General features: G+C 37.5%; 5 protein-coding genes across 5 annotated transcripts; 2 read left to right on the plus strand and 3 right to left on the minus strand.

The window, feature by feature from the left end:
- The first annotated feature begins 12,319 nt into the window (after positions 1–12,319).
- LOC107788247 (large ribosomal subunit protein uL3) lies at positions 12,320–16,053 on the plus strand. Its single transcript, XM_016609919.2, has 6 exons — positions 12,320–12,415; positions 12,855–12,951; positions 13,735–13,845; positions 14,029–14,333; positions 14,949–15,358; positions 15,625–16,053. The coding sequence occupies exons 2-6, from the start codon at positions 12,867–12,869 to the stop codon at positions 15,881–15,883; spliced, it is 1,170 nt and encodes a 389-aa protein (XP_016465405.1). The 5' UTR covers positions 12,320–12,415; positions 12,855–12,866; the 3' UTR covers positions 15,884–16,053.
- A 1,228-nt stretch (positions 16,054–17,281) lies between these two features.
- Positions 17,282–21,932, minus strand: LOC107788246 (uncharacterized). The gene is made up of 2 exons (XM_016609918.2): positions 21,082–21,932; positions 17,282–17,687 (listed from the first exon to the last, which is right to left on the minus strand). Exons 1-2 carry the CDS (start codon positions 21,673–21,675, stop codon positions 17,601–17,603), a joined length of 681 nt encoding a protein of 226 aa, XP_016465404.1. The 5' UTR covers positions 21,676–21,932; the 3' UTR covers positions 17,282–17,600.
- Positions 21,933–24,653: 2,721 nt separating this feature from the next.
- On the minus strand, positions 24,654–25,545 carry LOC142162225 (uncharacterized). Its single transcript, XM_075218550.1, has 2 exons — positions 25,303–25,545; positions 24,654–24,953 (listed from the first exon to the last, which is right to left on the minus strand). The coding sequence occupies exons 1-2, from the start codon at positions 25,543–25,545 to the stop codon at positions 24,654–24,656; spliced, it is 543 nt and encodes a 180-aa protein (XP_075074651.1).
- A 4,921-nt stretch (positions 25,546–30,466) lies between these two features.
- On the plus strand, positions 30,467–36,603 carry LOC107764058 (kinetochore protein NDC80 homolog). The gene is made up of 4 exons (XM_075217487.1): positions 30,467–31,779; positions 33,285–33,531; positions 35,809–35,955; positions 36,096–36,603. Exons 1-4 carry the CDS (start codon positions 30,641–30,643, stop codon positions 36,309–36,311), a joined length of 1,749 nt encoding a protein of 582 aa, XP_075073588.1. The 5' UTR covers positions 30,467–30,640; the 3' UTR covers positions 36,312–36,603.
- Positions 36,604–37,758: 1,155 nt separating this feature from the next.
- On the minus strand, positions 37,759–43,904 carry LOC107803145 (uncharacterized). Its single transcript, XM_075217488.1, has 10 exons — positions 43,745–43,904; positions 43,526–43,639; positions 43,363–43,428; positions 42,978–43,145; positions 42,730–42,843; positions 41,501–41,572; positions 39,478–39,561; positions 39,268–39,368; positions 38,716–38,800; positions 37,759–38,183 (listed from the first exon to the last, which is right to left on the minus strand). The coding sequence occupies exons 1-10, from the start codon at positions 43,820–43,822 to the stop codon at positions 37,800–37,802; spliced, it is 1,266 nt and encodes a 421-aa protein (XP_075073589.1). The 5' UTR covers positions 43,823–43,904; the 3' UTR covers positions 37,759–37,799.
- Positions 43,905–72,089: the final 28,185 nt, after the last annotated feature.

Raw genomic sequence — 72,089 nt, forward strand, 5'->3', positions numbered from 1 at the left:
CAACATAATAAGTGCATAGTCTTCGGTAATAGAAATGACAAGTATAGGAGTACATAGGTACTACAAATCCCAAAAATCCGGTGTCACAATTACATGAGCAATCTAGAGAATATACAAAACTACTAAAACTACTGTCCAAAAGTAATAGACAAGAATAGTAAATATGGTGGAAGGAGACTCCGGTGCTGCGGATCATAGCAAGGCAAGCAACTCACTACTAAGTCTCCGTAGATGATCGGCTATGTGCTCGCGTGACCACTGGTGAAAACTGTCTCAGTGCCTGCATATCAGTGTAGAAGTGTAGTGTGAGTACGGAGAACAATGTGTACCCAGTAAGTGTCTAGTCTAACCTCAAAGAAGTAGTGACGAGGGGTCGACTTGATACTTACTAGAGGTCAATAATAATAATAAAAGTGCATAAAGTAGACATGGTAAGCATACAACAGGTATCAATGAGACAAATAAAAGCAACTACAATAAATATATCAGGAGTTTGTAACACATCACCAACATCTCATAACTGGCCATGAAGGCACTAACTCAATTATCCAAACTACAATCTATTTCGATTATTAAGCACGAAGTTGCCTAGGCGAACGGCCCGATCTCATAAGAATAACAGTACTCAGTACTACCGAGGCGAAGGGCTCGATCATATAAGAATAGTGTTACCATCATACTGTCGAGGCGAACGGCCCAATCCCATAAAAGTGGTGTTACCATCCTACCGAGGTGAAGGACACAATCCCATAAGAGTGGTGTTACCATACTGCTGAGGCGAACGACCCGGTCCCATTAAAGTAGAGAAGTTTACCTCGCTCACGGAAGTACTTGCGAAGCAAGAAGACTTAGATTTTTTACGGTTATTAAGTATTCCTCAATTTCCCAAAATAAGAAGGCTAAGTCAATAATTGCAACTTTAAATCTCTAGTCTCGCCTCTTTCAAGACAGTCAATACGCAAGATAAACACAACAATCCAATTAAAAGCATGGTGTGGATCTAAGTCTACCAGGACATATCATGGAATATAGCTACGCACGGACTCTCGTCACCTCGTACGTACGTAGCTCCCCACATAAGTAATACACAACAAAATACACCCAAGGGGATGAGTTTCCTCTTATAAGGTTAGGCAAGAGACTTACCTCGTTCCCAAGCTCACTTTCGGTCCAATATTTCGCTTTAAAAGCCCTAAGTCGATACTGAAAAATCTGAAACTAGTCAAATATTATATAATTTAATAAATATATACTCAAAAGATCATATATTATCTATTAGAGTAATTACTCACCCCAAATTGGAAGATTCTTAAAATTTGCCCCCGGGCCCATGTGTCCGAATTCTGAAAATTTTTTAAGATAAAATATCACTCATAGCCTCGCAAACTCAAATATATAATTTTTAATTAATTCCATAATCAGTTTCATGGTCAAATATCATTTTTACCAAAACCCTATGTTCTTACAAATCCCACAAGTTTTCACAAGTTTTTCATGTTTAATATACCTAAAATCCTCATAATTAACTTGAAAATGGGTAGGAGTTACTTACATTAGGATATTGATGAGAACCCCCCCCCTCAAATGTGCTCTCAAAATTGCCCAAGAACAAATGAAATATGAGGAAAAAATGACCTAAGTCTCGGATTAAAAACCCTCACTGCCCAGCGACTTTCGCACCTGCGGCCACTTGAACTCATCTGTGGAACCGCAAATGCAGTCAAAAGGTCGCACCTGTGATCCCCCACTGCCTCCAGCTTCCTCGCTTCTATGGATAGGGAGCCGCTTCTACGGACTTCTTCCGCTTTTACGGATCTACTTATGCGGATTCCTTTCGCTTCTGCGACCCACAGTCGACTAGCCCAATTCCGCATCTACAGAGCCTCGATCGCTTCTGTGGGCACGCAGATGCGGAAAACTCCTCACACCTGCAACCACCCAGCTCCTACCACAAATCTGCTTTTGCGACCACAAGGCTGATTCTGCAAGTTCACACCTGCGACCCTTTCCACGCAGGTGCGATTGCACCAGATCTGAAGCACCAGCAGTTCCCCATGCTAATTTTGAGTCCAATTTCAATCTGTTTTCCATACGGCCCCCCCCCCCGGGACCCATCCAATTACACTCACACATCCAACAACATAATATGGACCTTCTCGCACAATTGAAACATCACAATAACATTTAAAATTACAAATCAGACGCCAAAACGCATGAATTCGATATGAAACTCAAAAACTTCTAAAAACACTTTCGTGCGTTTGATTCCTATCAAATCAACTCGGAATGACGCCAAATTTTGCGTGCAAGTCAAAAATCACATACGGAACTATTCCTAGACTCGGAATCCCAAATAGACCTTGATAACACCAAAGTCTACTCCAAATCAAACTTAAAGAACTTGGAAAACCTTCAATGCGCCAACTTTCAATATCAAGCGCCGAAATGCTTCTGGGTCATCCAAAACCCAATCCGAACACACGCTCAAGTCCAAAATCATCATATAAACCTATTGGGACTGTCAAATCCTGGTTCTGAGGTCATTTACTCAAAACATTGACTCAAGTCAAACTTAACCATTATAGGTTATTATTAAGGAATAAAGTATTCCAATTTCAACCCGAACCCTTCCATACCTAAAACAACCATCCCCACAGGTCATAATATAGTAAAAGCACATACATAGGGTTTTAATTAGGGAAATGATGATCTAGAAAGTAAAACGACTGGTCGGGCTGTTACAATTAGTTTATGTTTTAATGTGAATTTTTGGATGTTCAAATGCTAGGAGGTGTTGTGTAACCATGAACCTTATTTGTGTATTGAAGTTTTGTTATTTTGTTTGTTGTATCTAGAATGAGAGGTTTTAATGTGTGGTATTAACTCTTCCCCTTTTGTCAATTATGCACTCCATGTATTGTGTGTGTGTTGCTGAAGTTTGAGATTGAGCTGTAGCGAACTTTGTGTGATCAACTATGCTGACCTTATTGCCACTGTCCAATGATATTGCCACTGTCCAGTGAGATTATAAACAAGACATGCATTGAAAGCTAGAAATAACACATGAAAGTCTTTAGTAGATAGTGTATTTTCTGTTGCACAACCACAATGAAAGACTAGGAATGTTGTATTAAAGCTCAAAAGGCCTAGACTCCATCAGTTTTATATTACAACTTGTATCCCAAAAGCATAGAAGTAAAACAACTTTAATAGTTAACATCATAACTTGCATTGTAAAAACATTATCCAAGCTACAATCAAAGTACCATTTAACATCAGCTCTTAACCATAATAGAGTAGTGCCGAAGCTCAAACATCTCTAGGTTTTTCACTAGCTTTTGGTGATTTTGACCTTAAACATTATAGTAAAGCAATTCTGTGTTGAAGTTGTCTAGTTGGGATTGCTTGCTTTCCCTTCCATTTCAGGCCTTTACTTGGTTTATAACCAAGACGACCAGTCATTACACTAAACTTTCAACTACTCTACTATTGCTTCCACTGTTGATTACCCAACTAATAGGCCTCTCTTGCTGAAAATTAAGTGAAAAAATAATAGATATCAAACAACTAAGTTTAACCTACAACCTCAAAACTAGCACACCAAACTGTTCATTATCTTAATACATGTATAGCCATTTTTGCTGACAAATACACCATGTCCCACTACTCTTGGCCTCTTAAATGCACCTTTTGCACCTCTGTTGCTTGCCTGAGATAGCTGCACATCTGAAACATGAGAATGCTGCATCTGAAACCCCAAAATGCTACACATCTGAGGTTTGTGAGTTCTGCACCATCTTGCTATTGCCTCTTCCTTTACCACCCTTAGTTTTAACATTCTTCTTACTATTAGATGCTTGTGAGTCAGCCTTTGATCTTTTCTTAGAGGTTGATTTATGTGAGTGAGCCACTCCATTTCCACAAAATAAAAACAGAAATAATAGATATCAAACAATTATTTGATCAGACTAACTAACTGGACTTAGCTAATCCTGGATGTCATTCAACTAAAATGGCTACTCATATCTGCCAATCAAAGATCAATCACTTAATGCAAAAATCAGAAGTGCTTTTAAATGCAATCAAGATAACAAAATCAGTTAAACTTGTTTGCTAACGAAAAATAACACTTACTAAATGCAATCAGTTGCTAACAAAATCAGCTGTTACAAACAGAAACTAACAGCTAAGAGAAGTAAATTAACAAAAGCTAACAAAAACTAATAGAACTAACAGTTATCATAAACTATCAACTGACAGAAACTAACAACTAACAGAAATTGAGCAACTAACAGAAATTGAACAACTAACAAAAATTGAGTAGCTAACAGAAATTGAGCAACTCAACTATGAAGTGGAAAGAAAGTGTCTCTAAAGTGCTTTGAGATTTATTTGGACATCTTCTTCTATTATGAGATGTGGACTTACAAATTAAGCAACTCATTGATATTCCTCTCTTTGTAAGCTTTCCACAACTTTTTATCTTCCCAAACTCCTTTTTTTTGTGGGCCTTCTAGTCATTGTTCTAACATGAGGTGGTTCAACCTTTGCATTTGTTAACTTAGGCCACATCTCCATGCATTGTACTGACTATATGAAATGAGAATAAGCTTTTAGGCAGGTCTCACTCTTGTACCACTAAAAAATAAAGTCAAGTGGATTAAGTCTTTTATGATGAATTGTTGCTACACTATGTGTACAAAGTATCCTTTCAGTTGCCAAGCTCTGCAACTACACACTCCCTTGGTCAACTTGACAATGTGTTTAATCCATGTAGCCCCCTTAACTTCATACCCAAAATTACCATTCCGGTGTATTGTGCACTTCATTGACTTCTTCACATTTATAACAAATACCATCATGCCATTAAGGATATGCCTTCATTCCAAGTATCTTCAAATGCCGTTACTCTAGTGAACCTATTCATTACCTTTATACTAATTTCTTCAAGCATGCTAATGATTCTCTTGTGCCTAGGACCCAAAACCCAAACATTGAAGCTTTCAGCCGTATTATTATCCACACTGTCACACGTAGATGAAGTTCATAACATTGCTTTGCTCCATTTCTCATGATTGTAGTTTACTAAGCCTTCACAGATCTTGTGAACTAGATTACTTAGCTTGTCCTAATTTGCTTTGAGTTCAGCTTCATAAATTGACCTTGCACAACTCCAAAATCCATTTCTTCTCTCAATACCCATTCTATTTCTGTTTCTAATTAGCTAAAATATGTCTTGCTCACATTCAGGAAGATATGCTTGAACTACTGAATACAAACCCTGCAAAATAATAGAATAAATAAATAAGAGACTATTAGTTTAAAAATAAAGAGACTGCAAAATAATAAAATAAACAAATAAGATAGTACCTTTTGCATATCACTAATGATTGTCAATTCTGCTTATTCATCATTGATATCCAGATCAGACTTCAATATCCTTATAAACCAACTCCGTGTGTCTTTACTTTCAGTCCCAACTACATCCCATGTTATTGGAAATATTTGGTTGTTCCTATCCTTTGCAATAACAACAAGTAGTTGTCCCTTAGATATTCCCTTCAAGAAACAACCATCTAATCCAATACATTTGCTGCACCCTTCAATAAATCCCTTTTTCATTGCTGCAAAGCAAATGTAGAAGGAGTGCAATAATTTTTTTTTATCTTCAGAATCTGTCACTTTTACCACACATATATTCCCTGGATTTGAATGAAGGAGCACATGTATATAATCATAAATCTTGCCAAACTCCTTCACATGATAACCCATCACTTCTTTCAATACTTGTTTCCTAGCCTTCAAATAAATTTTTTCCCCAACATATAAACCCAAAATCTTCCCTTGCCAAATCTTGCATCTCCCAACCCTTTATGCAAGGTTGTGAAATTTTTCCTACTTCTATAGTATCGGGGATACTTGGTATTGCACATTGAATTTGTGTTGGTCTTATTGCAGTTATGCCTGGGATTATAAGTTCTAATAACGAAATCACTATATTTGGGCTCTTTGCTTGCAAACAATAACCAAAGACATCCACTAGTTTTGCATTTTACTCTAACTCTGTTTTTATCATTTGTAATCTTCTCTATCTCACAACCTCTTTCTATTGCATACCTAGTGACAATTTCCCTAAACTTATATACATTTTCAAATACCATTTTAAGTTGCCAAATCACCTTTTCCTATTTTGGATCATACATTACCCTCTTATTTTCCTTTCTTGCTTTCATGTTACCACTTAGGTTTTCTGATTCGTTACCACTCCTTCTATCACTGTCGCTCTCAAAACTATCAGCATTTAAACTGTCATAAAAAGGCTCATCACCAACTAACTTACTAGAAACATTTTATTTCCTTTATATATATCTTCAAACCCTGGTTCTATCCCAACTGGTCTAAGAAAACACTCAGCAATAACTTTCTTTCTTGATGTTTTTTTCTTCAAATTTATTTAACTATGTTCAACTCTTCTTGCACATCACTACCATAATCAACCTCATGATCTTCATCATTAGAATTGTTGGATTTATCAATATCTTCAACATTACCTACAACTTATGTATTATATTCTTCTGAATATTCATCTTCTATGTCAGAATCATTGTAACGACACGACTAGTCGTTTTGAGCATTTATACTTTGCTCGATGGTTTAAGGTCATGGATAGTTCCGTATAATGTATTATGACTCATGTGTATCATCAGATTTGGTTTTTAGGTGTTTTTGAATTAGTTTGGAAGAATGAATTTCATGTTTGAAACTTTAAGTTAGAAGAGTTGACCAAGTTTGATTTTTTAGTATTTGAGCTCGGTTCAGAGTTTTAATGGTTCTGTTAGGTCCGGATGGTAATTTTAGATTTGGGCATATGCCCGGATTTGCATTTGGATAATTCTAGAAGATTCGGCGCTAATTGGCGAAAGTTAAAAATATAAAGGTTTGGAATGTTCATAAGTTTGACCAAGATTTGACTTGATGATATCGGGTTCGGAATGTGGTTCAAGAAATTGGAATAGCTTCCTTATTTCATTTGGGACTTGTGTGCAAAATTTGAGCTCATTCCGGGTTGATTTGATATGTTTCGGTACGAGTTTTAGAAGTTGAAAGATTTAAAGTTCATTTTGTTTGATTTGAGGTGAGATTCATCATTTTGATATTGTTATGCGTGATTTGAGGCATCGAATAGGTATGTATTATATTAAGAGACTCGTTGGTATATTCGGATAGGTTCTCGAGGGACTCGGGTGAGTTTCAGATGAGTTTTAGATCATTTCCATGTTCTTTGGCACTGTTGATTTCTGGTGTTTCAGGCCTTCTTTGCGATCGCGAAGATTGGATCGCGATCGCGTAGTGTATTGTGGGAGCCAACCTTTTCCTTCATCGCATTCACGACCATTTTATCACGTTTGATACCTTTGTGAGGCTTGGGCGTCACGTTCGCATTCTTATGTTCGCGTTCGCATTGAGTTGAGATGGGAAGCTGGGGACCAGGGAGAATGTCCTCGCGTTTGCGAGTTTCTAATGCGATCGTGTTAGGTTGGAGCTGTTGTGCATCGCGTTTGTGAGGACTATGCCGCAAATGCGTAGAATATTTTTGGTGACAGTTTATTTTGTTCATTGCAAATGCGATGGTTTTTCCGTGTTCGTGAAAATTTCGCCTTGGCAGTACTTATATAGTACTCTATTTCGGAGGTTTCGACCATTTTAGCATATTTGGATCTATGGAGCTCGGAGTGAGATTATTTTTAGGCGATTTTTACCATATAGATTGGAGTAGGTGTTCTCTACTCAGTTTGATTATATTTCATGAATCTATATTTATTTTTTGCAATTGGTAGATGATTTCAAAAGAGAAATTGGAGGTTTTTATCTAAAATTTCATAAAGTAAATTTTTGAGTTTTGAACATTGATTCGGAGTCAGAATTGAGTGAAACTAGTATGGTTGGACTCGTGATTGAATGAGTTATCGGATTTTGTAAGTTTTGTCGGGTACCGAGGTACGGGGCTAAGGTTTAACTTTTTGGTTGACTTTGGATTTTTTATTAAAGATTCGACCTTTATCATTTGGAATTATTTTCTTATGCATTATTTGATGTATTTGAGTTATTTTTGGCTAGTTTGGAGCCGTTCGAAAGTCAATATGCACGGGATGGTATTTTTAGAGTATTGTTTGGCTTGCTCGGTATTGGATTCGGCTTGTTCGAGCTAAGTAACACTTCTAAACTTGGTGTTAAGGGTATGAATATCTGAATATACGTGTTATGTGTTTGGTGTTGAGGTGACACACATTCTAGGTGATGAGCGTATGGGCGTATACTGTGTGAATTATGACTCGGATGATTCTGCGGTACCGTGTAGTATTCTATCTTATTTTTATCCATGAAATTCCTATGTGCTAGAATAATTGAGTTGTGATCCATGTTAGAAATCATGTTTAGGCTATGTACTTATTCTGTTGGGACTTACTAAGGTCATTTTTGTTGTCGGGTTATTTGTTTAAATATGAATTACATATTCATTCATATTCATTCATTTGCATATCATATCTTAGTCTCTGTTATCATCATTGTTTGGGTTAATTGGCAGAGATTGTGAGCCCGAGAGACTAGAGAGATTGATGACCGAGCTGAGGCTGAGGGCTGGATTGTAAGTGATATATACGGATCGGGTTGCACACCGCAACATGACTTATGGTTATATGTGGATCGGGTGGCACGCCGTAACAGGCCTTATGGCTATATATGGATCGGGTTGTACGTCGCAGTAGGCCTTATAAGCTTTATTACTATTGATGAAATCGGGTTGTGCGTCGCAGCAGGCACCGTACAGTGTTGAGTGACTGAGTATGCCGAGGGATTGAGCATGATGAGTGGGAGTGCGAGACAATGAGATTGAGTGCTCTGAGAGTATGAGTACATGAGTTTATCACTATAATGCATTGCATTGACATGTATACTTGACATACATGCATAGAGATGTATTTTCTCATGCTACACGGTATTGTGACATTCAAGACTTCACATGCACATTGACATGTAGGCATAGAGATGTACTTCCCTCATGAAACCTGATATTGAAATATTTTATTTGTTGTTGAAAGTTTTTGGAAAAAACACAGCTTTCTGATATATTTACATTTTCGTGAATTCGGTGAAGGATTTGGGTTTTACTGTTATACTTGAGAAACATGCATATTTTTTCGTAATTGTGAACGAGCTGAGCATCATGTCTTTGAGTTATTTCTTATACTACTTTTATTATATTGTTATGAGTTGTTGGCTATTGGTGTTGGACTCCTACAGTTGTCCAAGCTCGTCACTACTTTCATCTTAAGGTTAGGTTTGTTACTTATTGAGTACATGGGGTCAGTTGTACTCATACTACACTTATGCACATTGTGTGCAGACTCTGAATGCTGATGTTTTGTGCATGTCGGGAGCTGGAATTGAAGACGTACCTGCATTCCGGTCATAGCTGCCTCTTGTTCTTGGTAGCTTTAGAATTATTAATCTATTCATGTATATTTCAAATAGATGATGTATTTATTTCATACCATCTTTGTAAATTCTAAATCTTAGAAGCTCATGACTTGTACAACCAGTACTTGGGATTTTGGATATAAGTTCAGTTATTATATCTTTATTTGTCTCGGTAAATCTCATTGGTAATGGATTGCATTTAATTGACTTACCTAACGGGTTGGGTAAAATACCATCACGACTAGTTGGATTTTGGGCCGTGACAATCATCATTGCCTACTAAGGAGTATCTAGGAAGTTTTTCTACAATATTTGATTGTTCATGGGGTTCTATTTGATCACTTAAATCAATATTTTAAATTTGGAAACCTAAAGGTACATTTAATTTGACCCCACTAGTCACATGGCTATTCTAGACCACATTATCTCCCTTATGGCATACGTAAATGTCTATTATATTCTTATTACCTAACAATAAACAAGTACCAAGAAATCCCTATTTTTTCAATTCTACCAAACTGCCACCCTTAGAAGATACTCCCTCCGGTTCACAATAAGTGACCAATTTGCTTTTTCATTTTGGTTCAAAATAAGTGTCCAGTTATGTAATCAAGAAAGAATTCAATTTGTTTTTACAAAATAACCCCTATATACATATCCCTAAAAAGTTTTCTTACTCATCACATTAAATGTTTAATTAGGGGTAGTTTAGTCATAGTAGGTATTTTTGTATAGAATTTAGTATTTTCTTAATGGGCGTGCTAAAAGCAAATTGGTCACTTATTGTGAACCGGAGGGAGTACAATATATATTTTTCCTATATTGGTAAACCCAAAATCCTTGGCATAATCAACAATTTTTTGAACATATAGTTTGTCCGTATCCACATTAAAAGAATATTCAATGTTCCTCCCAACATAAACTGGCTCTACCTCAAAGCATACCACCAGTATAAAATTTTAAATTCAGATATTTGTCTGTCATTACCCTAAAATAACAATAAAAAAGACAATAAAGAATAAGGCAAAAAAAAAAAAATAGAACAACTTTGAAAACCAACATAAAAAGATCCGAAATCTAAAACTAACAACAAGCAGTATGCATGCAACTATATATTCGACAAATCAATATCAACAGGCAGAAAGATGTAACAACTCAAAAAAAAACCCAAAATTTTCTGCTACAAACTAAATCGCAGCACCTACCTACCATAATTTCGCAACAAAAATAATAGGAAATAAAGAATACGACCTGTATTGAAGCTATCTTCTTTAACAATCTTCAAAATCTTCAAACATTCTTCAGAACCTTGAGAATATTCAGGACTCTAAACCCTAATTTTTTACATTGATACACCAGTAAAACCCTATATTTATTTCCGATTTCGAATAACAGCAATAATAGACTAGGAACTCAGTGGTAGAAACCCTGATTAATGGAGAGAATCGATACTTAAGAGAAGGTGTCTCTCATCTCCGATGAGAGTGTTTCCGGTGAGAGCAAAGTGTTGCTGAGAGAAGAAATAACCGACCGGTTATAATAAACCCCCTTTTTAATTTTTACCACATAATTAAATTAACTATACTAAGTAAGCCTGTTTAGGGTATTAAGTATCCACGTGGAATGCCACATGCCAAGTTTTAAAAAATATTTAGAGCGTGTATGCTATGCATTAGTAAGAGTGGGATAGAGGGAGGGGTATTTTATTATGAAGGGGATATAGTTCATGGGGGTTTCAGGGATACTCGATAGCTTAGGTAGGGAACTGATAAAAATCGTATAGTTTAGGTGAGTTTGAGGGTATTAACTATTTTTAATGTGTAGAATAAACTAATAAGGTGATTGATTTGAACTTGAGATTGTTGGTAGGTTTATGACAAGAATTGCCTTTTGACGAAAAGGTGGCAGGACCACATCCATTTGGTCGAAAAGTTATACTGCCTAATTATATAGAACATGTGTGTGCGTAGTTAAACAAAGAGAAACTATCAGTTATGTCAGCCTGTAAGCAAGTTAATACAAAAACGAGTCAATTCTAAAAAAATACTATCAATACTAGTCAAATGCTCTCAAAATTAGTCAATTAGTTATTCATAACAAAAAATATCAATTTTCTACTTTCTTTTGAGCGGGTGTTGTTGAATAGATTGGGTACATTTTAACGAGTTGAAATTTAATTTTGGGATGATTTGGTGGAGTTTTGAGGTAGTTTGAATTTAAAATTTAAAGTAGAACATGAACATCGAAAAAGATGATATGTGTATCACACTGTGTATCATTTGTGCATCGCATATGTATCATATATGTATCTCATGTATATCCATCTATTCATGTATTGTGAGATACGTGCTTGATACACGTATCATAGAGAAAATTTTAACTCGATTTCAACTACTAATTTTGGCTCAAAACTAGTCTAAATCACATCCAATCTTCCTTAGATTTTGTATATTGACTTATCTATATATTTTTAATGGATTTCACCATACCCATTGAAAAAAGTCCCTTTTTGTTTAGTTTTTTTTTGGAATCTTATATTTTTTTTTCTTTGTGTTTCATCACCTTATTTACTACCTCATCTATGAAATTTTCTTTCAATCTTGTATCTAATGTTGTTGATCACACTTAAAAATATGGAATAAAATCTTTGCGTGTGATTTTTGGAGATAAAGAATTCTTATTTATGTGGGGGTTTTATTTTTGCATAAATTTGGTTAATTTTGATAAATTTGTGATTAATGGCTAGAGATACGTTTGGGCTTATTTTGACCGTTTCCTTAACATTCCCTCGAACAAATGACTTCAGCTGGGCTAGAATCCAGATGCCATAATCCAGCCCATTTAACTCCGATAGACAATTATATAAATCCATATTTTAGTAGGGTTTTACACTTTGAACGAAGCCCCGTATCTCCTCAGTAGCCGTCTCTTGCAGGTTCTTCTCCCTCTTCCACTTTCCCGTCTCTAACTTACTTTTACTGATGCATTGTCATTTCCTGATATCTTAGTTTACCCATTCAATCACTGTCTCTGCTACAAGTATGTAAAACTCTGAAATTTTCATGTATACATTCACGTTGTTTTCAGAATGAATTGTTATGTAGTACCAATTAATTATAGAAGCAAATGCAATATAGCTACAAATATTTAATCTGAAACTACTTTTTGAAAATATCAACGATGCATTCGTTTTGTTTTCAGAATGAGTTGTTATACTTCTACCTATTAATTATATGCCATGTAACTACGGTTTTCTGAGTGTTTATTACGTACGAGTGCGTGTGGGTTTTTTCCTTGGGACTGTTTGTGCTTATAGAAGAATATGAGTAGTTGATTAGTTTAAGCTGATTAATGTTTTCATTGGTGACACATAGGAGGAGGAGAAAATGTCTCACAGGAAGTTCGAGCATCCAAGACACGGTTCTTTGGGATTTCTTCCCAGGAAGCGTGCTGCCAGACACAGGGGAAAGGGTATTATTACATTCTTTCTATTATTACAACAAGCATTTTTAAATAATTCTGAATTAATGTCTATTTTGTAATGACACTTTGATCACTGACTATAAGTTTAATTATGTAAATATTGCAATAAACAAAATCCTCTGGTTATTACTGGATTAATTGTGCTCCTGTTAATCATTCATGGATCAAAACATGCTATCCATAATAAAGTGTATTTATGTAGCCATACGGTAAGATAGCTTCTAAAGTATACTCCTCAATAAAATCGTTTTCCATTATTTGCAGAGGCGAATCCAGGATTTAAATTCTATGGGTCCAATTTTTAAGATTTTTAACATTGAACCCATTATATATTTAAAGTTATGGGTTCAAATCTATTATTTTTGCAATTTAATGAATTTTCACACATTAATTTCTACTCCGCCTCTGATTATTTGGTTATCTTAAACCGTTGAAAACATTTTCCTTGCTGAAAATAAATAAAACAGTTTACTTGTGATGTTATTTATGAGCATCCATCACTATGAATATGTAAAACTGTTCTAAACCTTTAATACTCATAATATATCACTAAAACACCACTTAGTGTGCTATCCCATCTCAAGAGGTATTCATATTTATTTCTTAAAAATTAATTTATACTTATTGTGCCATGTATACAGTTTCCACCTGAAGAATATGTTTTACATGGAAGTACAATATTTTGTTTGGAAAGCATTTTACATCATACCTAAACACACACTCATAATTATGTGAGAGATGCTCATTTTTATCCTTTTTAAACGATTGCAGTGAAGGCATTCCCTAAGGATGATCCAAGCAAGCCCTGCAAGCTAACCGCCTTCCTGGGCTACAAAGCTGGCATGACTCACATTGTCAGAGATGTTGAAAAACCTGGATCAAGTAATTTATCTTTTGTTAATATATTTTCATTTCAGTTTTGATTTAATCCATATCTTTCTCGGTTCTTCATTAGTATCTTTGGCTTGATAAATTAACTGGATTCATAAAGAAGCAGTATCATGTTGATACTTCACTTTAAATCTTTTATACTATTATTTTTTCACATTCATCTGGTCATTACAGAACTCCACAAGAAGGAGACATGTGAAGCTGTCACCATCATTGAAACACCTCCAATGGTGATTGTTGGTGTTGTTGGGTATGTGAAGACACCTCGTGGTCTTCGTTGCCTGAACACTGTCTGGGCTCAACATCTCAGTGAAGAGCTTAAGAGGAGGTTCTACAAGAACTGGTGCAAGTCCAAGAAGAAGGCCTTCTTGAAATACTCCAAGAAATATGAAACTGATGAAGGGAAAAAGGATATCCAGACACAGCTGGAGAAATTGAAGAAGTATGCTTGCGTCATCCGTGTTTTGGCTCACACTCAGGTAATCTTAGTCCAATATCATCTTCAACAACAGCTATTCCTTTTAGTGTGCCTAGAAACACCTGTCTTTCGGTGTGCCCAAGAACTGTGTTGTGAAAATACCTCTATTCTAGATAGACTTTGATTTTCAAATCGTGTACATCTCATATAAATTTTAGATAAAGAGGTAGTGTCAGACATCCAATGCCATCCCTATATTGGCTCAGCAGATAATATGGTTTTTCTCCGCCGGTTATGTTTGAAGTCATAACCCTCAGGGTTGGCCTGGTGGCAATTGACTTGAGCCTTGGGGTATGCTCCCTTCCAAGGTCTCAAGTTCGAAACCTACTGGATGCAAACAATTTCTGAGGGCCATCAGACTGGGTAAAACCTGAATTAACCATAGTGCACTTGCGGGAAACTCCTTGCCGAGGGCCTGTGCACCCCCGGGATTAGTCGTGTCTCATCGAAACTTGAACACCCAATGCAAATAAAAAAAAGTCATTTTGGTTTATACCTCATTCCAAATCCTTATTAATGTTTTTGAATATTTTTCAGTGTCTTAGATATGTAAACAAATAAGATAAGCTTACCTAGACTCGATATAATGGGATTGCCTTTTTCAAAAAACTGGCAGATAAGGAAGATGAAGGGTCTGAAACAGAAGAAAGCCCATTTGATGGAGATCCAGGTGAATGGTGGCACAATTGCTCAGAAGGTTGACTTTGCATATGGTTTCTTCGAGAAGCAGGTTCCAGTTGATGCTGTTTTTCAGAAGGATGAGATGATTGATATCATTGGTGTCACCAAGGGTAAGGGTTATGAAGGTGTTGTAACTCGTTGGGGTGTGACACGTCTTCCCCGCAAAACCCACAGGGGTCTGCGTAAGGTTGCTTGTATTGGTGCCTGGCACCCTGCTAGAGTTTCCTACACAGTTGCCCGTGCTGGTCAAAATGGATACCATCACCGTACCGAGATGAACAAGAAGGTTTACAAACTAGGGAAGGCTGGCCAAGAATCCCATGCTGCCATAACTGATTTTGACAGGTATGCAACATTGCCTTTTTTCCTGCTAAAGCTTCTCTTTTCCTACAAGGGGGTGCTCGATATTCTACTTATGTGAACTAGTGCTTTTGCGTGAGCAATTGCACATCTACGATTGCTCAAAAACCAGTCAAGCTGTTGCCTTATGCTGAGAATGTCTTATATTCTGCATGTGGCCCGTGGTTGTGTGCTTTTTACCATATACTGTACCTTCGATTGTACTGGTTCTCTTTTTCTGAACCATGATTACTTTTCATTAATGTTAACAGGACCGAGAAAGACATTACTCCCATGGGTGGATTTCCCCATTATGGTGTGGTGAAGGATGATTACCTGTTGATCAAGGGATGCTGTGTTGGTCCTAAGAAGAGGGTTGTAACCCTTCGTCAGTCCCTGCTCAACCAGACCTCTCGTGTTGCTCTTGAGGAGATTAAGCTGAAGTTCATCGACACATCCTCAAAGTTTGGACATGGTCGCTTCCAGACCACTCAAGAGAAGCAGAAATTCTATGGCCGGCTGAAGGCTTAAGTGTTTCAATATTCAAGTCATTGGGTGGAACACAAGTTATTATTGCTGTTACTCTTTATTTTCATCGGGTGTTTCAGAAGACAATTTTGACATTTTAAAAGCTTTCTGTCGCCATGAGGATTCTAGTTGAGAATATTAGTAATGCAAAAGTTTTGTTGTTGTGGTTCAAAGGCATGATTATTACGTGAGAGTTGAGACCTTTTTGGGTTTGGTTCTATGCCATTTGTGTGTGTTGCTAGAATAGCCATGCATATTAAGGTATGATTTTTATTAAGCTTGCCTCTCTTAATAATTTGGATGGAGGATCAGTCACCATCCTGATTTAGAAGGGCATAAATTGAGAGAGCTCTCCACGAGTGTTCTCATGAATCATTTCGAGGGTAAGAAATGCCATCACTTCCGTTCCTTGCCCATGATCGTTTCACACAGTTCTATCAGATCCTATATTTCATTTTATTCAATTTAGTTTACTTTTGGTAAGGGGAAGAAGACAAGGTAACAATAACAGGCTCTACAAATCAAATTTCATTATCTGATGTAGACATGTTCTAATATTTCGATGATACACAACCCATTTGTGACATTCTCATGAATACCTTTTTATTCCTCTTCTACCTTATTGTTATTTAAGAACTTAAACCTCTGCCTCAGGCTATGAATCATCTCTGCAAAAGTTTCCTTTTTTGAGATAAATTCATGTCTAATATGTGTTACTTAACTTCAAGTCTCTTCATTTTTTTTTTAAATTTTAAAAATGTCTTAAAAAATATATTTTATCATTGGATTGTTTTCTCATCTACTTAATTCATTTGCTTATTTGGTGAAGGTAATATTTATTCCAAAATGGAAGTGATAAAAACATTTTCTTCTACCTCTGGATGGCATAACAGAAGAAATGAGCCTCGTCAATCAGAATATCTCCTAGTTCTCGATTTACTTTTATGAAAAGGAAATAATACGATGTGGTTTACCTTTAATTTCTGAGAGAATGTCTGTTTACATAAACGTAATACGTTACATACTAATAGGACACTAATTAGAGCAGTAAATTAAGATGATTTAAGTTTGTTCGTAAATTTTTAATAGTTAGAATAGACTTCTTAGCACTTAATCATTTTTTGTTTGACATTATGAATTTGATGACTGCTTCGTTTTTTATTTTTATTTTTTCCCTTATTCCTTAGACACTGTAAATATTAATTCAGTTATAGCTTATATTAGAGAAGTTACTCGACAGGATATTTCACTTGTTAGGGTAAAGTTGCAAGAAAAGAAATAGATACAATAATGAAAAGGAAGCACATCTCCGACACATAAGATTCGAGAATCCAGAATTCATTTGGCAAAGTTACAGAATCAGATTCTCTTTAGAGTCGAAAGAGACAGAAAAATAAATAATTTATCCTAAAAATAAAATATAGTAAAACTAGTAGATGACAATGAGTCGTGGCATAACAATGTATTGAAAATACAATCAGTCCAAAACTTTACAACGCAGAACAAAATTTTCTCCCGAAAAAAGAAAAGAAAAGAAAATCCAGTTAATGAATAAATGTTTTTTTGACTAAAATTAGTTGGCTCAAGAATCTTGCTTTTAGTATTCTTTTTCCTAAAATAACTTTCCTTTTGAATTTGTTTTTTTTTTTCTTTTCTTCTTATACCAAGTCCAACAAAATAGATATGCTTTAAACTTCAGGATTAAGTAACAGTTACAGAATCATACGCTTAGACCATCGAATCCACATTGCTTGTATGTGAGAGCCTGTTTCCTAGGGCTGATCACTATTGCGCAATCCACTGATACCTGTTCAACACCATTTATCATGTGTTACATTTCTAAACATACAGTTAGACCAGCCACAAATCAAAGGATTAAAGTAATTAAGGAGGGGAGCTTCCGGCTATGGAGCAAGTAATTCATAAAAAGGGATTCAAAAAACTACTAGATTGTCACACCTAGCAATAGCATTTGAAACTGTGCTCAGTGCTCTAACAGACTTTTTGAACTCCCTTGGATACTACACTAGAATTTTCTCTTAGGTCAAGAAGATTCAACAATTTATATATAACAAAAATAATTCATTTTTATCCATTTGTTAAGTATGATTTTCTGGCGAAGGGAATTTTATTGAACCCTTGCCGACACCTAGCTCCACGTCCACCTCTCGCTTATGGTGCAGGTTGTACAGTTGTAGCAAAGGAGGATCATCACTTGTGTGTAGTGTACTTGGAAGTTAGACCCACTCTGGTCTGTCCGGGATTCTTTCAAGTCAGTAAATGCTGAATATCACTACACTTGCTAATTCTTTGTTGTGACGATGGACGGATTTGGTATAGACATAAACTTTTACCCACTGGACTCAGCCACTACCAATATGCATCTGATGAGAATTGTTGCTTATAGAGTTGTTTTTCCAGGTGGGGGAATTAGACTGTTGAAGATGGTAAAGTGGACGGGATGTCAGGGTAATTCCCCCTCCACTGCAGATTACGTTAGGAATCCAGGACTTGCAAGCATAAAGCATCAAGAGAAAAAACTAGCTCAAGAATTACAATCTGTTCACATGAGAGAACATGGGACTAATCAATAGTCACAACTCACTGGAGAGAGTTCCTATAGCCATGACCTTTTTCTTACCTCTCTACCTATTAAGAGTTATTAAGAATAGCATGCTTGTTTGGAAAATGGCACTCGGAGGCGGAGCTACATCACATGTATTGAAGGGGTTAGATTGAACTCCTTAGCTTCATCTTAAATTATATCGACAAATATAGTGAAAACAATTCCGTATACACATAAAAACTATTGAATATAGCTCCTTGATATAAGAGAAGCTTCTTTTGTAGTGACAAAGGTGACTACAAAATTACTTTAGGTCGCAAGTTCAAATCTCAAGCTTCTAATCTGCTTTTAAAATTCCTAACTCCACCACTACATGCACCAAGTCCTCCAGGAAGCAGCAGAGACTGTGGACCATGTTAGTTTAACTAAAATCAGAGCAACAAATTAGAAGGGCAGCTCAAGAAAGTAGGAATAGCAAATGGGGTGGGGCAGGGCAAAGTCTTAATGGGGCAGGGCGGGGCGGGTCAAAACACATTTTCAGAAAATAGTAAATGGGGCAGGGCAGGATTTTAGCTCAAACTCACTTGTGTGTGCTTACTTCTCTAGCTATTTTAGCATCAACACATTTGGTGCCTCAAATTCTTGTCGTTTTGTTTTCTTTTTTAAAAAACTTGTTTTGTTTGCTTGCTAACATTTGTTAACTAGTAGCATAATTGCAAATATAATAGTTTTATAAAATATCAAATTGTTTATTAACGATTCTACTTTATGCCTAGCAAATGATGATAAAAATTTATACATTGGTTGGAGCAAGTAATATACAATTGTAGTATAGCTCGTGAATCTGTTGCTATAAAGAAAGTCTTACGGGATAGGAGGTACAACAACAGAGAACTTCAGATTATGCGCACGCTTGATCTCCTAATATTGTTAAACTAAGACATTGTATAAAAGAAAAAATTGATGGTATTTTTTATGGTATTGAAATTAATAAACTGATGTTGTATTAAAAAAAAATAGAGGAAATTAATGGAAGTGATGCTTCGTCATGCAATTTTACAGTCAAATTAGTTCACTAACTTCAGAAGTATGATAACTAAAGGAAACAAACCATTCCAGAAGTGATTTAAACAATTAGCTATTTACTTGGAGTGGAACATTAATATAAGGAAAAATTTAGTCTTTGATAAATTATATAATATTAATAAAAATTTACATTTATTCAATCAATATGCACAAACAACTTTTATTGACATGTCAATTTTAAATATTTAAATAGAAAGTTGAAAGGGTAAAAGAAATTAAAAGCATACTGCAAAATAAAAAATAAAAAATAGTCTAAACGGGGCAAGGCGGGGCAGGGCAAAATCCTGACAAAAGGTTAAACGGGACAGGGCAAATCGGGTAAACCTGCCCGCCCTACCCTGCCCTATTTACATACCTACAAGAAAGTCTACAAGGCAAAGGCAAGACAACAACGGCAGAAATTAGGAGCAGCAGCTCAAGAAAGAGAGTGTATAAGGCAAAGGCAAGACAACAACATGGCTGGTCTAAAATTTGAATGGTGTCAAGAAATGTCAGTATACAAAGAAAATCAACATGAGAGAAAAGAGCAAGTTCCATTCAAGACAGGATCCGTACCACACTCTAATACTAGGTGGACAAATTGTACTGCCCACTATAATGGTCTACTACCACACTACAGCTCACATTGTTGCGTTCTCGATTCCAAAAAACTACGGCAAACACCCAAATCAATGCAGAATCTCGTACTCACCTCGTCTCAATTTATACAATACTCTTTTATTAGGAAACAAACGTTAACATGTTGATTTATTTTTGCATTGGCGACAAAGATCAAACAAATAGTAGTTGAAAAATTAGTTTAAGAGACAATACATTTCAGCAAAATTTAAACTTGATCTTGAATTTTAATGTTACTGGCAAAATAGTCTTGACAAAGAAAACAAATGCATTACTAGTATAAATTTAGTATGTGAGAAAATAGAGAAACTTAAGACATATTTTGTTGCCAATAATGACCTACTAATATACTTGGACATGACAGGTTAAATGGGTCCCACTACATATCAACATTACTTGTTTGTATTGCTACTTAGAGAGAACTTAGACAAAAATATTCCACCGCTAATCATTTATCTCAACCCCAAATAAAAATAAACATTGAGTTCCAATTTTCATTTTCCCCCCATTTATGCACGATGTTTTAGGAACTATTTTCATTTCTAGTCGGCGCCACAAACTATTTATATTCGTTATTTGAAAAATATATAATTTTTGTATATAATATACATAATATATATATATATATACAAAAAAATATATATATATATTTCGGTAATTATTTTGAAAGCGACTATAAAATATAATTATTTCATTTTTTTTTCCAGTGATGTCCATTCATGTTAGATATCTACAATTATCCTACTCTTGAAACAAATCCAAAGTGCACTTAAGACTTAAGTCCAATATATAACTCAAAGCAAACAAGAGCAGGATTTCCATTAATAACAAAACTTTTGAGAGTAAATAATAAGAGGATTTTAGCAAAATCCTACCGAAAAAGGGAGAAGATAGTGGCTGTAATATTAAAGCAAAGCAACAAAATACTAACCTGCACACCGGGTGAAGTAAGCCCAAGGATTCGAATCTTAGCTCCGACATCACCCAATACCCGTAACTCGACCCGGTCATTCAACGTCGCGTCACGAATCAAATCCGCGGCGTCAGCTTGGAGCAAGTTAACCCGATCCACAACAATGGTAGTTTCGACCCGCTTAACGCTATGAGCTGGCTGGTAGAACCCGGGTACGGTGCCCCGACCCAGAGGAATCCCACGGTACATGATAGTGAACCGCGACTGACCGTACTTGATTCCCACCTTGTTATCATTGAAAGCAGTGAAAACCATGCGAATATTGAGCGAAACTGAGGCAGATGACGTGGCTATCGCAGCTGGATTGGGAGTAATTCCGACGTACTGAACGCCAACTTGTTGAAGATCGAACTGGGGTTTTTTGGGCTTAACGGCGAGTACTATTACAAGTATGATAGCTAAAATGAGGAGAAGTAAGAAGGAGAAAAGGAGGAAAAGACAACAACAACAACCTTTGATAGAAGCTTTAGAGGAAGAAGAATGAGAAGGGTAATATTGAGGGTGGTGGTGGTGGTTGCCATTGATGTTATTTTGGGTAAGTGTAGAGGTCATTTTTTGTGTTAAGAAAGATGATGATGGAGAAGGAGGAAGAAGAATAGTTGGGGAAAAGGAAGACCCACCAATCTCTTCCTCTCTCTTGCTTTTCCTGTACTCCTTTTTCGACTTTGCTTTGCTTTTGGAGAGAGTGAAGATGGAGGGAGAGAGAGAAAGAGAGCGACAACAGTGTGTGAGAAAGAGTACTGCGTGTGTGTGTATGTGTGTTTGCTTTGAATTTTAAAAAGGTGGCATCAAGGTGGGCTAATTTTTTGACTTGGCATTCTTGCCATTATTGTTTTTGGTTCCTCTTTCCTTTTACTCTTTTTTTTTTTTTTTTTTTGTGAAAATATGAGAGGAAATTATACTTCTAATAATTTATTAGAAGTGTTGCTAGGACAATATCTCATCCGTGTATGATAGTAATAACAATATACCTAGTATATTCTCACAGTTTGGGTAGGATACTATGTATGCTGATCTTAGTCCTAACGTGTGTAATTAAAGATATGTTTGTTTCTGATAGACCCTCGACGCAAGGAAAAAAAGTATATCTAGTATTCAGAGTTTGCCTCGATTTGGTACCGCTCTCGCGGCCCACACCGAAACCGTGCTTTACCCCTAGATGTCCAGTCAATTACTGCGTCTCAACGCATTTCGAGAAGAACCAACTAGCTCTAGGGTGCGAGTGTTATTTCACCCTTAACCACAACTCACCCGCTGATTCTTCAACATCACTCGGTAAAGAAGCCAAGCCATATTGAAAATAATGAAGACATGAACCATAACAACAACAAAATAACACACAGTATAGAGTTTGACATAATATAAGGTTAAACAGAGTTTAAAAAGGATAGAAGAAAGAATAATATTTTTTGACATTTAAGCTAAATATATACGAGTAACAACAACAACAACAACAACAACTACCCAGTAAAATCCCATAAGTGGGGTCTGGGGAGGGTAGTGTGCAGACCTTACCCCTGCTCTGGTAGGACAGAGAGGCTGTTTCCGATGGACCCTCGGCTCAGAATGACGAAAATAGAGAAAAACAAGGAAAACAAGAAAAGAAAAAAGAATTCATTAGTAACTCCAGTAAAAATCATTATAGTAACAGAAGCATAAAAATCAAAAGATGAATGACATGCAATAACAGTAGCCAGAGTTTAGGGAATCTAAGATAAACAACAAGAATAGTGTGGGTTCAACATAAACTACAAACCATCTAAGATCAACCCCAATCCAACCCCGCCTCGCCCCCGGCATGCAGAAAGGCAAGCTCTACTACCCCTATCCTACAACTCTAATGCTAGTCCTCCAGGCCTTCCTATCAAGGGACATGTCCTCGAAAATCTGCAGACGAACCACGTCCTGCCTGATCACCTTTCCCCAATACTTCTTAGGTCTCCATCTACCTCTTCTCGTGCCCACCACGGCCAACCGCTCACACCTCCTCACCGGCGCATCGATGCTTCTCCTCTACATGTGCCCGAACCATCTGAGTCTCGCTTCCCGTATCTTGTCATCCACAGGGGCGACACCCACCTTCCTCCGAATATCTTCATCCTGATCTTGTCTATCCTAGTGTGCCCGCACGTCTACCTCAGCATCCGCATCTCTGCTACTTTCAACCTCTGGATATGGGAGTTCTTAATCGGCCAACACTTTGCCCCATACAACATTGTCGATCTAACTACCGATCTATAAAATTTACCTTTGAGTATCGGTGGCACTTTCTTATCACACAAGACTTCATATGCAAGCCTCTATTTCATCCAGCCCGCCCTTATGCAGTGAGTGACGTCCTCGTCGATCTCTCCATCCTCCTGAATCACCGACTCAAGGTACTTGAAGCTATCTCTCTTGGGGATGACTTGTGACCCAAGTCTCACGTCCCCACCTACATCCCTCGACTCAGTGCTAAACTTGCACTCCAGGTACTCTGTCTTAGACCTGCTCAATTTGAAACCCTTAGACTCAAGAGTCTGTCTCCAAACCTCCAATCTCTCGTTAACACCTGCCCTCGTCTCGTCAATTAGAACAATGTCATCAGCAAATAGCATACACCATAGCACCTCCCCTTGAATATGATGTGTCAAAGCATCCATCACCAAGGCAAATAAGAATGGGCTAAGCGCAGAGCCTTGGTGTAATCCCATAACAACCGGAAAATGCTCTGAGTCGCCTCCCACAGTCCTAACCTTAGTCTTAGCTCCATCATACATATCCTTGATCGCTCTTATATAGGCTACCGGCACGCCCTTCGCCTCAAGACATCTTCAGAGCACCTCCCTATGAACCTTGTCATACGCTTTCTCCAAGTCAATAAACACCATATGCAGATCATTCTTCTTATCCCTGTACTGTTCCACCAACCTCCTAATAAGGTGGATAGATTCCGTAGTAGAGCGGCCCGGCGTGAATCCAAACTGATTGTCGGATATAGACGTCGTCTTCCTCACCCTCACCTCCACCACCCTCTCCCAGACTTTCATGGTATGGCTAAGTAACTTGATACCCCTATAATTGTTACAACACTGGATATCACCTTTGTTCTTGTACAACGGTACCACTGTACTTGACCTCCATTCCTCCGGCATCCTTTTCGTCCTAAAAATTACATTGAACAACCTAGTCAGCCATTCCAATCCTGCTCTACCCACATACTTCCAAAACTCAACCAAAATTTCATCTGGCCTGGTCGCTCTACCCCTACTCATCTTACGCAAAGCCCCCACGACCTCGTCAACCCTAATGCGCCTGCAATACCTAAAATCTCGGAGATTCTCCGAATGCCCCAAGTTACCTAGCGCTATATCCCGGTCCCCCTCCTCATTTAGAAGACCATAGAAGTATGTCTGCCATCTCCGCTTAATCTGGGGATCTCCCATCAATACTCTACCATCCTCATCTTTGATGCACCTCACTTGATCCAGGTCCCGGGCCTTCCTCTCCCTCGCTTTAGCCAGTCGAAACAATTTCATGTCCCCTCCTTTCTACCCTAGTTCCTCGTATATACGGCTAAACGCTGCATTCTTAGCCTCCGTAACCGCCAGCTTTGCCTCCTTCCTAGCCACTCTGTACCTCTCTCTATTCGCTCTCCTCTCCTCCTCGCTTGAGCTCCCTGCCAACTTCGCGTACACCACCTTCTTCGCCTCCACTTTACCTTGGACTATGTCATTCCACCACCAGTCTCCTTGGTGCCTGCCAGAAAACCCTTCGATACACCTAGAACCTCTCTCGCTGTCTTCCTCACATAGTTCGCCGTAGTTGATCACATAGTGCTCGCGTCTCCACTACTCCTCCAAGCTCCCATAGTAGATAACCACCCCTCCAATTCCTAGGCTTTATCCTTGGTTAAAGCTCCTCATCTAATCCTTGGTCGGCCACGAGCATACCTCTTCTTCCTCTTCATCATAATGCCGATGTCCATCACTAAGAGCCTATGCTGAGTTGCGAGGGTCTCTCCCGGGATAACCTTGCAATCCTTGCACAACCCTCTATCACACCTTCTGAGGAGAAGGTAATCGATATGAGTCTTCGCCGCCGAACTTCGGAAAGTAACCAGATGCTCCTTCCTCTTCGAAAAAGTTGAGTTCGCAATCACCAGCTCGAAAGCCTTAACGAAGTCTAACAGTGAAGTACCTCTTCCGTTCCTATCCCCAAGGCCAAAGCCACATGCACCTCGCCATAACTGCCAGCAGCTGCCTCGATATGGCCATTAAAATTCCCTCCAATAAATAACCTTTCAGTAGGAGGAATACTACGCACAATCTCATCCAGGCCCTCCCAAAAGCGCCTCTTAACTTCCTCATCCAAGCCCGCTTGCGGCGCGTAAGCGCTAACTACATTGAGGGTGCACTCACCAATGACTAACTTAATACACATTAGCCTATCATTCACTCGCCTAACCTCAACCACAGACTCTCTAAGATCCCTATCCACCAAGATACCCACTCCATTCTTACCCCTCATGACTCCAGAGTACCACAACTTATACTCGTCCGCATTCCTCGCCTTCGACCCTGCCCACCTAGTCTCCTGGACACAAGCTATATTAACCTTTCTCTTCTGGAGAATCTTTGCCAACTCAATAGACTTACCCGTCAGCGTGCCTATGTTCCACGACCCGATCCTCAATCTACAGCCTCCTTCTTTCCCCTTACCCTCCTTTCCTCTCGACCCAACCCCTGACCCCCTCCCCACCCCCCTTCTCACCCCCGACACCCCTCGAGGACATGACCTTACTCTACCATCCCACACCGCGGCTACTATACCTACGACAGACTTCGGGAGGCACTAACCCGGGCCCAAACCAGAAAATAACCGGTTGCAACTACAAGTATACTAAAATATTAAAAATACGTTTAAAATGGTGCTAACTAGATAACCACAAATTATCTAACACAGAGAAAGAGACAAGAAAACGGGAGGTACCAACTCCCGATCGAAAGAACCTGGGAATATGACTTGATGCACCCGGAGATGCTCCGCTCTACTCGCCCGTATGCCTCGCGCTTGCCTAGTCAGCTGCAGCAATTCCCGCAAATATAACCTGGGTGCTTTGGAACCCGACGTCCAGCCCTTTGTGACTGTCAAATGGCCTGCTCCGCTATGCTTGTCCGTGCACCTCCCACCCGTCACCAAACAGCCGCCAACAGTGGTACCTGCAACACACACAGCAAACCCCGAGGCCAAGTAAAATGGGGAGGATTGTCACCAGAACGGTCGCCGGAAAACAGTGCCTGCCCGAGAACTAGAGGAACGCCGAGGCAAGGTTTGAAGAAAGGGGAAACACAGGGGAGGGTGGTATGGCTGGGCCGAAAAAGCAGAAGATAGCTTGCGCCGGTGGGTCGCCGGTCGCCGGCCTAGTTGCTGCTAGGGTTAAAAGAAAGGGAAAGGAAGAGAGAGACCCGAGAGAGAGAAAGGAGAAAGAAAGGAGAGAGAAAAGTGAGGAGAGGAGAGGGAAAGAGAGGGTCGAACTTACCTGGTTCATCTGGACGAATCGCCGGCGCTGAGATTTGCCGGTGGAAATTTGCCGGTGGAAATGGCAGTGTTACCGTTAGATTGGTAGGAGATTGGTAGGAGTACCAAAAAATACGAATAATCAACTTTAGTAACTTTTCAAAAAATAACTTTAGTATTTAGTGGTTTTAACAAGTCATGTCTATTCTTATAAAAATATGTAACTAATAGTTAAATTAATTTTTCTGAAAGATAAATAGTTTCATATAGATTTGGAGTATATAAAGGTATAAGCTATTGATGAAGTAGATACTAATTAAATAAATTTGCTTCTCTGTTGATTTTAGTGATATAGAAAGATATCAAATAGCATCTCTACGGAAGTATATTTCACACCAAAGTTAGTAAACCTCCCCCTGTTTTTTATTTAAGTTACACATACTGTCGAAAAATGAATCTTTACGTATCTTATCATTTAAATACTCGGTGTTTAAGTTACTTATTAATTGAGCATGGCACTAGAAGATGCATGTTTGAGTTATTTAGGACTTGGTAGTAAAAGCATTAAGCATTCAAAGAAGAAAGTTTTGACATTTTATGAACACTTGAAAGGTTATGGTAAAACAAATAAATTTTAACAAAAATGGAAAAAGGGAAAAAATGGTGGGGATTTTAGGTAAGAGTTCCTTTTTCGGTTGGCAACATGACTCTTCTTGTTTCGGATAATTTATCTTAGAATTACTATTTCAGCCTCAGGCAGATATAAGTTATCTCGGTACTATTTTTAATCCTATAATATTTATCTCAAATTTATTAACCAAATAAGCGATATAATGGTACTGAAATTTGATCCCAAGATTATTTTTATTTATATATCATACCAAACGACCCCTTAAGGTATTCCCAAAATTACAGCACCATGTGGAGCATTGTTGCTCCCCGAATGTCATAGAGTTAGCACCTTAAGAGGCCTGTTTGGATTGGCTTAAATATTGGAAGTGTTTGGCGAAAAAGAAAACACCTTAAAAAAAGTTAAACTGGCTTAAAAAAAATCAAAAGCCACAAGTTGATTAATCCCAATTTTTTTTTTAGCTTAAAAGCCAACTATCTTTGACCAAGTATTACCCTCTTATCCCTAATAATATTATTATTCCAAAAATGTCCTTCACAACAAAATCCCAATTTAACTCTATTCTTTCCCGTTTTCTATTCCTGCGACTTCCATTGTATTTCTTCATTTTGCTCTTTTTCTTTCTGGTTCTTTTTCAGTTGGTAACACTTGATTTGATTCACATTTTGAGTTTTTACTTTATTTTTTTGTCCACCGCCACTCATCTAGCTGGGATTATCTAAAGCATTTACCAATTGTTTTCTTTCCATTTCATATTTTTTTTTATATCAATAATCATACAATTCGGATTGAGTCTTATTTTAGGTGATCAGTTCAAATATTAATTATTTTGTATTTGTATTAATAAATTTAAAATAAAATATTATACTAGTAATAAGTTTCTTTATAGTGTTAACAACTTTAAAGATATTTCAGTCATTTTAATAGAAAAAGTGTTTATCAGCACTTGTTTACCAAACATTTCAACAGATTTTTTTCAGCTCCAACACTTTTATCCAAACACATAACTGCTTATTTATAAAATTAACTTCAACACTTAAAAAGTACTTTTTTTAAAGTCAATCCAAACGAGCTTTAAAGTTATTATTAGAGACGTTAGAGACATTAGTTTGTCTTATGGTGCCCTAAACTACTGCCGTTTCTCACTTTTAAAAGTTTCAGGACGCATCCTGTTTGCACATTGGTATTTAATATGTGCCCACATGTTTACAAAATTATTTAAGAAGAATTAATCCAAATAATCATCTGCCAAACCGTTTAAATTAAAAATAGTCGGTGCAAGTATAATATATGCATAATGTATGTATTATATATGTATAATTGTGTATAATCATTGTATAATATATGTATATGACTATAAAAAGTAAACAATGAATATGACTAGTTATTTGTATTAAGATCCCGTTATTTAATATGTAATCAATTGTAACAAATAACAGACAAAACACACTATCTTCTCCTCCTCCTTCCCCATGGTCATTGTTGGTTAATTTCGAATGGAGTTGGGGATACAGCCAGAGAGATATAATTAATTATATTGACTATAAACAGATAACCCAAGGTTCTGCTCCAAACGTTATGCTCTATGACTAAAAGAAGTTTCTCTCGACTATAGATGATATGAAGTCTGGTTGCAAGTATATCTTAGAGGCACTTAACTTATTAAGAAGTACCAGTAAAAACGTAATCAGAGACGGATCTAAAATTTAAATTTTTTGGGTTCAACCTTCTAAAATTGAGTTGTCCGTGTAATTGTGATTAATAATGTGGGCACGAGGTGCCATGAATATGGTTTGTGAATTGGGACTCGTGACTTATGATACGGGACTGAGTGTTGGCAAGTTAAGAATTCCCATACCCAGAAAATGAAAGTAACAGATATGAGTATGCTGAGTATGTGTGAGCACACTAGGCTAGATACGATTAAGAATGAAGATATTTGGGAGAAGGCGAGCGTGGCTCCCATAGACGACAAGATGCGGGAAGCGAGACTTAGATGGTTCGGGCATGTGCGGAGGAGAAGCCAAGATGCCCCGGTTAGGAGGTGTGAGCGTTTTGGCTTTGACGGGTACGAGAAGAGGTAGAGTGCGGCCTAAGAAGTATTGGGGTGAGGTGATCAGGCAGGACATGGCGCGACTTCGGATTTTTAAGGACATGGCTTTAGATATGAAGGTGTGAAGATCGAACATTAGGGTGGATGGTTAAGAGGGAGTCGAGCGCTTTTCTTCCTTTGTATCGGGGGTTGGGCTAGCCTGTTAGGGTATTGTCTTTGGGTTGTCAGTGGTGTAAATTTGTTGTGAAACTTGTATTAGAACGGTTTGATTATTCGGTTGTTATTGCTATGACTTCATATCTACTATTTATTGTAATTTTGATAAAGTTTTACACATAAATTCATACTCCGCAATAAAAATACTGAGTTCAGTTAACCTGGTATCCACCCCTGAGCGTAAGTCGAGTTTATATGAAAAGTGTTGTTATGTATTCGTAAAATGAAAAATGAGTTTAAATTAAGTGATTAATGTTTGGAATATCTTAAAAACATTGGTAAACCATCGTTGTTGCAAAATAGGGTCGTTTTGTTTATTATTTTGACAAATGATGATTGAAATTTGTTTTTTACTATATTTGAAATTTATGTTTCAATTGAATTCATTTGGAGTAAATTTAGATATTACATCGTGTATAAAATTGTTAAAATTCTACGAACAATTCTTTCAAATTGTCTCAAATTAGGCTTTGGCAAGTTTAGTCATAGGCGCATGAAATTCAGTCACGCTCTCCCAACTTCAGACACAAAAAATTGCATAGAGTGTCCCCTAATAAGATTGGTTCGTAGCTAACTGTCATTGTAATTGGTGATATTTATAAATTAACTCTATCTCTTCCCCTTATGTGCCAAATGATATATTTGTCTCTTATTCTTCACTAAGACCACTACAATTCTTCAACTTTGTTGTTCGGGGTTAAAATTCAAACTTAATAGCTAATTACAACTAAAATCGTCTGAGTGTTGAATATTTATGATTAAACTTTTAGTTTAAATGATAATTTAGCGATTTGCTTAAAAATCTCAAAACTTTATTGCTGACTTTGAACAAAATAAATTGTGCCTTCTTCTTGATTTAATGTTACTTTGCTAAATTGATGATTCGGGACAAACTCCACTCATTTGGTAGAGAAATCTCTCAATAATTCATTTTCTAACTACATTTAACTTGGGGACAATATTTAATGTTATTCCTCTTAATCACCCCTTTAGACATGATTTTAGTGTATGACTTCAATAGTGGTATATGTCCGCATCTCATTTCCCAATTGCAAAGCGGGAATTCAACTCAAAAAACCTTCACTGTCCACAGAGATCAACAGTAGCATCCTCCAACAATGCGAGGCGCCGGACGACGCCCTACGAACTCTGTAGCACCGGACTGGCGACATCCACCGCCGACTCCGACCGCCACGAAGGCAAACGACCCAAGGCAATTTATCGCCACCGGCGGCCGTGATTCCGACGCAAGCTTCGCCAGTAGTCGGCCGTCATCTGTCGGTGTAAACCCCCGGTCCGCCGCTATCCCTATCTCCGACCGCTCCTATCAACTCAACGCCATCCGTACGATCAACGCTTACCTTTCCTCTCACTCTCTCCCTTTTACTCTCAAACCCCCTCTCCCTTCTGCTAAAGATATTACCGAAACCCTAAAATTCATCCTCTCTCGCTTTGGACTTAACCCCTCAGAATCACAAAAACTCGACGATGATCTCCAAACCCTACTGAAAAGCCTAAACTGCCCCGTAAAAGTGAACAAATCTGCATTGCGTGCCCCTGGGACGCCTCATTCGTGGCCTAGTCTACTTGCAGCGATTCACTGGCTTGTTCAGCTCGGTAAATTTGATGATCACCGGTTGAGTACCCGAGCTCAACAGCTTGCTTCGGAGAATAAGGTGTTTAGGTATACTGTTGAGAATTACTCTCATTACATTAGGGGAGAAGATAAAGAAGCGGATGACTTGGATAGTCAATTTATGCTGGAGTTGGAACAAGAAAAGGCGCGGTTGGTTGCGGATGTGAATGCTTCGGAGGAGAATTTGAAGGCACAAGAGGCAAAGTTGGAGGCATTGAAGAATGGGCCATCAGAGAGAGAGGTATTGGAGAATGAAAAGAGTGCGTTGGAGGAAGATGTCAAGAAGTTCCATTCTATCATTGAACAGTTACAAGGGCGTATAACGACGGTGGAGAGGTCGTTGGAGGAGCAAGTGAAGGGGTTGGAGACTAAGGTTGCTGAGAAGGAGAGCATTTATGCGGAGAACGAGGAGTTGAAGAAGAAGGTGGAGGAGCAAGGGATTAATCCCAGGGATGCAGATAGGATGAAGAGGGAGTTGCATGCTTTGGAAAGGGATGTTGCAGATATTGAGAACCAGAGGATAGAATGGGAGGAGAAGGGTTGGGACCTCGACTCTGCCATTGGGAACATGTACAAGAAGCTTGAGGAGCTAATGATCGAGTGCAACCAATCTATCAGGAGGTTTTCGTACTCTCTCCTGTTGTTTATTCTTGTTAAAGAAAAAATTGACTTAATTTACATTTGACAAACCTTATCAAAAAAAAAAAAAAAAATACATTTGACAGAATGTAATTAATTTTTTTAGTAATCTAAGGTTTATTATTCTTTGGGCATGGATTTATTTTACTACTATGGCTAGTTTAGTTGGACTAGATGGAGCTCTAAGAGTATGAGTAAGTGTTAATAGTGGAAGTGTCCATTGCAACATGTTTAGCGTCCGATTGCTTCCATATTGGATTCTCAGCAGATAGTTTAGGTGACTGATAAATGGATTGCAGTTTGCTTACTGTGATGTATGAGAATCACAACTTAGCTCGTCTGCTGTTTCCACCAACTTTCACTTGAGACATGAATGAGGAACATTATGCTAGTCAGAAGGCTATAAGGCTAACTGTTCCGAATTTAATTTTTCCAATCACTCTTGCTAGAAATTAAGGCTGCATCATGCCTGACTGGAAATGCTGTGTTGGAATTGAATTTCATATTTACATCAATACCCTGGTCTTTCATGAAGAATATCCTTTATTACATGTTCACATATGATATCTTATTTATTTGCTGTTGGATTATACGGCAATTATTGATGGTATTTTCTGTTGTTTTTCGTTTTGTGTCGCTTCATCCAGATATATATATATATTTTTGGTTTCCCACCCGGTGTCCGGTACCCGCATTGGAGCCCGACTATATCCGGATTCGCGCTGCGTAGGGCCCCATTCGGGGGAAGCGCTCCCTACCAAGGATTTTTCCATATCCAGGGCTCGAACTCGAGATATGCTTACTTCTAATCTATTATTATCCCATTATTTAGAGAAATGAAGATCCTTGTTTCTCTTGTATAGCCACCTGAATTTGTCAGATCACCCTAGTGTTACTTGTGAAACAGATTTGAATTGTGGAAAGTTCAGGTACATCATCTATTCAATTTAATTGCATCGCTCTCTTAATTTGGCCAATTTCATGGACCAAATATCCAGTAGCACTTGTGAAAAAAGTTCTAATGAGAGTGCCTATATGCAACAATTTGTCTCTCAGATTACCGGTACATTCTTGTTGCTGGTTGAAAAATCTTTCCTCTTTTTCTTTTCCATAAGTTATACTTCCTCTGTATCTTTTTAAATGACCTGGGTTAGTTCTTTTGGAGTCTGAGAGTAAAAACTTTGAATTGATTATTATATTGAATTTTGTAAGAAGAGTTCACAATGTGAAAGCAGACAATTGGCTGAAAAGGCGTCACATTGAATATTTGAATTTGAACTGTTGGTGGGAAAATTCTACAATTTTATGATATAGATCATAATTTGGGAGGGGTTTAGATTGAATATTTGGAGCTAGGTCGATCAAAGTGAGATGAGCAAGTATATTTGTTTATGTTTTCTCTGGTTTAAAGTAGAGCTTCCTTCTACTTGTTGCCCGTCATATTTTCCTTGATGATTGACTACGGATAATCTCGTTTGAAATTTCAGGTTAAAGATAGGAAATGAATTTCAGTATAATTTGAATGCCCAAGGGTCCTCAGAAGCGGAGGTCTTAGGTATAGACTACAAAACAACATTAAAACCCATGCTTGCATCATTTGAAGATGAGATGAAGAAGAGTTCCATGATGAAAATGGAAGAGTTGATAACTCTCCAGCAACAATCAGTTGAGAAGGCTTCCAAAATAGAGTCAAAAAGGAATCGTCTAACTACTCTTCAGGCTCACATTGACAATGTAAGTGTAGCCAGCATCCTATTGCCTTATATCTTTTTTCTTCAGCTATGGAGTACTAGTGTTTCTTTTCCTCTTGTGCGCATGTGTGTGTCTTTGCGTAGCTGAACTATTTTGGCCTTTCAACGATTGGATTTGAAAAATAAACAAGGCACTGTTACCATTACTGACAAAATTTAATGACATAAGGTCTATCAGCTTGAAAGATTTCTTTTATTGATATGTTCGGGATGTGCAACTAAGGGTGGCAAGTGGGCCGGTTAGGCCCTGGCCCGTCCCAGACCCGCGAGCCCATATGGGTAGTGGGCCTAAACGGGCCTATCCGTTTAAGCCCGGGACCAGGAGGCTTGAGGCCCAAGTGGGCCGGTTCATTGAAGAAGCCCGTTAGGACCAGGACCGTTTGGGCCCGGGACCGGTTCAACCGGTCCTAAATGGGCTCAAACGGGCCCAACAACTACTTTTTAAAAAAAAAATCTAAAAACTTTTTTTAGCAGTTGCAACATTTAAAAAATGGCCGTTGGCCTGCAAAAATAGCCATTTGGGCTTTCTAAAATAGTCATTTAACCTCCCTAACTTTGTTTTAACCCCAAATTTCTTATAATTACACTTTTTCCTTATTTTCAACTATAAAGACCCCCTCATTCTTTCATTTTTTTCACAAAATTATCAATCTCTCTCATTTCTCAAACTCAAATTGAAGTATTCAAGACTTCACTCATCTCTCATTTCTCAAACTCAAATTCTTAATTCAAGTTAAATCATGCCCGATGATTCTAGATTGCGTCCATTTGTTTTGGAACACTTTAATGTGGTAGAAAAAAATGAAGAAGTTTGCATAATAAAGTGCAAGAACTGTGGTCGAGTCTATACTCATCGTCCAAAGTTGGAGGGCACAGGCTATTTAAGGAGGCATATAAAGAGTTGTCTTGCGCATTCTCCAGACATTCGTATTTAAGATTTTAAGTTGATTTGAGATAATTTGTGTTATTTTAAAATTATTAGACGTATTATGCTTAATGTTTTAGTTTGTTAGATTAATTTGAAGTATTATGTTGAAGGCATTGAACTTTAATTTGAAGTATTAAATGTAAACTTTAATTTGCAACTTTGATACCGAGTTCATCTTAATATATATATATATATATATATACGTCTTAATATAGCTAATATTATATCGAAATTCGAATATAGCTTATATACTATATACTTAGTATATCTATAATACTATACTACTATATATACAATCTTATATAAGGCAATATACTATATAAGCCAATTTCTTGTAAATTATCTAAATTATATATATAATATAATTTATAAGAAATTGTCTTAGATAAAAAAATTTTAAAAAAATAGGTCAGGCCCACATAGGCCTGGGACCATTAGTTTGTGGTCCCGATCCGGTTCCCACCAATAGCCCATGAAGCCAGGGACCGTTTAAGCCCGGTCCACGAAGCCCCGACCCACATAGGACCGGCCCATGAGGCCTGTTTAGGCCCGAGCCCGGCCCGTTTGCCAGCCTTAAGCGGGGTTAATGCGAAAGTCAGGCCCACTTAGGCCCACACATATATATATATATAAAAGCTATATAATTTACAAGAAAATGCCTTAGATAAAAAATTTAAACAAATAAATAGGCCCACATATATATATATAAGCAATGTATAAAGTATATATATATTAATAGATATAGATATAGTATATATAATATATATAAGCTATATAATTTACAAGAAATTGCCTTAGATAATTTAATAGTCAAGGCCCACTTAGGCCCGTTTAGGACCGGCCCCGGCCCACATAGCCCGGGACCATTAGTTCGTGGTCCCGGTCTGGTTACACCCAAAAGCCCACGAAGCCCGGGACCGTTTAAGCCCGGCCCACGAAGCCCGAGCCCACATAGCACCGGTCCGTGAGGCCAGTTTAGGCCCGAGCCCGGGCTGTTTGCCACCCTTATGTGCAACAATGCCTTTTGAGGCCTACCTTGTTTTAGTTTATAGATTCATTCACATGAAACAATCTCTCTATCTTTGTAAGGTAGGGGTAAGGTATGCATACACACTACCCTCTCCAGACCCCACTTGTGGGATTGTACTGGTTTTTTGTTGTTGTATCCATTCACATAAACTTGTCAGGTTCAGACACCAATAGATTTTGTTTTCAAATAAACACAAGGCTAGTAATTTAGAAGGTTTCCATCATTGCTATAGTTATGGCCTTTTAACAGCACTTGAAGCCTAACATGACTATTTCCAAATCATTTTATGATTGATGTGTCAGCTGGAAGCGCAATTGGACTTATTAAAGAAGGAAAAGCAGGACTACATATCTAGGTGTGCAGCAGAAGCCAGAAGGATGGCTGAGGAAGTTGAAACAGAGACTCGAAAGTCGGATCTGGTTGAAAGAGAGGCAGCGGATTTTCTGAAAGTAAGGCTATTTGCAATTCAAACAAGATTTATATTGCTATGCATCACTTACAAATGTCCTCCGACAGATGTGAACTTGTGGAGTTTTCTTACCTTAGATGTATAATCTTGATTCTGATTGGCTTATCTTTATTTTCAAAGGCATCAAATGCCAAATTGCAGGAAATAATTGCACAAACTGAGGAAGAGGTGCAGACTTGTGCTCTTGAACTCTTTGCTGTTGTTGATACAGTTTCAAAATATAAAGAGTTTGTTACATCAAAAATTGCCACGATGAAGAATGCTCTTGCAGAAACTGCGGGGGCTGTAGCGGATATGCATAAAGCCGGTTTACCTGGGTCTGTTGCAAGCCGGTGATATTAAGCCTCTTATAACAATTACAGTTCTCTCTTTAATTATCTTATGTTTCTTAGTTGTTACTAATATTTAGTCAAATATAAATATTTAGGTGTAAATGCCCGGTGCGGGTAAGCATTTACCATCTTTAGTAGCACTCCTAGTCTATGGTTTTGCAATGGTTTACTCGCTTCCCTGATACATTTGACCCAATATCAAGATAGTTTGCTTTACAAATTTTATTGTACAAAGTCTGTGATCCTCTTTTTGGGATAGTGAATTTTATCGAATATTGATGGAGTTGATGCGTAAACAAGGAGTGTTGATAACATAAATAGCTCTATGCTTACAAGATGTAGAAGCATGTGTCCCTTGGTAAGGTCTTAGAAGGGTGAAGCAATTTATTAGACTATTGCTGATAAAATCTCATCCTTAACCACTGGCTTTACCTTTGATTATTAAATTCTCGTAGGATCAGGCTAGACGAAAACAACATTAGTGTTTCTTTTCTGTCAGCCGGTGAGGAGGCTAATATACAATTGACATCGATAATTTCCCCTACAAGATTCTACTAGCAGAAATTTTAATGAGATATCGGAGTAAACTTCAGCTTGCAGGCTTCAAGAGCAAGTTATTAAGGATTAAAGGAAAAGTTTTAAATATAAAACAATGTCGATGTATTCAACAGGTTAAAATGAAAATGGCGTCAGATAAAATGAGATAGGTGGCGCTCGTTGTTACTGTAGCTTCAAATGGAAGGGTTATGTAGGTAGGACATTGTTAAATTTTAATTTCCTCACTCAAAGCAAATTGGCGAAAGTACAGAAAAATGGAAATTGTAGAAATCACTGATGTGCAAAAACTGAACCAGCCAGATATTTTCTTCTAAAACTCTGGAGGAAATGGCCTACTGGATGGAAATGTGTCACACTTTATGATACTGTTTCTAAATTCTGGAGCTCTATCGACTTGACAGCAAATTTTATAAAATTTTAATTTCAATTGAATATCCACTTTTGGGGGTACATTTGGTAACTAAATTGAAAAAGGTAAAGCATGATCTTTGTTCTTTTTTTTAAAAAAAAAAATTCGTTAATGTGTGAGTACTCATCGTATATATGTATTGCAAGTTTGCAACGTTTTCTGTCGGCTGTCACATTCCACGCTTGGACTTTGTAGATAGTGAGAGCTAACAAATTACATGCATCCGGCAAACAACTCCATGCTGAATCTCAACAACCCTTGACAATTAATCTTGACATAGAGCACAAATAAAACATTCAAATATAGGTGTCACAGAAAAGCAGCTCAGTTTTCTTTTTCTTAGCCATAAATGTACTAATCAGACACTGAGCTAGTACAACAAAATTGGAAGTTTTAATATAAATAAGGGCAATTCCTCAAAACCGAAATCAGAATGACACGCAACACATATACTAACTACCATAAAAGCCAAACAAAAGGGAAATAAAACCAAACACAAACTAAACCTTTAAAGAGATAAGAGATTCATATCTTCGGCTGATCATTGTTATCAATCTGTGTACTACCGTTACCTGCTTCAACTTTTACAATTTCATCACTCCTCTGGTTATTATCATCCAGGTCAAGCACATCATCCATCATATCGTCCTCCGCAACATTGATATCCTCAACATCCTCATCTTCATTGTTGCTAACACCAGGGATCTTTCTAGTCTTGGGTCCACTCTCAAGCCTATGACTCTCTAGCTCCTTGTCCATTGTCTCTTGGAGGTTTGCTGGATTTCTGTTGGCTCTCCTTTCCAAAATATTTTTCCACTCCCCTTCAGCATTTGCAACATATTGTTCAGCAATTTGTTTCTGGTATAGCGACAAATCCTCTCTCCTTGCAGCTTTCCATTCTTGGAATATCTGAAAAGGAAAAAATGGGTTAAATGATCTGTGAACATGATAATATTTCCTCATATATGTCCAATAATTAATCAGTCTTGAGGTAATTTTGATGTAATTTCCAATAGTGTAGTCTTGCATGCTCAGATCAAGAACTGCACAGTATCCCCCCCCCCCCCCCCCAAAGAAGATAAAGTTGATTCAAGAACTACTTCGAACAACTCAGAATAGGCTGAAGAGTTATGCAGACAAGAAAGTTCGTGATGTGGCATTTATGGGGGGTGAGAAGATACTTTTGAATGTTTCACCTATGAAAATCATGATGAGGGTTGGGAAGAAGGGAAAATTCCCAACAAACACTGGTGCATTCCCAGAGGAATTCACACTAAAGCTTCAAGGTCACTATATTCCTGTATTCACACAAACATAATTGTCTGCCACCTCAACAAGGGCATTTGATGTGTGCAACTTTTGCATTAGAAGATTTTGCTGCATACAATTTCACAAGTGAATGTTCTATAATGCAACCGACAATGTGCAGGGTGATATTTACCTGATCTTTTTTCTGCTCAACTAAGTTTGGATCTTCTTCCAATGGTTTGGCAAAAGAATAAAAGATCGGAGGCTCGGCTTTGGTCCTGAAAACATCAAGCCAAAAAGATATAAAGAGAAGTTATGAACTGTTACCAGGATAGATAATTGATCACCCTACACAGCTGCAAGTACGATTTTTTCAGTCATTTAGCAGCTTCAACATTCTGTACATGAACAGAAACTTATCTTCGCGTCAATAAAATTGTGAATATGGACATTTTGGACCAAAATAAGAAATAACCTGCAAAATGAAAACGCAAGAATTAACACGAAAAATTCACTGTGTCACAGCATCTAAAATAGTGCAGATGAGGACACAGCCGAATAAGAGAGGAGGCCACCCTTAAAATATTTCTAATAAAGTTTTAACTCCATGGTGATCTCAAAAATTTAAGGGGTTCGCATAAAAAGGGAATGCATCCCATACACCTGCTTTCTCAGGCACGGCCTCGACAAGCTTCATTGCTGGATGCATCTACATATGAGATTTGATGTAGCCGACGCAACATACCTTATAAAATTGGCTAGTTTTTTGTGGTGCTCACTCCACCGAAGAAATAGCAATTCCAACCTCTTTTCCTCAGCTTTAGCAGCAAGACGTGCTCGAAGAGTCTTCACAGTGACAAATAAAGAAAACAGGTGCAAGTTATGTTTCTCATCTAAGAATTTACCACAAAAGTTGATTGCAAGAATTGCTGGAAATGTTAAAACTGAGACACACCAAATCTCTTTTCAGCTTTTCATCACGCTGCTCACGCTCTTGTTGTCTTAACTTCTCACTTTCTTCACGCGCCCTTTGCTCAGCCTGGCATTATTTTGTGTCAAAAGTACCTCGAGTAAGGTTTATGATCATTATACAAACTGTTTCTTCCTCCGTTCTTCAAACTTTATGAAGGGGGGAGGGGGAAAAGTAGTAGGTGTGGATTGTAAGAGAAAGCATGCATTCGTACTAAGTTACTCAGACTCGGCAATTTGGGCGCCGTACCCGTGTCGACACGACACTGACACGAGTAAGGGTGTGGGATCTGTGTCGGATCCGGTCAGACGAGATCGGGTGTGTTGACCAAAATTTTGGGGAAAATTTTGAGAATTGATTTCCCTAAGTAAAGATTTGAAGAGATGGGAAACGAAATACCTTCAATTCCGCTGCTATGTAGTAATTTATACTAGTCCTTTTGTCTCCTTTGAAGCTTTTTGTCTAGGTCAATCTTCTTGTTCATGCTGCAGGTTTCTGAAATCAAGAGCTTCTGTGTTTTTTTTAGGGCAGAGAAGCTGAAGATGGGTGGTGGACTACTGGACTGAGGCTTATTGGGGAGAACTCGAATGGGTCGTGTTGTACTGGGAAAAAACAGAGACATCGAAAAGGTTTTGTTGGGGAAGAAGATTCAGAGAAGGAAAGAAGAAGACGCGGCTGTGAAGAACAATGGAGAATAAGACTTAAGAGACTAATTAGGAATTGACCATCTTTACGCATATTCTGCCACGTTGGTTTATGAGATAAACATTACATATACTAATGTTCAAGAGTTTTAAGTTTATAAAAATTAGAGTTTTAATTGTACCAAAAATAATTAGAGTTTTAATCAAAGTAAACTAAAGTTTCTTTTGAGGCACGCATTTTTCATTTGAGTAAACTTCATAAATATTACAAATAACTATATGCTCTAAATAAACAAATTTTATTAATTAACCTAATTATACTATTTATATGCCTGCCTACAACTTAAAACAGAAGACTCGGTTACTATACTCTACAGAAGTCAAGTTACATGTAAGTTTTCCATATAATCTCTCATGTTTATGCATATCTTTATAGCTGTATTTTTAGATTTTTAATTTATTTTTTGTCGAATCCCAGCACTCGTACCCGTACCTAGATCCATATCCTCGAATCCTAAAATTTAGATCATGAAGGATCCGATCTCTGGATCCGTACCCGTGCCGGACACCCGCACCCGAGTCCGAGTAACTTAAATTCGTAGAATAATGGGCGGTAGAAGATTCAGTGTGGATTGAAGAGAAAACATGCACCCGTAAACTCATTTTGAAGTGTCGCTGCAGTCAACGAGTGATGATAAAAACTACATGTCAAAGCAAAATATATGATACACCAGAGCCCCCATCCACACGGACTCATAAGTATCCTAATTAAGATATATTATTTTCAATGAGTACAGTGTCCTACTTAAGATATGTTTAGATGTCTCAAGGAATTTGGGAATTCATAAAGATTTTTAGGTTCAAATATTTTTAAAAACCAAATTCATCAGGATAATCATCGAATGACAAAGTTCAAAGATTACTAAAGTGAGAACGGAGAACCACTATAAAAAGAAGGTTAGAATCAATTTAATCAGAAGGTTAATCCTCGTACATTCGTAGGTAAACTCAATTTTCCCGGCTACTCAATATTCAAATTTGAACTCAAGCCCCCACCAAACTAGTACCAACAAATAATATCTCCACTCAAAAACATACAACTTCATTATCCCAGCCAGTACCTTAATTTTTCACCCTCCAATAAAGTATACAACAACTACTACACCTCAATCTCAAACTCTAGTCAGGGTTGGCCGAAGAATCCTCAATGAACATGTCACTCCATTTAAGCTCATCTCAGGCCAATATTATACAAAAATAAAATAGAGGTAAAATGTACATTCTCAAATAAAGTTATATTATATGTTAGAAAATAAAACATTCAAGTAGAGTCAGTAGAAAGATGATAAAATCAGAGTACTCACCCTTTTCAAAGAATCTGACCTCCGCATGTAAGCCTCGCTCCCTGAAAGCTGCATGTCCTCTTTTCGGAACTTCTGAGAGAATTCCATGCATATACAAATTCGAGAAAAAGGTAGGTAAGCCAAAGTGTCACCACGCTAAACAGAATTAAGATTGTACAGCTCAAGTACTGAGGGTGTTAAATTGAGAATTGTCAAATCCAGGAGATATTATCAACCTGATAAATTTAGAACAAAAGATGCTAAATCATTAATTATTAAGTCCCTTCTCTGTATTGATCTTGAAAAATCTTCACCCTTTCTTTTACTTAAGTAGAAATCGAGTTTGGGTGATGAGTCCCTTCAACTTCGAGTTGGTCTGCAGCTACCAATTCAAGTTTAAGTGATAATATCCGGGAGATTTATAAGTAATAACACCATACCTCTACCTCTTTTCAGTGACTGAGAATAGAATTTTTTTTTCCTGCATGTGGTGCAAAGTCTGCGTACACATTACCCTTCCCAGACCCCACTGATTACACTGAATTTTTTGTTGTTGTTGTTGTTGTTGTTGTATGTAGTGTAAGAAACACTTTCTTGTTGTGCAATTATTAACAACTTCCCTGAGGGAAGAATTGCAAAACAACTTTTCCTTTTTAGGTGATTGAGTACTGCTCCAACGTCGCTTCAACCAGTGTTGTCAAAGGCGCGCTTTAAGCGAGCTTAAGCCCTGAAGCGAGGTTCAAAACATGTTGAGCGCTTCGCTTCGCTTTGGGGGCGCTTCAGTGTCGCATCAAGGCTCTAAGGCATACTTTTCCTTGCCAATGACCGTAATCCTAAAAAGGCGACACTAAGACTAAGCAATTGATATTTCATTTTATCATAATTCTTTTTCAATTTTGTTGTCTGTATATGTGTTATTCATGCTTATAATTATTGGTCTTGGACTACATATATAAATTTTTACTTTTTCTCCGGTTGAACCATTTTTCATTAAAGCCCATGCTTTATTTGTGATTTGCGCTAAAGCCCCATCAGACCTTAGAGCTTCTTTGCGCTTTTCGCCTTTGATAACACTGGCTTAAACAATATTATGTGGATGACTTATTCTTCAACTTATGAAATTAAGCACAAACAATATCCCCAGGAAATGGCATTTATAGCAGTTCGACTATTAAAGCAACCAAATAGGCACATTAGAACAAGTTGAAGGTTCAAAATACATAACCTTGAAAAAGGAACTTCATACTCACCTCCAAGGTCCCCAGCAGCTGTCCCAACATTCTCTTATTCCTACTAACCAATTTAGGATCCTCATTTTTTGGCAACACTCTCGGCACAGGTTCCGGTGGAGGAACATCAGAATCCTACACACATTATTTAAAGCGAATGAAATTCAATGTCTTCAATGTCCAGAAACACACCATTGTCTATAAGAAGAAGAATAAAGGACTAACAAAAAGAATACATGGCCCCCAAAAAGGTGTCCATCCATGTTTACCATTTTTGAGGGTCTTTGATTGCCATCCCTCCGAAGCCAATTGGATGGCTTTCTCTCATTCTGTCTGACATGTGCCTCCCGTGAACTTCCCTCCTCGACAGCTGAATCTTCCTTATTTGCATCCGTTGGAGCTCCAGAGACATCGTCAGCAATCTCCCCCTCTTCAATCTGAATTCAAAAATCAATCCAATAAAAACAAAAGATCTTGTTTTTCTAGTTGAAACGAAGCCAATAACAACCACCACAACAACATATCCTTAATCCCACAAAAAATTGCAATTCGGCTATAAATTGTCCATATTTATCCCGCTCATTTCCATTCAACACGGTTTTAAGGCAAATTAGTAATTTTCTTGCGGGGGATTATCCAATATTCAGTGTTCACCTTCACAACAGCTGAAGAAATACGCCTTTTAGGTGCTGGCTGATCCTCTGCATCATTCCTCTCCGCCTAAATAACCAATTAGCCAAAAACACCAAACTCAATAAACGAAAACGATGTAGTTAACAGGAAGCTTCATCAAAAAGGATATGAGGAGAGAACTTACAGGTCTAACAAGGCCACGTTGGCGGCCGCCGTTGGCAACAAAACTCCGAGGACCACCGCCACCGGAGAATCCACCGCGGCGAAGACCTCTTGGATCCTTAAGCCGCTCAGTTATCTAGTCAAGAGATAGTATAGTGGTTACAAAAAGGGAAAAAACCTAGAAATCCAGCAAACAGAAAGAGATTGAATACACACAGAGAAAGAAAGAGAAAGAGAGGACCTCGCGTTGTTGACGATTCAGTTCAAAGAGTTCTTTGCGGAGCTCTTCCTCCGTCTTCTCCCCTACGGCGCTCGCCATTTTTTAGGGGTTTCTGCTTCTTCACTATATTTTCTTCTCCCTTAACCAGCCAACGATAGAGCCAGTAGAGGTCCTTAATTAAGTGACTCGTGAACCGCCCCGGTTCGGTTTTGTTAGATTCTTTTTTCCATTCAGGAAAATCATACAGAAGAAAAAAATATGTCAAGATAACCATTTGGCACTCTAAAAAGAACTTTTACATTATTAAACAACTAGCTAAATATGATTAATTACACGTAATTATTTATTAAAAGTAAGATTATTAACATAAAAATAAAAAGTAACTTCATACAGCTGATTAAAGTATTATGTATATAAGATATTTTCTATTATCAATGAATATATGTGTATAGGGTAAAATGAGTTCATATTAAATGCTTGTATAATACAGTGACACATGGAACCAAAGACAGATGGAAGTCAAGACTGGGGCAGCAGTCTCGGCTGGCATCGGGAAGCCCCCGAAGGGAACGTTGCTCATGAAGACAGATGAATACCTGTCATCCGATAGCATTCAATGAAGAAAATTCTGCAGTATTAAATATATAATCCATTATAGAGAATATGTCATTCATAGTCTGCCGTTACACATTCTTCAATGGCCCAAGAAGGGCTTGATCCTACGACCTTGTTCCCTAGGTGCCACTACAGATAAGGATTCCAACAACCATTGTAAGGACATGAATTTTTTGACAAATTTACGCTATATAGTGTTTAAAGCTCAATAACACTTTATTTTCTTGCTTCTTAATATTGTTATTAGTGCCTTCGAAAGCTTTGCTCCCGGAGCCAAACTCTCTACTGTCTTATCTCGATTTCACCGCTAAGTCTTACATCCTCATTTAATTTATTTGTCATTTTGGGATCAAATCGATTCGTTTGTCTATAAACCACGTATAAATTCAACTGTACCATTTTACATATAAACAGCTTGGCGCCCACCGTGGGGCTTAGACAGTTGCGTAATTGAGTTGATCTTTGCACCTATTTCTAACCTGTTTGATTCTTTGTTCTTAGCAAAAAATCATAAAAATGGCAAATAACGATGTCAACATCGCACACAACATTAAAGCCCAAGGAAATCAGCCTCAACACGAAAACTCGATCAGTGATACCCACAACGAGGGGGATAAGACCACGCTGGTCCATGGCGGAAAATATCCACGACATATTCAAGAGGCAACTCCTGATGATGCTGAGGACGAACATGTTGCTAAAACAGTAAGAATCCTGAGGGAGCAACAAAAGGCTATTATGGGCGACCTCTCACGATAGGATCAGGTCATGACGGAACTGAGGCAGGCATTGTCGGGCGCTTCCAATAATGTGAATGGACGAGGTTCAGTTTCCCCCGGTGCTCCCACAAACCAAACAACCCCGAGGGTTGAAACTAACACCCTGAGGGGCGAAGTCGGCTTCGACGGGGCGGGGGGGAGGGGAACGGTAGCAGATCCGGTAATAACAATGAGAATGACCCCTTTAAAACCGAACTCAAGCGGTTTATTAGGGAAATACATCCAGTTGCCATTCACACCAAACGCGGTACTAGAGTTGATCCTTAAGCGGTTCAAGATGTCATACGTGCAGAAATATAATGGGACTTTGGATCCTCAAGAGCACATCACCACCTACACAAGGCGGTGAAAGGGAACAACTTAGCTCCGCGCGAGATTGAATCAGTCTTACTAAAAAAAATTGGGGAGACCCTTACGAAAGGGGCCCTGACATGGTATTCACTTTTACTCGAGCACTCAATAGATTCCTTTGAGATGCTCGTGGATTCTTTAATCAAGGCCTAAGCCGGGGCTAGGAATGTACAGGCCCGAAAGGCCAATATATTCAGGATTGCACAAGGAGAACCCGAATTGCTGGGGGAGTTCGTGACCAAATTTTAGAAAGAAAGGATGTTATTACTGGTCGTATCGGACGAATGGGCAGCTGAAGCATTTACTAAAGGGTTGAATCCGAGAAGTTCCCGATGCTTCTCAAAAATTGAAGGAAAGTCGGCTCAAATTTCAGGACATAACATGGGCGGATGTTTACAACCGGTACGAGTCAAAGATAAGAATTGAGGATGACCATCTAGGTTTCCCAACATCAACCAAGGGTTGGAATCGGGAGAATAATAAGGAGAAATCAAAGAATGATTTCGACACAGATCGATGGTCCTCTAGAGGTCGGTTTTTGCCCTATGAAAGGGTCGAAGGATGCGGTAGAGGTCTTCGATCGACGGATAGATTCGCTACCGATAGGAGAGCTGATCGAGGCTGGAATAACAGATCATTGTAGGACAAAGAGGTATCAGGCTCCCGAGACTCTACCTACCCTAGGTTATCTGACAACAACTCCAACATCAGTGTGGTGGAATTAGTATTGGCAATGAGGAACATTAAGGAAGCACTGTTCCCAAAGCCAATAAGATTCGATCTCAGTCAGAGGGATCCTAATTTATGGTGCAAGTATAGTGGGACCAACAACCACCAGACCAGGGACTGCCGGTATTTATGCGAGGATGTCACGACCCAATTTAGGATTGTGACCGACGCTTAGGAGCAAGTGCTCCCAAGTAAGCCTCATCGGTAATTTTACAGAAAATCGGACAGAGTTTTCCCTGTTTTTGGACTATCCCAAAAAATTTCTCTATCTCAAATCAGCAACCAAACATCCTAATAGCAATTTAACAATCGACAACTTATCAATTAACCAAAATAGTCTTCACCATTACTAATCAACCCACTAACAACCAGAAATACTAATTTATCTCCGACTTTGATAATAAAGAATGATACTCGACATAAGGCTAATAGCAAAATAATACTCAGACACTAAAGAATGACCATGGAGCGACTCTAAGAATTCAAAGAAAAGACCATAACAATTGATAAAAATCTCCGCTCACGCGAACAAGTGCGGGGCTCACCAAGAATTCTCAAACTGTGCGCTTTAATTAACGAGATCCTCGCCTGCGTCAACTGTTGTCTCTGTAAAAAAAATTAGCGGGGAATGAGTCGCTAGCTCAGTGAGTAATAACACTTAACCACAACCGTTTTTAATTTGGGGACAAGTCATAAAACATGCTAGTATATCAAACAGAAAACAACATAAAAATGCCCTTTCAGAACAATAAATAATTTTTAGTCTTATCACGCTTTTCTTGTAGTAAAATATAATTAACAATTCAGTAATAAGCTCGGTAACCACTGTATAATATCAGTATTCACATTTTGGGAGGTTTCAATCAACGTATCATGTAATCGGTATAACTGTGGACTTCTTCGCAAAAAGTCAAATATAACGATAGTCCCTACTCGAGGAAAATCGGTAACAGTATATATACATCAAGTTCCGTTGTTCCTATATTTGTACAGTTTATTGGATCGGTAGTGTGAGCACCTAATTTTTGATAATATTTAATTTTTTATCACTTCTTCTATGTAAATATTTTAGGGGTTTTAACCTACAATTTTTAGCTTTGTTACACTTTTTATTATAGGGTAAAAATACAAAATTTAAAAGGTGAATTATTACTATTAATATTATTTTATTTTTATTTTTATTTTAAAATAATAAAACAATTCCGAAAAAATATTATTTTTTTTTAAAATTTTTAGGATTGATTTAAAAAATAAGAAAAAGGGAAGTATTGAATTAAAAAAATAAAAATAAAAGTAAAAGTATGTGGAATTCTCTTTTAAAAAGTAAAAGAAAGTAGAAAATTAAAAAAATAAAAGTAAAGTTTTGTGGAAATTTTAAAAAAATAAAAACTAAAAGAAAGTTGGAATTAAAAAACAATTATAAAGGTATCTGAAAATTAAAAAAAAATTAAAGTAAAAGAAAGTAGCATTTTTAAAAGAAAAACAAAAGAAAGTGAATTGTTTTTTTAAGAAAAGTTAAATAAGTGGAATTCTCTTTTAAAATGTAAAAAAAGTGGGATTTTAAATAAGATAAAAGTAATTGAAGTTAGAATTTAAAAAATAAAAGTAAAGAAAGGTGAGATTTATTTTTATAAAAAAATAAAAGCAATTTGTAAGTGGGCTTTCTTTTAATTAAAAAATAATAAAATAATAAAATATTTTAAAAAAAATCTGAAAAATCTCGAAAATTTTGCTATAAATAGAATATAAAATTTGAGAAGAAAAAAAAAAGAAGAGAGGGGGAGGAAAGAAATTTAGGTTGAAAATTTTCATTAAATTTTTCTTTCAATATTTCGGGCCTTGAATCTTGGGTTTGAAGAAGAGTTGATAGAGATTTTGTTGTTGCTGCTGTATTGACTCTACAACTTTCAGATTTTATTCATTTGAATTCACTCTCTTGTAAGTATGTAATTCAAGCTCTTGAGTTAAAAAATGTCGGAGCATCTTTATTGAAGCAGAAGCAAATTGATTTGGTTCTTTTGATAAAGTTTCTTTCGTATTTAATCTTTTCGCATGAATGATGTTTCTTTGATTGAGTGAATTGAGATTTGCAAATGTTAACGTTATTTTAGTATGTTCATAACTCTGTCTCGTTTTTTTTCTTTTTTTTTTACTTTTTTTTTTATTTTTCTTGGCTCATGACTTGTAACCAGCAGGTATTGTTTTGTTTACATTTAGATTTCAAGCTAATGTAGCACCATGTTCATATTTTGAAATTTAAAGAAGTATATGAAGTTGAACAATTTTTCAACATTAAGATGTAAAAAAAAAAATAGACTGCGTTAGTGGAAGGATCTTATCTTCAGTTTATGTTATTGGCTGCATATTTTCTTAAATTAACCATGTGAAGATTCAACTTCCTCTGCTTCAAAATGGTACTGTAGACATTATAGTGGTGATACTACAACTTTCTCTTTAGTATAGTGTTAAATAAATTAATTACTTTAAGTGTTCTTTGTTATAATCAAGTTTAAAATGCATTTTGGTATGTTCATGTTTGTTTTGTTCCTTCTCGTTCATCCGAATAGTTCTCAACATGGTTTTTTTTGTGCTCATATGGTCATTTAAGATTCATTATTTTGTTATAAAATTTTGTTAGTTTCTTTCTAGAATTTGAAAAGGAAAGTCGGTCTTTTGAAGATGATATGGAGATGAACCCAAAGCTGGCAACTGTCTTTTGTTATTTTCACATAAATGTCAACTCCACCTTTCTGAATTGTAGTATGCTATAACAAAAGGCTCCAGTGATATACATGTAGCTAACCCATTTCTTTAGGCCTTTTGTACTTATCAATTTATACTACTCCATCCAGAATAAAACCTCAAAACTCATGGCCCTCATTTAATTAATTTTAAATCCTTAGAATTCGAGGCATGCCATTTAGTGAATTTTCTATGGCCCTCGCAAAGTTGAAAAATGCGTAGTTGCTTTAGGCGCGTAATTTAAAATTACCTTCCTAAACTCGGGTGTGCATTTCATGTGACCCAAATCCAAATCCCAACAACGTTAAATAAAATGTGTCGTGGACCGCGGGTGCATTTATGTGACGTGGTTCAAGACATATTTTAAATGACGTTGCAATCTTCCTAAAAATGAATAAGAGCGGTTAATAAGTTAAAATTGAACCATAGGCTAAAACATGTATTAAAATCAGATAATAGGTCAATTATAATAGTTGAGCGACCGTGCTAGAACCACGGAACCCGGGAATGCTAACACCTTCTCCCGGGTTAACAGAATTCCTTACCCGAATTTCTGTGTTCGCGGACTGTAAAACAGAGTCAATCTTTTCCTCGATTCGGGATTTGAACCGGTGACTTGGGACACCATAAATTATCCCAAGTGGCGACTCTGAATTTTTAATAATAAATGAATCCTGTTTCGATTGTCACTTTAAGTTGGAAAAAACTCCCTTATACCCTTTTCGGGGTGTAGGAAAAAAGGAGGTGTGACAGCTTGGTGACTCTGCTGGGGACTGTAACCCAGAACTTCTGGTTCGGAGTTCGAGAATTCGAGCTTGGAATAATTATTATAATTGGCTTTGTTTATTATCTGATTTTTACATGTTTGGGCCTAATGTGCTAAATACTGCTTTTACCGCTTTGATATTATCTGAATTGTATATAAACTGCTACGAAACCCTTTTCTTCTCACATTCGGGGATGTGCTCGCTGGTCGAGACTCCCTATTATGTTAGTGTCATACCTTGAAATAAGAAAGAGGCTCGGACAAGTTACTAAGCCGGATGGCCTTTTGATTCTCGGTACGTAGCCCCCTCCTCGGCTCGAGTTGTCCGCTCGGGTACACAGTCTAGAATAAATACCCAGACTTTGAACCTAGAATAACTCAGCTTCATGTCGGATCCCTAATAGGAACGTTTGTGTGCATCATGTGAATTTGACTTTGGAGTCTCAACACAGGGGTTGGGTCCGTCTAGGACAGGTGTACCAAAAATGAAAAAGACCATCCTGATGCATCTTACTTGCTACTTGTGCATTTATTTGCTTCGGACTTGCATGTTGACCGGCTTTTGAATATTTTGAGGAAAGAGAAATAGCAGTATGAGGGTTAAAGAGAGTTAATCGCCTGTTTTGAAAAAAAAAATCAATATCCAAATAGTGCCGAAACTCTGTCGAATTTTTGAGAAATTTATTTAAAAAAAAAAAGGAGAAGGAAAAGAAAAATGATTTGTTTTAAAAAATAGTTTGTTTATTTTGCCAATAAAATGAAAAAAGAATCTTGTTTTCAAAAATAGTTTGTTTTATTTGCCGAACTACGTCAGTTTGATTCTCACAGAGTGTGAGATACGTAGGCAACTCTCATCGGGTCCAACTTCTTTTTGCCAAAAATAGCCCGAAACGAAAAAAAAATAAATTATTTTACTGTAAATAGGTAAGGTGATGTCGTTTTTATCAAAAATAGCTGAATGTTTCCGAAAGGGACGCCGGAAGGCTGATTTCGCATAAACAGCCACCTTTGATCTTTTTCCAATTTTTGGCCAGTTAGCAGACACAACCTTAAAATCTCCCTCCGAAAGTGCTGAAAGGCCGTATTTGCAAAGTTGGGCTTTTGGTTTTAGAAAAAAAATCTGAAAAAGGGTCAGTTTTGATTCAAAATAAAGTAAATCATGATTAATCACCTTAATAAATGTGCAGAAAGCACAAGCCAGAATTTACCAGTAACAATTATGAACAAGATCCCTTTGGAGTTGCACATGTGGTTGGATGACTTGGGCAAATCAGGGCGAGACACGGTCAATCTATACTTGGGAGGCCTCGCTGGGTTGCTGAAAATTAATCCCAGAGGGGATATCATAAAGGCATTGGTCACATTCTGGGACCCGACTCACAACATATTTTATTTCTCAGATTTTGAACTTACCCCAACATTGGAAGAAATAGCCGGATATATTGGGGGTCCCAAAGTTCCTCTAAGACACCAGTACCTAATTGCTCTGAGGGACATAGCCATGCACATGTTCCTAGACTCTTTGAAAATAAGTAGGGAGGTCCACAACCCAGACTTGTCAACTGATTTTTGTACTTTGCAGTTTATATACAACAGATATGGTCATATAGGGGGGTTTGTCACACCTCCTTTTTCCGCGCCCGCGAGGGTGTGTGGGGAGTTTTCTCCAATTAAAGGACAGTCGAAACGGGATTTGTTTGTTTGTTTCAGAGTCGCCACTTGGAATTTTAAGGCGTCCCAAGTCACCGGTTTTAATCCCTGAATCGAGGAGAATATGACTCTGTCTATTTAACAGTCTGCGCACCAGAAATCCGGATAAGGAATTCTGTTAACCCGGGAGAAGGTGTTAGGCATTCCCGAGTTCCATGGTTCTAGCACGGTCGCTCAACTTGTTATATTCGGCTTGATTATTTTTGATTTGTTAAATACATTTTTATTGCATGATTTTATTGTTACCGCTTCTATTTAGATTTAAAGACCCTTCTTTGAATCGAATCACGCGTACGTATATTCGTGTTATAAATTATATTTTTAAAACATGCGGAGTTGTGTCACGCGCACGTGTACACAATAATATAGATAATATTTTTATTAAAATAATCATTTTCGAAATTATGCTTTAAATAAAATCAAGAACATTCGCCCTTTGGTATAATTAAGTAGTGAACATCACATCTCGGGTTTTTATGAAATTAATAATGATATTCTCCGAGAAATCTCTTTTTAGTAAAAATTTGCTCGAAGTTGCGCGAACGCATAATCCGAATCGCCTTTAGAAGTATAATCAAGTCACGCGAACGCATCCTTAATTATGCAAATATTCTTGACAGTAATATAAATTCTCTACAAATGTTTATTGCATCCATCTATTTTTAAATGTAAGAGTCATGAGAAATCACTATTTGAGATGCCTCTAAATTCCTTGAAAAGAATTCACAATTCATTAAGTGTTGACCGCAAATTATATTTTTACGTGTGAATTATATTCCTCAAAAACCATGAGTTTAAAGAGTACAATAAAAATAAAATAAAAATAAACAACGTGTGATTAATACTACCATTTTTATGGTAAATACAATATTTATCTACCCAAAAAGCGAATTGCGTATAAAACTTAGGAAAACAATTGATTTAATAAATGAAGTAATATTTTTTTTGAAGAATTTTCATTGTTATATTTGGAGCAAACGCTATTTACACATTTTTTGACTTAAAATGTTACAATCTATAAATCCCATCCTTCTTTTACACCACTTGTTTTTAGTCCGAGGTTATAATTGTTTGGTTAATTTTGCTTACGAAGATTGAGTTTGAGATAAATAAACCAATTCTTATATTCTGCCTATGCGAATACTTTGCAAAAACTAACTCTATATTTTGTAAAAAATCATTGACATTATTTCATATATTAAAAGAAATGAGTTGATCGCGTTCCTAAAATAACTAAGCCATTTGTTATTAAGAAAGAGAACTAATCTACCAATTGATTTAATACTATATTAACCAACTAAAACAAAACTGAAACTTAAACTAATAAAATTTAAATGAGTAGAAGACATCCTTATAATTCCAAACTTCATTTACTTGCCATGTTGAAGCTCTTCACAACATGAGTTTAAAAGATATGTACCTGATATTGGAAGCAAAAGAAAATGAAGATGAAAATCAGCAACAGTAATAACAGTGTAACAGCAACAACTGCCCAACAACAGTAACAACCCAGTAACAGACCGGTAGAGTAGTATTCCCAAAAACAAAAGCTTTAAGCTTTGAATGAAACAACAACCATTAATACTAATTTCAAACAAAGAAAGAAAGCAGAAGATTTTTTAGTTTTTTTTATTTGAAAGCTTAAATATTTTTCGGAATTTTCTATCTTTTAAATGTTCAGCCCTTTTCTCTCTCTTATTTTCAGATTCGTTTCTCTCTCCCGTTTTTTTTTCTGTCTCGTGTATGTTTCTCTTATATTCTGCCTTGTCTTGTGTTCAAGACTTCATATATATAATCCCATCCCATAAATCTTTTAATCAATTAAAATCAATATTTTTTTCTCTACCCAACCCATTATCTTCCTACTCATCCCCATTACATTAAATAAACATATCACACCACCCCATTTCATTTTGTCCCCCATGCCTAACATAAAATAATGCAAGATTCCCTCTTTAAATTAAATCTTGTCCCCCATTTATATTAAATAATCATATCACCACCCACCCCATTTCATTTTGTCCCCCATGCTTCAAATAAACAATTACAAAATGTACAATTCCTAAACTACCCCTCACGACCTTACTGAAATTACCAAACTACCCCTGAACGTACTACAAATTACCAAACTACCCATCAGCTATAACACATCATTTAATCAAACTTAACCAAAATATAGATAATATGATTAATTTCTAACAATGTTCAAACAACAAATTTCATGAACATGATTTCTTCAACATTTCAACAACAAAGCACATGAACATGATTTCAACAACATTTCAACAACAACTCACATGAACACAAATTGAACAACAAAGAACAACTAAAATTTGATTTGAACAATATTTTAGCAACAAACAATCCTATTTTCGGATTCAACAACTACAACAAACAAGTATATTTAGATTTCTAACTTCAATCATATTGAACTTAAAATCAACCATAACGACATTACAACTAACAATTCCTATATCAAACTTAAACAAGATTATGAGACAAATTCACGAAATAATCATAAATGATAAACAAGAAATCAAACTATACAAAATTCGGATTCAAGATCATCCAAACAAAGTATGAACATGAATGAATCTATTTTAACACAACAAACATGACGGATTAAACGATTAAATCAATATATTTCCTTTAACACAACTAAATTCTTTTTAGACAAATAACAAGATCGACGAATAAACAATTATGAACTTAAGCTTGATCTTAACAATATTAACAATTTCTAACAATACATAAACACATGAAACAAATTGAAGAAACAATTAATTAAACTTCAATTTGTATCTAACAAACATTAAACTAACAAATATTCACTTAAACAACAATACAAACATGAAATAAACATGAAACATAACTAATTAATCTTTCGTTTGAAATCTGAAAAATTAATTTAACAAACAACACATGAGCATGAACTAAAAATTAATTCAAACGATAAACAAAACAAACATTTGCCGATTTTAGATTCGAAAATATCAAAGCAAAATACGGACAAAATAAAACTCAAAAACTACTAACCGGATCGAAATGAAATATGTACGGACTATTTCGACGAACCTCGAATGGGAATGAATATGTCCGGATTCGACGACGAACTCAACGACGAACTCACCTTCCTTGTAAACTTTGACGAACTCAAAACGACGCTCGATGACTTCGACTAAAACGAAGAAGACGGAGGGAAAGGAGCAGCAGTCCGCAGCTTCAACCCAGCTGAAACGAAGGAGAAGTGATGAACGGAAGCAGCTGGAAGTGAAGAAGAAGGTGGAACGGGAAGCAGCTGGTCGACGTTTGGACGCCATGGACGTGAAGCAAAAGCAGCAGCTCGGAGACGGCTTCCATGGCGACGCTCAAGCTGAAGAAGACGAAGAAGAACAGCAGCAGCTGAGGCTTGTTTTGGCCTCAAACTACTCGACGGAAGCAGCTGGCCTCAAGCTCATCCATGGCGGAATGAGCTGGACGACGAGGGCAGCGACGGGCTTGGCCATGACGAGCATCGGCGATGGGAGCTTCGAACAACAGCTAACTCGTCGAGGGTTGTGTTCGTTTGGTTGTTTGGTTGAGACACAGAAGCAGCATGGTCAGCCATGAGCGTCGAGCTCAAGCTTGAGCTCGACGAGCTTCGTCAATGGCGGATAGGGCTAGGAATTTCGGACGAAGAAGAAGAAGATGAAGACGATGTAGCCATGGGTGGTCGGAGAGCAGCTTTGTTGCTGCGTCAACTGTTGGACGGTGGTAGACGGGCGGATATGGGAGGGTAACTTGGAACTTGAGGAAGAAGAAGAAGATAGGAGGGTGGCGGATGATTTTGCAATTTTTAGGGTTTTCTTCATTTTGTTTTGTTTTGTTTTTCTTTTTGTAAAATGTAAGACAAAAGGGGTTTGGGTCTTTTGGGTTATGGACTGGGTCGACCCAGTTCGAAATGGACTGGGTCGTAGGGAAGATTGGGCCATTTTTTAGGCCTGTGGCTTGAAATTGAAGAAGAGGCCCAATTCCGACTTTTCTTATATTTTCGCTCTCTTTTCTTCTTTTATTTCTCTAAAACTAAATTATAAAAATACTTAAACTATTATTAAGAACTAAATTAAGTTATAAAAGCGCAAATTAACTCCAAATAATAATTAACGCACAATTAAGTAATAATTAAGCATAAAATTGTATATTTGGACATTAAATGCTAAAATTGCAAACGATGCCTATTTTTGTAATTTTTAATTTTTGTAAAACAAATTTAATTACTAACAATTGTAGAAATAAATCCTACATGCAAAATGCGACATATTTTTGTATTTTTTTATTAATTTAACAAATAAACATGCATAGACAAATACAAATAATTATTCAAAATATCACAAAATTGCACACCAAAGAAAAATCATTTTATTTTTGAATTTTTTTGGGAGTAATTCTCATATAAGGCAAAAATCACGTGCTTACAGCTGCCCCTCTTTGCCCGGAGACACGAAGGGTTTTCGTGCAAAGATAAAGCGAGCGATTTTTGCCCATCCGAGTACTCCGTTGAAGCATTTTTTGAAAAAGATTTGACCGAACCTTTGCTTCAAAGGTTTCCTACATATCCTGGGCTAAACATGAATCAGGTCAATGTAGTTCGGGAAATTTTGGTAGCTGGGACTACCGTGGGACTGCATTGTTACTGTTGTTGCATGCTATTACCACTGCTTACCGATCTCCTTGTTACACCATGCTTAAAAGAAAACAAGAAGCTAGGCTAGAGTACAATTTGTTTTTGTTGCCTTGCTTCCTTGTCTGCTTGCATTTCTTCCGGTGCTTTTCTTCTTTTGACACATATACTTGAGTTTGTACTGTGACCTCTTGTTGCAACCTTCTGTTTCCGGTGCTGGGGATTTTTATTATTTCCTGCTAGGGATTCCTATTGTAACCCTATGTTTTATTGTCCTCTGACTTGATCTTGAAATGTATGCCTCTGTTATCTGGGCGGGCTCCCAACATCAACAACATCTTTAAAAATAAGCGCCATTCCTCTCTTCAGGCAGGCTCCTGACTTCAACAACATCTTTGAAAATAAAATCCTATTCGAGGGCGGATGATCCCATTATATCCTATTCGAGGGCGGATGAACCCATTATATCCTATTTGAGGGCGGATGAACCCGAAATATCCTATTCGAGGGCGGATGAACCCAAAATATCCTATTCGAGGGCGGATGAACCCAAAATATCCTATTCGAGGGCGGATGAACCCAACAATATCCTATTCGAGGGCGGATGAACCCAAAATATCCTATTCGAGGGCGGATGAACCCGAAATATCCTATTTGAGGGCGGATGAACCCAAAATATGCCATTCGAGGGCGGATGAACCCGAAATATCCTATTCGAGGGCGGATGAACCCAAAATATCCCATTCGAGGGCGGATGAACCCATTATATCCTATTCGAGGGCGGATGAACCCAAAATATCCTATTCGAGGGCGGATGAACCCAAAATATCCTATTCGAGGGCGGATGAACCCAAAATATCCTATTCGAGGGCGGATGAACCCAAAATATCCTATTCGAGGGCGGATGAACCCAAAAATATCCTATTCGAGGGCGGATGAACCCAAAATATCCTATTCGAGGGCGGATGAACCCAAAATATCCTATTCGAGGGCGGATGAACCCAAAATATCCTATTCGAGGGCGGATGAACCCAAAATATCCTATTCGAGGGCGGATGAACCCATAATATCCTATTCGAGGGCGGATGAACCCATTATATCCTATTCGAGGGCGGATGAACCCAAAAATATCCTATTTGAGGGCGGATGAACCCAAAACATCCTATTCGAGGACGGATGAACCCAAAATATCCTATTCGAGGGCGGATGAACCCGAAATATCCTATTCGAGGGCGGATGAACCCAAAATATCCTATTCGAGGGCGGATGAACCCGAAATATCCTATTCGAGGGCGGATGATCCCATTTTCAAAATCTTGGAATTGTCTTACCTCCGACTGTTTTTCTTCGAATCGTGTTGTTTTGCTATCTCTTAAAACTTGAATATATTTCCTCGTTCCTCCGAGAAAATTTTCGACAATGGCAGAAAATCTTCTGCCCCAGTTTTGGTGCTTTTCCTTGTTCTCCAGGTGGATGCCTGATTACTAATACTTCAACTGTTCTTCCTTGTTCTCCTGGTGGACGCCTGACTGCTAATACTTCCATTTCTCTTCCTTGTTTCTCCAGGTGGATGCCTGATTGCTGTTTCTTTCATTGCTCTTCCTTGTTCTCCAGGTGGACGCCTGATTGCTAATACTTCCATTACTCATCCTTATTCTCCAGGTGGACGCCTGACTTCTAATACTTCCGTTGCTCTTCCTTGTTCTCCAGGTGGACGCCTGATTGCTGGGGATAATACCACTGGGGGAGTCTCCTTTCTTTCCCTCCTTCAAATTCAATTTTTTTTTCTTTTTTTTTCTTTTTTTTTCTTAACACTGCTGGGGATAAAAGTGTTATCTTCTTGAGATAACTTTGTTGAGGATAACGTTGCTGGGGAATTTTATCCCTTCGAATCGATGCTTCATTCTTCTGGAAGTTGCTGGGGAGGATAATGGCTCTTTGCTTTTCTGAGCACAAATGTCATCTCTTTGTTCTGTCTGCTGGGGATCAACTTCCTCCATTGGAAGCTTATTATGTTGGGGGCAACCCTGGTTCAAAGACCACTTCTTTGATGCTATATTTATTCTTCCCCAAATGGGTACCTGATTTCCAGAGAATTTTCTAACTGAAAAGAAAATTTTCTGCCCCAGTTTGCATTTTCCCTTATGGTCTTCACTGCCATTCCCTTTACCTGTTTCAAACCAAACAAAATTTGTTAGTTTAAAAAAAATCAGTGGTTGGTTATGATACTCCTACTGGGATGGTTTTTCCCTTTCTCCCTTCCCCACTCTATGTTGTCCAACCCTCTTGGAACTTGGTCGAAAATCTGTCGGGGATGCTCCTACATCTCGATGATCTGCCGGGGGCCCTCTTGGAATTAGGTCCACAATTTTCTCAACTGTTGTTTTCCAGTTTTTCTCCAACTTCCTTTGGAAATTTGGTCCTATTGGGATCTAGGCCCCTTTCATCATTTGGTCTTGCGACCAATTTCTTTTCTCTTTATCGCCTTGTCTTTGGCGTGTCCTATTCGCATTTTGCTTTGCATCATTTTGGCAACTGGTAGTAAGCTCTGAAAATCCTTTTCAAAAACAAACTGCTGGGAAGGTAAAGTCATTTAAACCAAGAAATGAAAAAGTGATGATTTCAAAAAAATAGAAAAAAGAAGAAGTCTTTCTAAACAAATGCTAGGGAAAAGGAAAGAAAAGAACTTATCTGAATGATATAACCGATTCCAACGATCATGTCACGCATTCTGGATTAATCAACCCAGTCTATTTATATCAATCAACCTTCCAGACGGTCTCATGTTGCTGGGGATAAACAGGCACTCAACTCTTTGCCAAATGCGGATCCTTCCCGCCAATCTTGTTTTGTCGCCTCATAGTACCCTTCGAGGGGTTTTCACTAATAAGACTCTCTCATTTCTCTCAACTCCCATCGCCTTATGGTGCCTCTGAAGGTTTTCACCGATAAGACTTTCTTATTTTATTTTATTTTTCAGCTGGGGATTGGAGTGCTGCCGATATGACTCTCTCTGTTGGGGATTCTTTAGGCTATCAATTCATTTTCAGCTTATGATCTTCTTCTTTGCTGGGGATCAGAGTGTTATTCCCGACTTCCATTTGAATTGACTTAGCATTTCTCAGATACTGATCGGGAGGTCTTTTTTGGACATTAATAGGGGTTTTTATGTATGGCTGAAAGTAGAAGGGGGTATCCAAAGTTCAAAAATAATTTTTAGGGGTAAAATAGTACAACTCTTGGAATCAAACTTTCTTGACAAAATTACAAGCGCCAACTTCTGCCCCAGTTTTTTCTTGCTCGGGGATTTTTATTTTGTCATACTATGTTACCTTATGCACACTATGTTACACTATGACCGAACCGTGAGGCGCCTACGTATCCTTCTTTGAGGAATCAGGTCCAACGTAGTTCCCATTCCTTTGTTTTTTTTTTCTTGACTTTTCTTTTGTTCTTATTATCATTACTTTTTTCGTTTTCATTACTGATTCCAAAAGAGGGGTATGAAAGAGTAAATAAGGCTCAAAAGGGGAAGCAAAGGTCAAAGTGTTTGGATAGAAGAAAGAATTGCCTCCGTCATTTCATTCTCTGATAAATGCTAAGTACAAACAAACAACAATTACAATTACCAGAAATCATAATATCTCTTAATTGCGTCAGAATTGATAGCCATGTCGACGCATTTCCCTTCGATATCTGTGGATCATAAAGCGTCATCGGGCTTGCTCTGTTTAAATTGTGATGATCAACACATACCTCGGATTTTCCGTTTTTTTTTTGCACCACATTATCCCACCAATCAGGATATCGAGTGGCCCGAATAACCTTAGTATTCAGCTGTTTGGTCACTTCTTCCTTAATCTTCCCACTCACGTTGGTTTTGATCTTCCTGAATTTTGCTGGACGGGGGGTAATGCCGGGTCAGTGGGCAATTTTTGAACCACTAGATTGGTGCTTAAGCCTGGCATGTCGTCGTATGACCATGCAAAATGTTTTTAATTCAGTAAGTGCTTTGATTAGTTCTTCCCTGATATTTGGTTCCATGTGGATGCTTATCTTAGCTTCCCTGATGTCATCCGCATCCCCTAGATTGACGGCTTCCGTGTCATTTGAGTTGGGCTCTTTTTTTTTTTTCAACTTGGCTCAACTCTCTGTTAATTTTTCTGAAGGCTTAGTCCTCATCGTATTCCGACTTATCATCACAATCTTGTACTATAAGTTCGAAATCAGATTGATTGATTTCTTTTTTTAGACTAGGTTGAAGATCCGTCGTGCATGCCATGTCATTAGAACCAGTAGAAAGAGAACTGTTCAGAAGAGAAAAATAAGAAGAAAAATTAAAACAAAATAAGGAATGAGGAAAAAAAACTTTCACTTTATTAAAATACGGGATAGCAAGGTTTCACACTTTGGCGAGCACAAGAAAGATTTGGATTACAACCCTGGAATAATCCAGACAACAAAAAAGAAAATCAGAGCCCACTACCAAGACTCCCTTCGTATAGGAAGAGGAGTAGCCATTCAATTGTTGATTTTTGCTTTCAACCCCACAAACTGTACATCTGCCTCATTGGACCCTTTTCCCAACACCATAACTGGCTTGTCATCCACCTTTTCCAACTATACCACCGTTTTCCCACTGGTTAACATTTCTTTTGAACCGACACGGATCATCATCACTGTTTGTGAGGGTTTCTTTAGCTTCCCTCCTTCGTGCATTAGCTCAATCATGTGGGTTTCAAGGTGTGCCGGCAACGGGTTCTGATTGATGTTGGGTGCCTCTGGTGTCTGAACCTCAATCTTGTTGGTGTCAATAAGATTCTGTACTGCATGTTTCAACTTCCAACATTTCTCGGTATCATGTCCGGGAGCCCCCGAACAATACTCACAGCTTACCGAGTGGTCCATATTTTTGGGAAAGGGATTTGGCAATCTGGGCTCAACAGGACTTAACAAGCCTAACTGCCTTAATTTGTGGAACACAGCAGTATAGGTTTCCCCAACTCAGTGAATGTTCTTTGTATTTTTTCATTTCTGAAAGCCTGATTTCCCCGGAAACCTGCCCCTGGAGGGTTCTTGTAGGCTCTTGGTGGTGAATAGGTGTTTTGCAGTGGTGTATGTGTGTTCTGGGGAGCCGGCGCGCGCCATTGCGAGCGAACCGGAGGCTGAGTGTATGTTTAGGCTTGGTTAATGGAAGAATGGGGCTCTGAAGGGTGATAGTAGTGTTGGGATGAATTGTGGTGGTAAGTTGATTGGCGAGGTCGTTGTTGATTATAGTAAGGCGGTGAACCTCTGGGTCCCGACCAAATTCCTGAATCAACTACCGCTGCTTCCTCTCTCTTCTTTCTTCCGATTTCTCCTACCCCACCTTGAATAGCTTGAGTAGTTACCTTAATTGCTGAATAGCTCATAATTTTATTTGTCTTGAGGCCTTCTTCCACCATACCTCCCATCTTCACTACCTCGTTGAATGATTTCCCAACCGCTGAAACTAAATAGGCATAGTAAGTTGGTTCCAAGGCTTGGAGGAAGTAGTCTACCATTTCACTCTCCTTCATAGGAGGATCCACTCTTGCTGCTTGTTCTCTCCACCGGAAGCCGTACTCTCTAAAACTTTCATTGTGTTTTTTCTCAAATTTTGTCAAAGATAGTCGATCTGGGATGATTTCCAGATTGTATTGGAAATGGTGTGCGAATGCCTGTGCTAGGTCATCCCAGGTGTACCATCTCCCATGGTCCTGGCGTGTATACCACTCCAAAGCTGATCTGCTTAAACTTTGACTGAAGTAAGCCATCAATAATTTGTCTTTTCCTCCAGCTCCTCGCATCTTGCTGCAGAAACCCCTTAAGTGGGCTACTGGGTCGCCGTGCCCATTGTATAGGTCAAATTTAGGCATCTTGAAACCAACTGGTAATTGTACATTTGGGAACAAGCACAAATCCTTGTATGCTACACTGACTTGCCCACCTAACCCTCGCATGTCTCGGAACGATTGTTCTAGACTTTTGACCTTCCTGAACATCTCTTCTTGTTCAGCATTTTTGGCTGGCTTGTCACTTTCGGTTGGGAGGTCAAAACGAGGAGTAGTTGAATGGATTTCGGAGGCTTTGAGGGTGGGCTCCGGGGGTAATATTGGTTGTCCTGGGCCTGGAATGTAGGCTCACTAGGAGATTTGTGGAATGTAGCCGGGGGAGGTGCTACGAAAACAGGAGTCACAGGTGGAGGAAAGTATGAAACTGGTTTCGGAGGTGGAGACTGCGGTGTCTGAGAGGTGGTTCCTTGGTAGTGTTGGTAAATGGGGAAATTTGGGGATAATTCAGTGGTAATATTATCCTGAGTTTGGGTCATTGATGGAGCAGGGTTAGTTGGGTAAGATGGGGGTAACTGTCCTGTAGACCAGGCTTGGTACATCTCAGCCATTTGCTGCTTGAGTTTAAACATCTCTTCTTTCATTTTCCCGACATCCATCTCCTCTAGCTCAATACCTGTGTCAACATCTGGGATAGACATACTTTCGGGTATTGGTCCTTTTGATCTCGTGTGATAATGATAATATGGCAGTATACTCTTTAGAGAAACTAACTGCTTGAATTCTGAAAATGAACAAACTTGTTAGTTTTGAGAATTTAACACATATATAATTACACGTTGAGATGCAATGCTCCTAGACAAATATCCCCTTTCTATTATGCATTTGCTCGACTGCTTGTGTCGTCCCAGCTTTCTTGAAAACTTTATTCACTTTTATTTTATTTTATTTTCTTATATATATTTTATTGTGGTGGTCGAATCTTATAGAGATCGCCTACGTATCATGCCCTCGCATGAATCAGACCTTGCGTAGTTCGGACCAATAAAAGATAAGCAATACTAATCATTTTTTTTTCAATTTTCATATTGGGTTTCAAAGGTTTAAAAATGACCAACAAACTTGAAAATCAAACGACCCACATATTATAATCAAAAGTTTTACAAACTCCAAAACAAATGGCCAGCTTCCTTTCTTCGTTTGACAAATGCAACCAAACGGCTATTTTTGCAAATGTGGCCCCTTCCAAATTTTGAGGCCGAAGAGGATTATTTTATGACACTTTACAAACTTGTTCATTCTTTTACGAAAATAGCCTTTCGACAACTGAAAGATATTCTAAGGCTATTTCGGCAAGAACGGTTTAAGACGCGGCCGAAGCTAGCTTGACTTATTTTTGACTAAAAAAAATTCAAATGGTATTCACCTGACCGCTGACTCTTTGTTTTTTTTCTTCAAATTATAATGAAAACGTGGTGTTGCAATCACGGCCCTTCAGCGCCTCGAGGACGAAGATTTTTTAAGGCTGTGTGGGTCAACTGGACCAAAATCCTAACCATGACCCAAAAGGTGGCTGTTTATGCAAAGTCAGCCTTCCGGCGTCCCTTTCGGGAACATTCGGCTATGTCTTGATAAAAGAGCGTCACCCGACTTCAAAATTAAAATTTGACCTATTTTTTTGTTGCTATTTTTTTTTTAGCAAAAAGTGGAGGCTGGACACTGCCCTACTTATTTACGACAAAATTAAAATTTTGACACGTTTTTTATTTATTTATTGGTTTTTGGCTTATTTTAACAAAAAGGGGGTTGGACCCGATGAGGGTTGCCTACGTATCTCACATCCGGTGAGAATCAAACCCGCGTAGTTCGGGCAGGTCATGAATAAAGTAAGTAAACTAATTTTAAATTATTATTATTTTGAATTTGTAAAAGAACTGCTTTGAAAGAAGAAATGAAGTATATATATTTTTTTTGAATTTTTGATTGATTTTCTTTTTGAAAGAAAGACTTCTAAGAATTCCTTTTCTTTTGATTTGAACTTTGAGAATTTCAAAAGTAAAAGGAAGATTTTTTTTTGTTTTTTCTTATTCTAAGAAGAAAGAAAATATTTTTTTTGGAAATTTACCTTTAATAAATGAAATGCTTTCTAAAAAAAATATATTTTTTTTGAATTTTGAATTTTCTTTTCAATTTTTAAAGAAGAAGGAAAATATTTTCGAATTTGTTTTATTTTATTATATATATATATATATATATATATATATTTTTTTTTTAATAATTAAAAAGACTTTCTTAAAGAAGTCAATAATGAAAAATATTTTTGGATTTTTTGTTTTGAAAATTGGGAGTCTAAAAAAAAACTTTTCTAGACTTTTTGGCCGGACAAATATTTTTGCAACAAATAAAGATATATATACATTTTTGGAAATAAAGAAAAACTTTTTGGACTTATATATATATATATATATATATATATATATATATATATATTTGCAACAAATAATAAAACCACTTTCAACGCGACTCTTTTTATTTTATTATTTTGAATTTTTCAGAAACGAATAAAAAAAACTATTTTAAAAGTAAGACTCTTTTTCATTGTCATTTTCAGGGGAAGACAAACTATTTTCCTTTATATATATATATATATATATTTATTTTTTTGAAAAATAAGACAAAACAACGATTTTTTTTTCTTTCTATTTTTTCTTTGGTTTTAATAAAACAAACTAATAAGACATTTTTTTCATTTTCTCAAAATTTCGGCAGAGTTTTGACAGTATTTGGGCATTGGTTTTTTTTTCAAAAATAAACAGTCAATTCCCTAACCGCTATTTCTTTTTTTCAATTTTAAAATATTATTCATGATATTCAAAAGTCAGTCAACACACAAATCCGGATCAAATAAATGTGCAAGTAGCAGCAAGTAAGATGCATCAGGATGGTCATTTTTTTTATACACCTGTCCTAGACAGACCCAACCCCTGTGTTGAGTCTCCAAAGTCAAATGCACGTGATGCAAACAATCGCTCCTACTAGGGATCCGGCATGAAGCTGAGTTATTCTAAGTGAAAAAAACCCGAGGCATATTGATCTAGCTCTGGCTTACCCAAACGGACAGTTTGAGCCGAAGCGGGGGCAACGTACCGGGAGCACGAAAGTCTACCCGGCCTAGTTACTTGTCCCAACTTCGTCTTATTTGGTATGACTTTAATAGAAAGGTGGGCCACGCGCACGTGTGCACCATAAATTTAGAAGACTCAGAAAGAAGGGGGTTTCGTAGCAGTTGTATATATTCATAATTCAAATAATATTAAAGCGGTAAAAGTGTCATTTAGCACATTGGGCATATATCATGTAAAAAAATCAGATAATAAATAAAGCCAACTATAACAATTATTTTAAGCTCGAATTCTTGAACCCTGAACCAGTGGTTCTGGGTTAAGACCCCAGCGGAGTCGCCAGAGCTGTCACACCTCCTTTTTCCGCGCCCGCGAGGGTGTGTGGGGAGTTTTCTCCAATTAAAGGACAGTCGAAACGGGATTTGTTTGTTTGTTTCAGAGTCGCCACTTGGAATTTTAAGGCGTCCCAAGTCACCGGTTTTAATCCCTGAATCGAGGAGAATATGACTCTGTCTATTTAACAGTCTGCGCACCAGAAATCCGGATAAGGAATTCTGTTAACCCGGGAGAAGGTGTTAGGCATTCCCGAGTTCCGTGGTTCTAGCACGGTCGCTCAATTGTTATATTCAGCTTGATTATTTTTTATTTGTTAAATACATTTTTATTGCATGATTTTATTGTTACCGCTTCTATTTAGATTTAAAGACCCTTCTTTGAATCGAATCACGCGTACGTATATTCGTGTTATAAATTATATTTTTAAAACATGCGGAGTTGTGTCACGCGCACGTGTACACAATAATATAGACAATATTTTTATTAAAATAATCATTTTCGAAATTATGCTTTAAATAAAATCAAGAACATTCGCCCTTTGGTATAATTAAGTAGTGAACATCACATCTCGGGTTTTTATGAAATTAATAATGATATTCTCCGAGAAATCTCTTTTTAGTAAAAATTTGCTCGAAGTTGCGCGAACGCATAATCCGAATCGCCTTTAGAAGTATAATCAAGTCACGCGAACGCATCCTTAATTATGCAAATATTCTTGACAGTAATATAAATTCTCTACAAATGTTTATTGCATCCATCTATTTTTAAATGTAAGAGTCATGAGAAATCACTATTTGAGATGCCTCTAAATTCCTTGAAAAGAATTCACAATTCATTAAGTGTTGACCGCAAATTATATTTTTACGTGTGAATTATATTCCTCAAAAACCATGAGTTTAAAGAGTACAATAAAAATAAAATAAAAATAAACAACGTGTGATTAATACTACCATTTTTATGATAAATACAATATTTATCTACCCAAAAAGCGAATTGCGTATAAAACTTAGGAAAACAATTGATTTAATAAATGAAGTAATATTTTTTTTGAAGAATTTTCATTGTTATATTTGGAGCAAACGCTATTTACACATTTTTTGACTTAAAATGTTACAATCTATAAATCTTATCCTTCTTTTACACCACTTGTTTTTAGTCCGAGGTTATAATTGTTTGGTTAATTTTGCTTACGAAGATTGAGTTTGAGATAAATAAACCAATTCTTATATTCTGCCTATGCGAATACTTTGCAAAAACTAACTCTATATTTTGTAAAAAATCATTGACATTATTTCATATATTAAAAGAAATGAGTTGATCGCGTTCCTAAAATAACTAAGCCATTTGTTATTAAGAAAGAGAACTAATCTACCAATTGATTTAATACTATATTAACCAACTAAAACAAAACTGAAACTTAAACTAATAAAATTTAAATGAGTAGAAGACATCCTTATAATTCCAAACTTCATTTACTTGCCATGTTGAAGCTCTTCACAACATGAGTTTAAAAGATATGTACCTGATATTGGAAGCAAAAGAAAATGAAGATGTAAATCAGCAACAGTAATAACAGTGTAACAGCAACAACTGCCCAACAACAGTAACAACCCAGTAACAGACCGGTAGAGTAGTAATCCCAAAAACAAAAGCTTTAAGCTTTGAATGAAACAACAACCATTAATACTAATTTCAAACAAAGAAAGAAAGCAGAAGATTTTTTAGTTTTTTTTTATTTGAAAGCTTAAATATTTTTCGGAATTTTCTATCTTTTAAATGTTCAGCCCTTTTCTCTCTCTTATTTTCAGATTTGTTTCTCTCTCCCGTTTTTTTTTCTCTGTCTCGTGTATGTTTCTCTTATATTCTGCCTTGTCTTGTGTTCAAGACTTCATATATATAATCTCATCCCATAAATCTTTTAATCAATTAAAATCAATACTTTTTTCTCTACCCAACCCATTATCTTCCTACTCATCCCCATTACATTAAATAAACATATCACACCACCCCATTTCATTTTGTCCCCCATGCCTAACATAAAATAATGCAAGATTCCCTCTTTAAATTAAATCTTGTCCCCCATTTATATTAAATAATCATATCACCACCCACCCCATTTCATTTTGTCCCCCATGCTTCAAATAAACGATTACAAAATGTACAATTCCTAAACTACCCCTCACGACCTTACTGAAATTACCAAACTACCCCTGAACGTACTACAAATTACCAAACTACCCATCAGCTATAACACATCATTTAATCAAACTTAACCAAAATATAGACAATATGATTAATTTCTAACAATGTTCAAACAACAAATTTCATGAATATAATTTCTTCAACATTTCAACAACAAAGCACATGAACATGATTTCAACAATATTTCAACAACAACTCACATGAACACAAATTGAACAACAAAGAACAACTAAAATTTGATTTGAACAATATTTTAGCAACAAACAATCATATTTTCGGATTCAACAACTACAATAAACAAGTATATTTAGATTTCTAACTTCAATCATATTGAACTTAAAATCAACCATAACGACATTACAACTAACAATTCCTATATCAAACTTAAACAAGATTATGAGACAAATTCACGAAATAATCATAAATGATAAACAAGAAATCAAACTATACAAAATTCGGATTCAAGATCATCCAAACAAAGTATGAACATGAATGAATCTATTTTAACACAACAAACATGACGGATTAAACGATTAAATCAATATATTTCCTTTAACACAACTAAATTCTTTTTAGACAAATAACAAGATCGACGAATAAACAATTATGAACTTAAGCTTGATCTTAACAATATTAACAATTTCTAACAATATATAAACACATGAAACAAATTGAAGAAACAATTAATTAAACTTCAATTTGTATCTAACAAACATTAAACTAACAAATATTCATTTAAACAACAATACAAACATGAAATAAACATGAAACATAACTAATTAATCTTTCGTTTGAAATCTGAAAAATTAATTTAACAAACAACACATGAGCATGAACTAAAAATTAATTCAAACGATAAACAAAGCAAACATTTGCCGATTTTAGATTCGAAAATATCAAAGCAAAATACGGACAAAATAAAACTCAAAAACTACTAACCGAATCGAAATGAAATATGTATGGGCTGTTTCGACGAACCTCGAATGGGAATGAATCTGTCCGGATTCGACGACGAACTCAACGACGAACTCACCTTCCTTGTAAACTTTGACGAACTCAAAACGACGCTCGACGACTTCGACTAAAACGAAGAAGACGGAGGGAAAGGAGCAGCAGTCCGCAGCTTCAACCCAGCTGAAACGAAGGAGAAGTGATGAACGGAAGCAGCTGGAAGTGAAGAAGAAGGTGGAACGGGAAGCAGCTGGTCGACGTTTGGACGCCATGGACGTGAAGTAAAAGCAGCACCTCGGAGACGGCTTCCATGGCGACGCTCAAGCTGAAGAAGACGAAGAAGAACAGCAGCAGCTGAGGCTTGTTTTGGCCTCAAACTACTCGACGGAAGCAGCTGGCCTCAAGCTCATCCATGGCGGAATGAGCTGGACGACGAGGGCAGCGACGGGCTTGGCCGTGACGAGCAGCGGCGATGGGAACTTCGAACAACAGCTGACTCGTCGAGGGTTGTGTTCGTTTGGTTGTTTGGTTGAGACACAGAAGCAGCATGGTCAGCCATGAGCGTCGAGCTCAAGCTTGAGCTCGACGAGCTTCGTCAATGGCGGATAGGGCTAGGAATTTCGGACGAAGAAGAAGAATATGAAGACGATGTAGCCATGGGTGGTCGGAGAGCAGCTTTGTTGCTGCGTCAACTGTTGGACGGTGGTCGACGGGCGGACATGGGAGGGTAACTTGGAACTTGAGGAAGAAGAAGAAGATAGGAGGGTGGCCGATGATTTTGCAATTTTTAGGGTTTTCTTCATTTTGTTTTGTTTTGTTTTTCTTTTTGTAAAATGTAAGACAAAAGGGGTTTGGGTCTTTTGGGTTATGGACTGGGTCGACCCAATTCGAAATGGACTGGGTCGTAGGGAAGATTGGGCCATTTTTTGGGCCTGTGGCTTGAAATTGAAGAAGAGGCCCAATTCCGACTTTCCTTATATTTTCGCTCTCTTTTCTTCTTTTATTTCTCTAAAACTAAATTATAAAAATACTTAAACTATTATTAAGAACTAAATTAAGTAATAAAAGCGCAAATTAACTCCAAATAACAATTAACGCACAATTAAGTAATAATTAAGCATAAAATTTTATATTTGGACATTAAATGCTAAAATTGCAAACGATGCCTATTTTTGTAATTTTTAATTTTTGTAAAACAAATTTAATTACTAACAATTGTAGAAATAAATCCTACATGCAAAATGCGACATATTTTTGTATTTTTTATTAATTTAATAAATAAACATGCACAGACAAATACAAATAATTATTCAAAATATCACAAAAATATCACAAAATTGCACACCAAAGAAAAATCATTTTATTTTTGAATTTTTTTGGGAGTAATTCTCATATAAGGCAAAAATCACGTGCTTACAGAGTTTAACAAGCCGGAAAACAAAATCTGCAGCAAGGGAAACTGCCTTAAGTGGGAAGAACACAAATGTTTTGCATTTATGGTGGTCTTTTTGGGACTTTTGGTGTTTCCTAGAAAAGATGGGAATATTGACATACGAGCAGTCGGGGTTGTCAGCACTTTGTTTACTCAGGCCAACAGCACCCTCGCACCCATGATAGTAGCTAAAATCTTTCGCGCTCTCACAGCCTGCAAAGCCGGGGGAGAATATTTTGAGGGGTGCAACGTGTTGCTGCAGATGTGGATGGTCGAACACCCATGTCGTCGTCCTCAATTTATGAGTTATGGGTCGACAGAGAAAACATGCATAGAGGAATTTTCTACGAGGGTTGATGGAATCAGCTTGCCATAAGGGGTCATAGAGTAGATAGCGCGCCTCCGTTCCGTCACTGCAAGCTAAATAGAGTGGACATTTGGATGGCTGCCTGTGGATGAAATCATATATATGCCAGCCACTGGACCCCATTTCCTTTTGATGGGACTCAGGAGTATCCAGCCCAATGCCCCGTATCGAGTTTTGAGGCAGTTGGGGAGATGCCAAATAGTTCCGAAAGATGAAGATCTTAGTGGCCAAGTGGACGAGATCGGGCCTAACGGACAATTTCACGAAGCAGCAGTCCGCCAAATTTGGAGCGAGTGTCAATACTTAACGGCAAATACATGTGTACGTGATCGGTCCAAAGGTGAAGTTTCGCCGGGATACCTTGCTTGGTATATGAGAGAAATCGAGTTTGGGAGGCCGGCCAAGCGACCCCATCTCCAGGTGTTTGTCGGGGCGTCGCGAGAACAATGAGATTGGTTGGCTAAAGAACATGAGTACAGGGCCACAATAGGCAGATTGGAGAAGCAAGTCATGGAGTTGCAGTTTGAGAAAGATCTGCAAGCCGCCACAGATGAGGGGGAGAAAAAGAAATTAGCTAAAGAAAATGAGGCCCTTCGAGCCCAAATTCAAAAGATAAAAATAGCTGCAAAAAACCCCGCCCGAAGTGCCAAAGATGAAAAACTTATAGATAACCTGAGGCGGAAAGTGGGCGAATATAATTTTGATCTGAACAAAGCAGAAAGTGAATTAATCAGGGCTCGAAAACAATTGGCCGAAAACTCGACAGAACGAGCACGTCTGGTTAAGCAGCTGAAAGAAAAGTATGACAATGAGGTTGCGGGGCTAAAGAAAAGGGTCATCGCCACAGAAAACAAAATGATCAAACAGGCAAAAGACTTCAGTATTGAAAGAGAACATTGTTATACGGCCTTGGCGCAATTAGAAATAGACTTGCAACAACTTCAGGAGCAGAATCATGTGGCCGACCAAACTTTGGAAGCCAGGGCCCAGCAGATTGGGCATTTGTTACAAGAAAAAGGCGTCATAAGAGAGAGAATTAGAAACATCGCCGACTACGTCGTTATGAAGTGCCAGATCTGTGAGGATATAACTCGCACTACCTTCTTCGCAGCAGTGATGACATTTGTTAAGAAGATAATGAGTGACTTGGACCAACTTCAAAGGGATCTTGCATATAGGCCTGCGGCGAGACCGAATGATGTCCCGCGGGACTAGGAGCATTGATGTATTCATGATTTCTCATGAAGTCTGTATTTCCATTTTGGTTAAAGTCTGTCAGTCATGTTGAGTTTGTATTTTCTTTATGTTCTGTATTTCCTTTTGTTGGAGTATGATAGCTTATTTTCGGAGTCTGTATTTTGTCTTTGCTTCATAATCTGTTAGTCTTTTGGAATTTGTTAGTTTTGAGTTTTGTAATGGAAGCATTTGTTTTTAGAGCTATTTACTTGTGCACTTATCTGCCAGAACTACACACGGTCTGATTCAAGCGGGGACATGATACATAGGCAATCTCTATAAGATTCAACCACCACTAAAAAGAAAAGGGGGAAATGAAAAATAAATAAAGGAGGATAGAATAAAGGAAGCTTAAAAGAAGGGGCACAATTATGAGAGGCCGAAATGACGCACGCAACCGAAGCAAATGCATGATAGAAAATGGTTAATTGCCTAGGTGCATTGCATCCCAACGTGTAATTGCATATGTGTTAAACTCTAAAAACTAACAAGTTTGTTGTTTTTCAGAGAATTCAAATAGTTAGTTTATCTAAAGGATACTGACACATTATCATTACC

Source organism: Nicotiana tabacum, chromosome 7 (assembly GCF_000715075.1).
Source record: "Nicotiana tabacum cultivar K326 chromosome 7, ASM71507v2, whole genome shotgun sequence".
NCBI lineage: Eukaryota > Viridiplantae > Streptophyta > Magnoliopsida > Solanales > Solanaceae > Nicotiana > Nicotiana tabacum.

Coding starts and splice junctions, on each gene's coding strand:
- LOC107788246 (XM_016609918.2), bottom strand. CDS start 21,675: ATGACCTCTACACTTACCCAAAATAACATCAATGGCAACCACCACCAC. Junction 17,688..21,081: donor TTACTTCACCCGGTGTGCAG/GTTAGTATTTTG, acceptor GGTGTTGAACAG/GTATCAGTGGATTGCGCAAT.
- LOC107803145 (XM_075217488.1), bottom strand. CDS start 43,822: ATGGCGAGCGCCGTAGGGGAGAAGACGGAGGAAGAGCTCCGCAAAGAA. Junction 43,640..43,744: donor TGAATCGTCAACAACGCGAG/GTCCTCTCTTTC, acceptor TCTCTTGACTAG/ATAACTGAGCGGCTTAAGGA. Junction 39,562..41,500: donor GGTCAGATTCTTTGAAAAGG/GTGAGTACTCTG, acceptor AAATAATGCCAG/GCTGAGCAAAGGGCGCGTGA.
- LOC142162225 (XM_075218550.1), bottom strand. CDS start 25,545: ATGTGTATTAAGTTAGTCATTGGTGAGTGCACCCTCAATGTAGTTAGC. Junction 24,954..25,302: donor TGGGGATAGGAACGGAAGAG/GTACTTCACTGT, acceptor TTGGAGGAGTAG/TGGAGACGCGAGCACTATGT.
- LOC107764058 (XM_075217487.1), top strand. CDS start 30,641: ATGCGAGGCGCCGGACGACGCCCTACGAACTCTGTAGCACCGGACTGG. Junction 31,780..33,284: donor TGCAACCAATCTATCAGGAG/GTTTTCGTACTC, acceptor TTGAAATTTCAG/GTTAAAGATAGGAAATGAAT. Junction 33,532..35,808: donor TTCAGGCTCACATTGACAAT/GTAAGTGTAGCC, acceptor TTGATGTGTCAG/CTGGAAGCGCAATTGGACTT.
- LOC107788247 (XM_016609919.2), top strand. CDS start 12,867: ATGTCTCACAGGAAGTTCGAGCATCCAAGACACGGTTCTTTGGGATTT. Junction 14,334..14,948: donor GTGTTTTGGCTCACACTCAG/GTAATCTTAGTC, acceptor AAAAACTGGCAG/ATAAGGAAGATGAAGGGTCT. Junction 15,359..15,624: donor GCCATAACTGATTTTGACAG/GTATGCAACATT, acceptor TAATGTTAACAG/GACCGAGAAAGACATTACTC.